The 60,948-nt window shown below is 38.5% G+C and overlaps 1 long non-coding RNA gene across 2 annotated transcripts; it reads left to right on the top strand.

Moving 5' to 3' along the window:
* The first annotated feature begins 297 nt into the window (after window positions 1-297).
* LOC135418592 (uncharacterized) lies at window positions 298-41,909 on the top strand. 2 transcript variants are annotated; one of them, XR_010432561.1, is made up of 3 exons: window positions 298-671; window positions 1,063-1,129; window positions 39,160-41,909. It is a non-coding gene; the product is annotated as an uncharacterized LOC135418592 (long non-coding RNA). The 2 variants fall into 2 exon arrangements; XR_010432553.1 differs by lacking the exon at window positions 39,160-41,909 and adding an exon at window positions 9,485-9,709.
* Window positions 41,910-60,948: the final 19,039 nt, after the last annotated feature.

Here is a 60,948-nt window from a genome sequence, read left to right as displayed (position 1 = left end):
AATGAAGTAATTTGTTGACAGTTGAAACTGCATCAATGCTAAGAACTTAAATCAGTTCCCTGAAATCCCTGCTTAGTGTTTTTCTCAGAGGACTCTCTTTCCTCCCCACCAGCTTGAAGATTGTGCACATAAATTAAATGAATTCAAACTGTACCTTTAGTGGAATTAGTGGGTATTTCTGCCAGGAAAATATTCATCTCCAGGGCATATGTTTTGGACAGGACCTCATAGTATCACACAAATGCAAATAGTAATGACACTAGTCCAAATATATGAGGTTATCAGTCAAAGGGAATAAATTTCCCTGATCGATAAAACACAGGCATTCCCATTCTGCAGGCCAACACTGCAGTTTCCAAAAGAGGGCAATAGCCAGAGGTCTAAGTTTATGGGTAGAAATTTGTGGGTTAAGCAGTCAACAGCACCCCCCACCCTAGGGCCCTGTGCTCCAAACCATGTGCCTCTTCCAACATCCCTTCATCCACCAGTCCCTCTTGCTGCCCTTCTTGAGGAAGCTCTATAGATTCTGCAGTGGCAGCGATGTCACAACTTCCCGTGGCCTCCCCTTGGTGCTCAAGGCTTCACATTGGTCCAGATAGCAGTTGTAAGATCTTGCAGGTGTGACAGGACCTGCCCTTGTCCCCCCTGAGTGTGTCCATACCTTTTCAAAGGTGAGTTGGCAGAGCCCTCTGCGCCAAGCAGCTGGGGATCCAAGGAGTGGGCAATGGGCACCCCATCTCAGACAGGCACATGAAATGCATGGCTTTGCCTGTCATCGTTTGTAACTGAAGAAATAACTTTGTCAGTTGATTGCCAACGTAATTACAGAGAGAGTGCATGGCACCTTCTCCCTCAGTGAAACTCTATAACCTACTTGCAGCATTATTAGTATCTGTGTATGGTTGTTCGCTGTCTGCTGGCACAATTATCTTGCTTTAATTTAGGACACTAATGATATTAAAAGATAGTTTGATGGCAGTGTAATTTCTTTTTATGTTTGTTGTTACTGGATGTATCAGTTGGTTCTGATACCATAAAACACAACATTTCATGTCTTCCCAGGGAGGAGAAAGGAGGAAAAGAGGGCAGTAGCAGGGAGGCAAGTAGAGGAGGAGGGAGAGGAGGAAGGGTAAGTCATTCAGCGCTCGCCTGATATGCTATTTGAAGTGAATGATAATTTCTTAGTACAGCAAAGCTGGCAGCAGTGCTTTTGCTATCAGGGTTTTTACCATGGTTCTCTGCTTATCTCTCAGCATGACCACTGAAATCTGTGAGATCACACTACGAGCCATGGTATCCTGTCAGGTTTGAAATTATTTCCGACAGGCTACAAAAACAATTGGGCCCTCACTTTGCCTGCTTTTACAGTAGTTGAAGTCTAATTTATAAGATAGATCATTCGCCTCACTGGTTCTGTCCTTGATACTTCAAGCAATGGCTGGTGTTGGTGACTTTTGTTTTGTGATTCTTGCATCTTCTATGGATTTTTTCATTTGATTTGTTTAGTTTTTTGTTTTCCAACTCATATCCCTATTTGATAGGCACAACTTCTTTATCCAAATGCATTATTTCCCTGCAAGTAGCTGCTTCACTGTTCATATCAGCTTTGACCTTCACAATACATCACCGCCTGCCTGAGCTTAGATGTATTTAATACTCTCTGGAAAGCTCTTCAGTTAGATTTTAATAGTATTTGTTCTACCTTTGTGCATGAAATAAGAGAAAGCTTGTTTTCCCCTTAGACCACAGGGCAACGCACAATTGCTGATAGAGACTGTTACAACATTAGACAATAGTCATTTAAAGCTACAGAGTTGCTGAGGTCTGTTAGACCTGTCTAGTTTTAAGCCCACTCTTGGTTACGTAAAATTTTCTATTAAATTGAAATTATGCTTCATTTATAGAGAAATACATAAGGAGATTGGTTTTAAATATACTAACTGGGCTACTCTGTTCCCACTAAAATGCCTTTGAAAATCTTACCTACAACTGTGGGATGCAGTGTAAGAATTAGATATTCTTTGTGATCCTTCTCTCTCTAGCATATAGTACTATGATGCTTTCAGTAAAATATGAAGCATTAAAACTTGCACCCCATCCATATTCCTTTTTGAATTGAAAATGAGTTATATTTTTATGACCACTGAAGCATACCTGCACTTAAAAAATGCTCTTACTGCAGTGTGCATCATTGTTTTCCTGGTGACATTATGAACATTTGGCATGTGAGATAGTTGGGGCCTGACACTCAGGTTGGTAAAACAATTTTGTTCCTCTTCATACCTTTACTCCTGTACTTTCTACATTTCTGGGGGACCATTGAAAATCTCCAGGGTTGAATTCTTCATACTTTACATCATTCAAATATTCTGCATTCGTGGCATCATATTGGCTTCTGATCCTGCAGCATAGAGCCCCAGATCTAAATGAAACATCTCAGAAGATTTCATGCAGCTCTCACTGTGTGGAAAGCTCAGCGGAAAGAACACTGTAGTCAAACTCAGAAGATGGAAGTTTCATCCTTCTTCCTATGTTTGTTTTGTGGCTTTCTGTGTCAAAGGACTCGGCTTTACAAAGTGCCTTGTAAATGTTATGTTTGAAGGATTACTGTTATAGCCTGATACTGTTCTAGAGTTTCTGTTTCACCATCCATTAAATGCTAGGTCTATGTTACCTAGCATTTTAGTGAAGTGCATGGACAAGCTTTTTGATGAAAAGCATCACATAACATGTAGCAACTATTAAATGCTGGCCAGATCACCGTGTACTTCATACAGTTCTTAGGCTGGCTCTAAAATCAATGAGAAAACACAAGAGCTTGAATTTCTTCTGTGCTAAAGAACTTTTCTTCTGTGCTAAAGAACACGGACATAGTTTTTAGTGCTTAATGGGAGGAAACCCAAATCATAGAAGATGCCATGAAGATGCTGTTGTTTGTTATCTATGGAAATACAATGCAGATATGTCACAGCAAGACCATTCCTCTCAATGGCAAAATTTTTCAGCACAAGAGATGTGAAATTTTCCTTTCCACACTTCTCTGTCTGTGATCTCTCTGACTGGTTCCAAGGTGACAGACGACTGGGTGGCAGATTGTGTGATGGATAGCTTGATTATTTTAACAATTAAATATGTAATGAAGAGCTGGAAAGGTTCCATGTAAGTCTCATTTTCACCCTGGTTAAATATGGTGTGCATAATTAATTTTCAAATATGAAAGGGCTCAAGCAAGAAAAGAAATGAAAGAAAGTTGAAGAGATAGTGAATATTTTATTAAACGTCACTCATTCAAAACTCATTAATATACATAGTCCAGGAGTAACTATCTCCTATAAAGTTAAATGCAGTAGTGCTTATTTTCTTGGCAGATTATCTGGTTTGTTGTTGAGAGTAATTGTTTAATATCATCTATGGACCAAACCCAAGCTCACGTGCCTCTCAGGCCATCAGAAGGTGAAAAGTCATGGCTTTCTGTGTGGAGGTCTAAGGTAGCACAAATTTGAAAGAAAGGAGACTTTGTCCTCTGGGCCAATACACAAGTTCCTTTAAAGTCACTAACGACAAGAGATGAGTGAATAGTCTTGTGTTCCCATGTTGGGAAGGTACTTGTGTGCATCTGAAGTTTGAGAATCCCAGCATTGGCTTTTCCTTATTTAAGAACACCATTTCCTGTGCTCATTCTTCAGTATCTAGAGACAGTGATTTCCTGATTTGTTTTCTGAGACCATAGTTCACACAGCCACCATTTAGAGGAGAGGAAAATGGCACAGTGCTCTGTCACAGCTTTGGACTTAACAGGGCTGATGAAAACTTGGACACTCATCTTGAAAGAAATTCCATTACTTCAAAATTTATGTGTTCTAAATTGCAATATTTAAAATGTCTCCGGTATTTTTTCTGGATTTTTTTTTAAATTGTGAAAGTGTTTTTAATAATAATCAACTAAATATTCTGTTTGACTTTGTTGGATCAAATCTACATATCTGTTTTGGATCCTGTTCGATATTCCTCTGAGCTGTTGGATGACACAGATCTACATGTTGTGGTCCTTGTTTTTTCCCAAAGGAACTAGGCTACTTTGTCAGACCAAATCCTCCAGATATTCAGATTCAAATATGACCTAATAGGAATTGTATCTCTCCACATCATAAAATCAGGACTTTAAAAACTGTTTTACTTTCAAAAAATTAGCAGGGAAATCATGGCCAGTTCTATAAATTAACTGGTGAGCAATATGATTCATAGCTAGTGAATGCTTTGAAGATGCAAAGTGTTATGTAAATGCCAAGAAATAATAATTATTATAATTAGAATATTACTAACAATGGAAGGAGAGAAGATTAAACAATGGGCTTCATTATGAAATCCTTTCGAATGAACTAAGGCTGAGGACATTCATTAAATGCAGTGCCATTCCTCTGCAAAAGAAACATCCATGCTCCTGCATGCTGCTTTCTGATCCTGGTGCACATCCTTACTCTTTCAGCATGAATCAGATATGAGCAAGAAACCCGGCATAAGGAGGAAAACAAGCGTAGTAACAGAGGCACTATTATATTCTTGCTGCCAAGAAGAGACTGCTTTTATTCTCAATTACCCAATCATGGCTGGCCTCCAAATTTCTAGATATGTAATCCAAGAGAATTTGAGCTTCTCAGCAAAGCTGGAAGCAACATCCTGGTCCATCTGAAAAGTTAAAATATAACTCCTGTTAATTTTCCTTATGTTATTTCTTCTCACCTGACACTGTGGACATCAACTTCAGTTTTCCAAGAATATCTTTCTTCTTTGTTTTTCTGAATATTCGATCTTTTAAGAGGCATCACTGGCTGCTATGATTATTATTTACTAATTTTATTTGCTGTAGTCCCTAGAAGCTCTAAGCAAGCTCAGAACACCACCGTGCTATGTGATGGTCAGCTTTTATTTAGCATTTCACCAAAACCCAGAATAATTGTAAATTATCTTCCAAATTTCAGGAAGACTGATCTTTATCACCTTGCTAAAATAAGGTTTCAATTTCAAATAAGAAGAAGCAGTAATATCTCATTCCTTTGCAATCACTGTCAGCCTACCAATTATGGACTCCCTTACTTTGACAGCTAACCACAGTGCTACAAAGTTCCTGATTGCAATAGGGTTTCCTCTGTATCTCTGGACACAGCTGCCAAAAGAAGGCAAACTGCACTAAAAAGTGTGTCCTGAAAAATATTTCACTGACTCCCACTAGTCCTAGTTTACCCCCAAATGTGCTGCTGTAGAAGACAGAAAATGGAAGAGTGAAGAGGGCAGCTTAAAAAGCTATTCCATTTTGTGTAGACAACTGTGACTGCATGAAATATTGCCCCTGTGGTAGTCAATGGCAGCCTTGATGTTGACTTCAACGGGCTATGATTTCGCCACACATGCTTATTGTGTCATATAGCCCAGACACTCATTGTCTGTGGCTGATGGACAGAGATCCAGGCTGGGTGTGGTGAGCCCAAAGGAGACAAAACTGGAACACAGTGTGTCCCATGGCTGGCTGGCCTTATAGCGCTTTCTTCAGTAAGTGTGCTTTTAGTTTATGACAATCTGTGGCTCCATGCATCAGAAGAGTAACTGCATCCAGGAAAGCACTCTGAGGTTGGGGCTCCTTTGAATCTCTTTGTATGATAATTTCTCTAGCATTTGTGTGACTGGTCAAGCTCCCTTCTTGTTTCTTCCCTGTGCTCACTGGCTTTTTTCTGCTCCTACTAAGTCGATGGTGAAGCTGCTGTTGACTGCACAGACTGCTCAGGCAAACTCTGATCCTCTAGATAAGCATCGTATGTTAGAAATTTTGGTTAATTTCCATCAAATTGTGTTATATAACAAATAGTAGTGTCAATAATTTCTGCTAAGACATCTGAGTTGTCATGTTATATCTCTGCATATTATTGAATCAGATCCAATGATCAAACAACTTGTTGGTCCTTCACATATTTTTGTAGTATTTCTGATGGACTTCTCTGTAAAAGATATCTTATTTTTGGCATAGAGTAAATTTTACCTAAAAATATGGGTTTAGTAGTTGGTACATTGGTCTTCTATAAAGGAAAAAAGTCTTCAAATGCATTCTTTGTTGTCACTTGCCTTTGATTTCCATTTACCATTTCTTCAGTTCAGGAAAGCCTTCTGTTCTTTAGAATATCTTAACACATGCTAAACTCCCAGAGTCAATTGCCCAAAAACACTTCTCTACTTTTCTGTGATTCTGTGGACAGAATCTGGGTGTAGTCACCAAATCCAGTTTGCTATCCTAGAGCTATGTGGAATTTGTTGCAAAGAAAATCTTAATGTTGCCAGGAGATAAAACAATCTGTAAAAAAGAGCTAACTTCTCAAGTGAAACAGTGCCAATTTTGAAGCAGCACCATGTGCTGCCAATATCAGCAAGACATTGTGCAGTCACTGGCTGTTGATAAAATGGAGACCAGTGATTCCCTCAATCAAGGTCACAGATGATAAAGTGCCAAAGGCCCAGCAGCAGGGACAGAAGGCCTAAACATCAGATCAGCTTTTGTGTCTTTCAATAGAAAAATAATTTCAATATTTAACTTCCTTTTCTGCCTGAGCCTTCGAGGTCCACAGAGGGTAAGAAGTCACTCAAGTTGTCGTCTGCATCAGTTTTAAGTCATTCTAAGAGATGCAAATGGCTTCCTAACAGGGACTTCTCCTGAGCTTTGTTTGCATTTTCCAGAATAATAATAAGAGCTTTTTAAAGCTTTCCCCTTCACAAAGGGGCTAACATCTTCTGTTCCCTTCGCCAAGAGACCTTTGAAAGAATATGTGGTACCATACCTTTGGAACATTAAAATGAAAGAGATAATCACTTATTTTGCAGGGATTTTGAAACCAAGATATCACACATTAAAAAGAGCATCTTGAAGAGATTTGCTGATGTGAGGTTATTACAAAATATCATTTTTACAGACCTCAGCTCATGTCAGGAGCAGTTTCTTTACAATTATTGATCTATTTGAACAATACTTCTGGTTTGATTGATGGTTTGTTGTCATTATTTTAGAAATATTCACATTGTGCCTAGTCCTGACTAGATGTTCTTTTAGAATTCAGTTAGTATTTTTTTACTAAATATTCATTTTAGGACTGTGTCAGATAACAAGAAGCAAAGATATGTGCCAAGGAAAGAGATATAACTAGAAATATACTAATGATATATCTCTTCTGGATTGCATTTAAATAACTATGTGTTTATTCATAATGACAAAATCCTAACAATGTACTGCTTACAATTCTTCTTAAATGAAACTGGCAGTGGAGAAATAGGGTCTAGTTAGCAAGAGTGCCCTTGTATGATGGAATAATATAAACATTCCAATAAAGATTTCATTTTCCAGCAGGATTTATACTAATCATAATAGACCTCTTCCAACTACATCCCAAAGACAAGATGGTTTGCCCAGTATATGGGGGAGCAAAGTTAGGCTGGCCAAAACCTCAACAATTCTATTTGATGACAAATTTGGAGGTTTCAAGAATGAAAGCAAAACCTCCAGTAATTATTTGCACACATAAGCAATGACTCTATAGTTGTCTCCCCCTTACCAATTAGGACTCTCATCTAAGATGTGAGAAATATTTGAAGTGTTGAAGAAAAAAAAAGAAAACAGTGCAAAAGTATCACAAAGGAACAGACAGCAGTGTCTCTTCCTATCCTATCTATCGTTCTGAGATTTGTAGTATGTGATGGCTTCTGAATGCATTCTGGTCCCATACTGTCATTATGAGCCTGAAGGTTAATTTTCAATAACTTCATTCAGAATTCAATCTGTATAGATTCTAAGATCTAAGCAAAAATATCTGGCTTCAAGATCTGGATCTGTGATGGTATTTAACTGATGTTTCAATTAAGTTACTATTTTCTGGTTAAAAATTCAATCTGCAGGGCTTGAGGGCACATCTTGGTGGCACCTTAGAGCATACTTTGCGATCTGTAGTCTGCAGATTTACCGTAACCAGCGAGTCATATTTTTAAACAATCCTGATCATGTGCATCCTTGGAGATTCAAAGAAATTCTGAGAGTTGCTGGTGAATTTATGAATTACTAACTTTAAAACTTAAGTGCTACTAAATTTTTGTGCTTTTATAACATCAGGGAAAAACAGACTTTTTGACATAGTCTTATAAAAAATGAGTTTTCTAACTAGAAAAGAAGTTTTCTTCTATCACCTTATCCACTATTTCTATTTCGCACTATGTAGGTTGAAAGTACTTTGGCATAGGGATTGTGTTTCCTCTGATCTCTATAAAATGCTCAACACAATCTAATCCTCATTAGAGCCTAATGCCATAACTGACATCAACTGTGTGCATACAGATTTCTTGCATGAATGAAAATTGACAATTGAATATCCTGATCCTCCAGTAAGTTGTACATATATAGAAAGAGAAATACAGATATATGATTAAACATGTACATCTTTGCATATGCTTGCATGCTGGAGATTTTCTGTATATATTTTAAGAAACAGTTATGCAAAAAGAAATGTAGCTTCATTTGTTTGTCTCTGGTGGAGAAACATGCTGAGAATTTATAGAGGGTAAGGCAGGGTAAGGGTATCTTGCCTAGTTTAGAAGAGGAGATAAAAGTTTCAAAATACACTATTGGCTCTGGGATACTGAAAAGCCTGCTGCAAGATAGAGGAAGAAAGAGGTTAGTAGAACATGTCTATTTTCATCCTGTCAAAAGGTTCCTTCTGGCTACCTACAATGCAGACATAACTGACTCTGGAGGAGGGTATCTTTCCGTCTTGCTGGGGATACCAGATGTAAAATACAGTTTGCTTGCTCAGCACCATTGCCCCAAAGACTGAGAGAACAGAGGAGTGGGGGAAGGTGAAGAAGTCTGGCTGAGCAGAATCGGGGGGGCAAAAAATTAATTGAATCAAATAGTGAACCAGCTGTCTTCACAGCAACTCGGCTTCTGATGACCCTGGTAGAGCTGCAGTGGATGCTGCAGTGCTCTACAAAATACTCCCTCATTTCAGTTTTAAAAGGCTTCATTGCACCTTATCACATCAAAGCAAAGCATCTGCATGTTTCAGTTGTGGGGCATCATGTGTCTGGCTCCCCTCTGGCTCTCACTAATCCCCTGGATTATCGCAGCTCTCTAAAGCAGCTCTTAAAAACCCTGTGAAAATAGTACTCCAAGTGGGTGTGTGAAAAGCAGGGACTGAAGCAGTAAGGCTGCCTGTGCCTATGGAATTTGTATAATCACAGCCTATGATACCCAAAAAAGGTGTTGAAAAGTCTGCTTTTCCACTAGCTGATCCCAGACAATACTGGCTCTCAGCGAGACAAAACAAAATTGAGTCTGGTTCGTTCATTTGCTGGACCACATCTGAACCACTGCTATGAGTTATAGCTCATGCTGAGCACACCTATACATTGCTTCTGAATGACCTTCCATCATTCAGGTTTTTTACTCTCTTTTCTAAAGTCACTATCTGCAAATCAGGGAGTTTTTCAAAGTGATGATGTGCAGGCTGCAGAGAGGGGAGATGATGTGGGAAGCCTTTGCTATGGAGGTGGCACCTGATTCTCATAGGACTGCTATCCCAGCAGTTCAGGTATGAAAAACAGAGGGCTCCAGCCTGTACTATCAGTCCAGCACCTTTCATAATCCTCAAATCAACTTCAGAGAAAAGAAGGCAAGCAATGAACACAAAAGGCAAAGCCTTCCCTAAGTAAAGGAGGTGAAAAGTTTACTCAGACAGTATGTCTCAGTGTCTTAGATCTAGTGACTGGTCATTCCCAAAGGACAGTATAATAATCCCCATGCAAGTTATGGTATTGAGAACTAAATGATAGTAAACCGTAAAGTCTTCAGTAGTCCATGAGATTTTTTTCTTTTCTCTCATTAAAAAATAAAAAAAAGATTATGCATGTCTGACATTGACACAAAGTCTGGAGAACTGACCCATAAAGTAATTAGAAGAGGAATTCACCCTCTGCTCTGCCCCCCTTCCCCAACCTTTCCCATCTCAAAGCCAGATCAGATGAAAGGCAAGCTCCGCTTACTTCCTGATCTGTCTAATTTCAGTAACGAGGACCATCCCGACTTCATCTTCCTGCAGCTGCTAGAAGTGAAACTCAAGAGGCTGCCGCAGGCACTGCAGCACCTTCTCAGAACTGCTTGACCTTAATGGATTAGCGTTTCCCTGAGCAGGTGGCAATTTAAAAAGAGGAGACAAACTTTTACACTTAGGAGACCTCTGGTGAATGGCATCAAATTTCAGAATGTTGAAACAGAGCAAAGAAACTTACGATGCCTTCCCACCTTAACCCTGTGCCACCTTAACCCCCTTGCTATGCACATAAGTTACAGCTTTCCAGTTAGGATCCTAAGTCCATTTATTAAGGAATCAAAGTAAAAATGGCCTTATATTCTTAACATGTTGTACCCTCACAAATCCTTTTGAATTAAAGGAGAGCGATGGGTGCTTTGATTTCAGTCTGCTTAAATCTGAGTGTCTGAATAGGGTGTTAGGAGTATTATTTTGGGTTCTTCATTTTGCAAGTATGTGCCACAGTAAATACATCATAGTAAAAGCAATAATAGTATCTTTTTTTTTTGAGGATGTAATTCTACCAAATGATTCACAGTTTAAACTGACAGCACCAAATGCATTGTACTATGTGTTTTCAGTAGGTAGAAAAGTAGAAAAAATTCTAGTTTATTTTAAAAAAGAAAAAAAAGTATTTGTTGATTCCACGTCAGCCCTAGCAACAGACCAGGTTCTACTTTCTTTTAGTGTTTTCCACTGTCTACTCTGATTTGTTTGTTTAAGGATGCATCATAATAATTACAAGTCAAAACTATCAAACAGATGTCCAAGATTTGATAGCCAGGTGTCAGATACCATATCAAAACCTAAAGACAGAGATACCTCTCCTTAGGCTTCTTTACACTAGCTCAGCCCCTACGGCTTTGATGACTTACAAGACCATATTGGATATGTTTTGAAACAGGTTAGTGCTGTGTATTACTACATTTTCCAATCAGCAGCTAAGAAACATGAGATTGTTTTTTACCACAATAGGAAGGAACATTTCTAGGAGACAGGCAAGATGGTAAAGCAAAAGCAAGGAAAATGAGTGATAAATTGTCTTTTTTTCTTATAAATAAACCTGTTACTTTCTGAATGGTCTGTTCTTCTCAACAAGATGTAGGAATCTCATATAAATATGCACATACATATGTTTATATATTTATTTTTCTATATGCATTTGTGTATAGTGTTACATATACATATGCATATATATCTTTGTGTGCATATACATAATTCACATATAGTTATGTCAGATATTTATTTACCAGGTATTTATTTCCTAGTTCCAGTAGTTTCTGTGTGTTTCTTTATAAGCAGAATATATTTTGTGTATTTTAGAGTTGTCATGTCAAATGACTTCAGTGGAAAACACTGACATACTGTTCAGTTAAAACTTGCAGTCATTTAACATCAAGGACATTGTCCTTATGAGACAATAATGTCCTGAGAAGCATTGCTTCTGGGATTGCATTCATATGATTGCCCAGTGACATCTAACTTTTCTGAACATATCTGGCTCTATATTGTCTGGCTCTGTCCCCAAAGACCTGTATAGCCATACACGATTCATGAATATTAAAAGCACGATTATACTTTTCACCCCAGCATAGTTCATCTGTCTATCCAGATATGTATGTCAGCTATTTTAACTGAAGCTGTCTCCCTGACTAGTACCTCACATATAGTATTTGCATGACTTCATGAATACATCAAAACTGTAAAGCTGTATGTTCTACATGCACATTTCTGATTTTTTTTAGTAAGGGTGAATTCCCCAGGGCCTGCGCAAAGCACGAGTGAAAGTAACTGTCAGAAAGAAAGATTAGCAAAGATGAGATCTGTGGATTTCTCCCCTAGTTTGGTGGGGGCCCCTCAGCCAGCACTTGCTGATACTGTGCCTGTGCTGGTTTAGTGTGCAGTGCCACATAGCTTTGCAGGTATACCCGCATAAAAAAACCTCCCATCCTCTACTGGAAGAAAACTACTGTGGAACTTTGCAATAGAAGCCAGCAGGTTCCAGCATATGGCTTGTTTTCACTCTGTTCTGTGGATCTAAGCTCCATGCCCTCGGAGACCTTTGTGGACAGCCCAGTGTGTGCACCTCCTGGTCAACATACTCAAGTACTTTTTCTGCAATAGATAGTAGAGCCACTACATAGCACTGAGTATCGCAGATACTTTATGTTGGGAGGGAGGGGAATAAAGAATAAAACAACTCCCCACAAACATACTCAAGCAGCAAACATCACATTTTCTTTTTCAAAATAAAGAGAAATTCAAAATATCTCTTTCCCTGAATCCAGCCAAATATGCAACCCAGCAGTGGATTCCTACAAAATGGTGAATTTCAAAGTGATGCAGGATGTAACAAAGTAACAGAGACCAAGGTAGTTTTGTCTTCCACCACTCAGAATCATAACCAAAAATAATCTGTTGAAATTACGCTGGAATAAAATATTTTAGGAAAGTAAGGAAATATACATAAAATATATGCAGTTCCAAAATATTTTACCCATAAATTTCCTCTGCATCTGTGAAACTGGACAAACTTCAGTCATACCAGATGCAGAAGCAACATTAAAGCTTAATTTCTATTCAGTCAGTAGTTTGCTTCTTTCTTCCAAATATAAAATTAGGCGAATTCACATGCCTGGAGAACTTTCAAGAGCTAACATATGTGACTATGATGTGAAACAGTAATTTATTTGTATTAATTTTAAACATGCAGTGATTGGAAAGAGGGAGATATTACAAGAGTGAAGTAAAGGCAGAAGTATTCAAGCTAATACAGAGCACACATCTTTCAATTGCATTAGAAATCTCACATATATGTGAGATTTAGGGAAATCCTGGAAATTTCTGACACTTCCTTAGGTTTTGGGGTCTATAAACTAATTAATGGATGGTATCATCTCTACAATACAATAGATAGATTTTTTATTTGTGGCAGATATAGTAATGATAGTTTCTTTCATTAACTTTTAGTAATAATCTTTATTTAATAATTAATAAAAGTATAATTTGATACAGTAAAAATTAAAAGTATTCTTCATTTCTCTGTAATGTTTCAGAAAGACCTGTCAAAGGACAAATGATAGCAATTGCTTACAAAATACATACATTAGTCAGATTATGTGTAGACCTTTGCTTTACAACACCTAAGGGCCTGATCCTGATGACTATTTACAGCACAGTTACTATTCCAAATAGTAAACTTTTGACTTGTTAAAAGAAACCAGTTAGATATTGCCTGTATCCTTGCATGTTATAGCTTAAAATGTGTGTGAATACTTTTGTTTGAACAGTGAATGTCATGCTAACTGTTGGTGAGATTTCACCCAGAAATCCTTCAGCACTCCCCATCTAAATTATGGTATCGGTCTTACTGCATAAAATAATATCTCCATCATTAGATAAACAGCAGGACTTTTCCCATGAAGAGCTATGCAGACAATTCCTACCAGCAAAGGTTCTGTCAACTAATAAGTCACTGTATTAAGTGGGGCAGGTGTATTCTCCCAGTATAACATTACATTGACATGTCACAGTCTTGATGCATTTAAATTAGCACTGCAGATAAGACATTATTCTGCTGTGAGGCTGCTGCATCTTTCAGAGGTCATCCCTAAGCCAAAAATGAAGCTTCCACCTTCAACCAAAGCCTTCAGTTAAGCCAAAAGCCTGCAACAATAAACAGTTAAGTTGTTCTGACATGATCAGTAAATAAGGCCTATACACCTTTCCTTAAACTATGTTTTAGTATTTAACTCTTCTTCCAAAATCATAATGTAATAGCAGTTATGCTTTACCAGAATTTTATGATTTTGGTAGAGGAAGGATGGAATCTTAACATAAAGAAAGTTAAACATTGTTTTACACTCATTACAGAAGTTAAAAGGGAAAGCATGATTACTTTTACAGTCTTGATTTGAAATTCTCATTGTTCTGCATATAAAGCAATCTTAAGAATATGGTGCATGACTACATATATACTATTAGATGGGTCTTCTACTGCAAGTGAGTACTTGCTGTCTTTAAAAGGGCTAATTATTAGACTGCGTGTATACGAAAATATTTGGTTTTCGTCGTAACCATTAGAGACCATGGCATTTTCTGTTCAGATGCTTCCTACCCACAGATAGTATCTGAGTTTGGGCTGGCTTTTCGGTCAAAAAACAGGAAAGGAATGGCAAAGAGCACTGAATTTTTAATAAAAAAATAATAGCTTTAGTCTTCCTTACTCAACAGTTGCAAAAGACTGAAACTTCAAATAAATATAAGTAAAAGATGAAGAATATATAGTGGGGAAAAAAAACCAAAACCAAACCCAAGAAAGTCTCTTAGCGGTCCCCTTACAGGTGTTCTGTTTTCCTACTTCAGACCTAAATCTGCAAGTGGTCACCAAGATAGCTAAAAAACTGGGAGGCCGTTATAAAGAAGAACGAACTCTGGAATGAAAAAAGAGATTGGTTATTGGCAAGGATCTTTTTCAGGACAAAATAAAGTACATTTTGCATTGTGCAAACTTCAAATGCTGTAAAACCGGCTGCTAAAATAAGTGTCTGTGGGGAAAAGACCTGACTTGGGTTAAAAATCAGAGAGCGGATAAAAGCTTTGTGAAAAAAACCTCTTTCCTCACCTTGGGAAAGATGTTTATTGTGACATGAGCTGGCATTTGGAGATTCTGTGTGTTACACCATAATTGCACACCTTTCCTTACAGGATAAAAGAAAGCTATTTGCATGAAATTGCTAAGAAACTTGGTCTCAGGCCTAATGAAATTAGGAAAATACTTGCTTTGATTACTGTGAATGCAAATAATTACTGTGGATTACTGTCTCTATGCCCTATGGATCAAAATGATCATACTCGATACAGTGAGTTTAAAAAGGAACCATCACTCCTGAAATTTTTAATCCTAGATATTTTTATTTGTGTTGGCAAGAAACTGAGTATTTTTATAAGGGACTAGGTCTTCAAGTGTTGCAAAAAGACACCTAATTGAATTTCAGAATGACTGATTTTACAAAACTTGATTATTTTAAAATTCTCCAAAGTAAACACAAACATTGAAGTACTTGGAATTGCATGTATATGAGATCTTAGACTACTACATCTAAAAACACCCTCTTCTGTAGACCTTAGGACATTTTTGTTGCTTGATGTGTTTAGAGAGTTACGGTACTCACTTGTGGGTTTTTGGGTTTGGGTTTGGTGGGGGTTTTTTAATTTTTTTTTTTATTTCTATTCTTTTTTTATTGTTTTATTATTATTATTTTATTGTTTTTCATTGTTTTAGGAAAAAATTCAAATAACTTCATGACTTCTCAAAATTCTCTCCAAATTGTAGTTGACTGCAATATGCTATTTTACTTCCTATCCTAAAATACCATAAAATGGCATGCCATGCTCTGTCCATCAGGTGCTGGACTTGTCCTTGTCTCTGCTTACTGATAGAAGACATCAATACTCTGTACCAGATCTGTCTTGCAGGATGCTAATCACATCTTCACAGGAAGACATAAGCATCAGGTTTCTTGTTGCCAAACTTCAGCTGGGAAATTTATACTGCCAAAAGATCTGGTTTTATTTATCACATCTAGCATTTTATTTGGGAAAAAAATTGTAAGAGAACTTCTTGCCATGCCAGTGGACTGAAACACCTTCAAGACTCTTTTTCCCCGTCATTTCAACAGTATTTCTCTGTCGCTTTAAATTCAACTTATACAAGGCTTCTGAGCGCACAGTGAAACTTCTTTTAGAGAGATTTTGCTTGCCTTGTGTTTTTCAGACTCTCCACTCCATCTCTGACTCATTCCACGTGGGAGTATTTGCAAAACTCTTTGGCTCACCCAGTCTTTGATTGACGTCAGCATTGTTTCCTTGCTATTTTTATCCACCTTGTCAGGGCTAGTAAGTACAGTGCAGCGTGTTGATTCTGAGTCAATTTTTCATCAATGTTATGCAGCTTGAAGGTTTTAGTGGTGTCTTTAAAGCTTCTTAGTTGATCTTTATGTGGAAGCTTAAATAAATGCTCTTTGCATTAGGACTGGTAAATCTGAAAGATTTCTGTTCCTCATTGTTTGCCACCTCAGCAGCAGTAAGGTGCTTTGCAGAATTTCAGTCAGCACCCACATGTCATTTATACTTATTTATTTATTGGTATTCTCATGATTCATCACAGACGAGGCAGGGTGTCAGGGAATTTGTGAGAAAAGAAGAGGATGAAATAATACGACTGCACCTTGCCACAGTTTTCATATATAACCCTCAGCAAATCCCTCAGTCTTCCGTCCCTGTAGTCCATGTCTGCAGCTGGAGATTCAGCATGTATTTCTCTGACTTGCAGAACTTATTCATGTCTGATGTAGAGGTGGAACAAGAGCAAAGTTCAAACAAATCCTGAGGGAGAACCTGAAAAGTGGGGTTAACCTCTATTCTGTTGCTGTCATCAAAAAGGGACCTGTAAATATATAGGTTACTATTATGTTTAATTAACTCTTGAAGGCTCCAGGCACTATGGCCCAAATCCAGCTTCCACCTCTGCAGGCTTTGAAGTGCTGGAGGAAGCATGTCCTATGGCAGCGTAATCAATTTATTCTCACAAGGTGAGAGGACTTTAATGAAGGAAAGAATGATCAATGGATGTTTGCCAGCATGCTTGGCTTTGCTTCACAAATGTTCTCATTGCTGGCATTAAACCAAGCCAAGAGATCTACTTATCCACCCAAATGTTCCTTACTCGTGGTGGGAGGTAAAAGGTGATGGTAGAATTAGCAACAGAGATCACATTTCCTCAGTTTTCTATCCCACTAAGTTATCCTTTCCATTTCCTAGTGCACAAGTCTCATCTAAATGTCACCTTCTTGGGAAGAGGACACTCTTTGTTGTCTATTCTACCTTCAAACCTATCCCCAATGTGGTCCTTGTACAGCCTTGCAAGTAGTTGCAGGATTTTCCCCAAAAAGTAGAGCCTCTATCAGAGCTCGGGGGATCTGATGCATGAGCTAGTCTAAAACAGCTCAGCAACCACTTGCTGAAATTCCTGCTTGGTCAGCTGGTCAGTGGGCAGAGACAGCCTCAATCAGCTGCTGGTTGCTATTTCAGCTCTATTCTCTGCTCATGTGTGGAGGATTTTCTATTAGACGGTTTTATGTTCTTGGCATGAGAACCAAATGCTGGAGCAAATGTCTTCCAACTGATCATACTACACTGAACAACTTCCGCTCCTTGATTACTGAGGAAATTATTAGAACAAGAAAGTGTGTAGATCTTTTATCGTGCCTGCCTTAACATAAGGGATGTCAGGAACGGTAAGAGAAGGAGAGATTTGAGCAATCATTTAGCTTTCTTGAAAGCTCTTATTGCACTACCTTGCTTCTTGTCTGCTACCTAATTACTTCCATATCAAGTTCTTTAACTCAGAGTGCCACCTCCCACAGACTTTTAAAACTTTGTACAAGTCTGCGTCTGGAAGCTGTAGCTGTGAGACCCTGTTTTCTCACACACGTCGAGTACGTAACTTTCAAAAACGTTACGGATGCATTACATCTATGACTTTCATCCACACTTGATATATTTTACTCTTGATGTCAATGAAACTGCACAGCATGCTCAGGTTTACTGCAAACACGAGTCCTTTCTGAAGCTGGTCCCTAAGGTGCTTATTTGTGTTCCCCAGTAAAATATTTAAAACTGTAATAACTGGAAAGGGTTTAGGTAATTTCAGGTGCTTATTATTTTGACTTGTGTATTTGTATTGTATAAGGTGGCAATCAGGTTAAAAAATATTGTTTGATGTAGAGTGAAGGAAGCCCTCAACAAAACAGTGAAAATGTCTTACTCCTACCTTCAATACAACATTTTGTTTCTGTTCTTTGGAGCAGATTTCTGAAGCAGAGAAATATAGTTTTAGTTACTATAATTTAACTCATATAGAAGAATGAATTAGTTGGGAAAATGTATGAACAGTAGGACTTCCTGATACGTGGAAATTACAATGACTTTTAAACTGCACATAATGGGAAGAAAATCTATTTGACATGGACTCAGAGAGTCTTTTATGTGGGAATTTAGGCATCCTAATGGTAAAAGAAGCACTTAAAATCAGTGCCCAGCACTAATAAAGTTAATATGTCAGAAAACAGAATTTACTGGGCCTAATAAATAGGGCTTAGATCAATATTTTAAAATATATTTCTCTTCAGCTTCCAGTGCCCGTGACTTCAACTTTAGGTAGGCAAAGGCTAAATTTCCTGGAGGCTCTTTGAGGTGTCAGAGCCTAATCTTGTATGTGCAGTTTTCTACCCAGTATTCAATTTGGGGCAACACCAGGAGATCCAATATTTGGAGGTTAAAATAATCTTTATACATGCAAATCAAGTAGTTTGACAGCTAAATTCCAACAACTGTATTTGCAACTGATGACATCTGCATTCCTTTAGGTTAAGACTGATAAGTCAAGCCTTTGGGCTATGCTTTTCAAAATCTTACGGATTTATATGCATAGTTCCCACTAAGAGAGAAGTAAACTGGGCACCCAAATACTACAGTCAACTTCAAATATGACTTCCCAAATTCACTCAACCTCTTCCTTACTCTATCAATGCAGAGAATACATGGACGCCTTTCAGAAACAATTTGTCCGAAAAAGCTATCATTTTAACTAACAGTGTGCTTAGATGAATGAACCAGGCTGGACAGCAAACGAGGCAAAGGTTGTTCTCTGATCTTAAAGTAAGGAAAAAGACTGATCCTGAGGAAGAAGAAATGACAGTATAAGCTGATGGAGTTCTTTCCAACTCCCACATACAAGCTAAGTATGATGATCTGCCTCACGGCCCTACAGGACTTCCAGTAGTTACAGGGAGAATGTATCTTCTGTTTCTTTTCTCCACAGCAAAGTTTTCCAACAGCATAGATAATGCTCAATAAATGAGAGTTTCTTTCCTGACTATTGGCTATTGCAATATTCCATTTTATTTCATATTTTCTATGCCATGTAATTTGGGCCTTGTACACAGTGTTAATACATGCAATAATTATAATTCTCCTTGACTGCATCATATTTAAAGGTGTAAGCTTCTCAATTCATCTCCTTGAGGCAGATTACCCAGGAGACAACCCGCACATTACAGATGGAGCTACTCTGATCCCATTAACTGAACAGTGAGGAGAGCATTTGAATCACAGACTCCAGAGCCTAGTGAAACCCTGATCTCATTAAAAGCAAAGCTGGCAAGACTGTACCATTGGGGTGCCACTTTGGGTGTGCCTTTGAACTTTAGACTGCATCCAAGGGGCAAATGTTGAGTGGAGATGGGACTGAGACATGGGGATGAGGTCCCTTACACCACATCCACCTGTGCCTGTGAACTTCCAATCCTTTCTACCAGACACCTCTCAGCAATTTATGAAGGTGCCAGGGGGCTCAAACCACCAAAGTGAGGCACAGAAGGAAAATAAAAGAGCAGACGACTTAAAACCAAGTGGATTAATTAAATAATCTATATATTTACCAGTGATAATTCTGCACTAAAAAGCCTCTGGGGTTAGACATTTTATAGGGATTTTAATTCCTTAATTTGGAAGGTTTGGAGCCCTAAGGATTGTTACTCTTCCTGGTTTTTTAAGTGATTTTGTGGAATTGTCATGGTACAGGCTTTGTCTTTTGGGCTGTTTTCTGTCGATGCAACCATCTGTCAAGGACAAGATATAGAACACTCCCACTGTCCTATTACATCATGTAGTTCATTGATTTTTGTAGTGCTTAATGGTCTAGAGGTACACAGACTGATCTGAAAAATTAAGAAATCTGGATTATATTTGCTGCTTTACCAAAAAACCCTCACTATTCTGTAATTAAGATAAGAGACTTGTCTTAGAAACTTTGCATTTTGTTGTGTGATCTACTGCTATGGGGAAAAATACTCTGTGCAAGAATTAAGTACTCAATATTAGTAAGGTCATATATTAATTCTGGATATGGATAAATATGTTGCACCTATACATTGAGTAACACCAATTCTGAAGATAGAAAAAAAAATATAGATTCCATTGACCTTTACCCTCCCTTCTTCTTTGTCCCAAGTGATCTTCTTCAAATCTAACTCCTGTCCCAAACTTTACATCTTTATCATTAGGAAACACAAGCTTGAATATATTTTCTTTTCTCCACTCCCTTTCTTTTCCTATTCACACCTCCTCCCTTTCAAATGCTTTTTTCAGAAATGAGAGTCTAATATCCTATTTGACTGGTAGGCTTTTTTGAAGCATGGCTTACTGGAATTGTAATATAATGAGAACAGATACAGAGGCATGAACCTCTTCATTCTCCTGCAAGAAACATGAAAAAGTTCAAGATGAATAAGTGAATCAGCTATTTAAATAAAGTGTAAGCTGCGTTCAAGCTCCAGATGGCCATTTCTGTATGGAAAAAAGTGGCAGCAAGGTTAAAGACCATGGTACTGCAACTGTATCTTGAACCTGAGGAAGTTCAGTTTTTCCTTGTTATGATATCACTTCTAGTGTGTCTCAAACATTGTTTGAGTCTTCACAAAAGAGAGAAATTGAAAATCCTATAAAAACGAAACCAAAACAAAAACTATGTTTTTTTATTCCTCTTCTTCTTTTTGGATAAAAATGCAGAACTCTTTCTACACCAACAGGGAACAGGGACACAGCATTATGTTTTGCTTTTGGGCACTTCGGGGAAGGAACAAAGCAAAGGCAAACTAAATGCCTAAACTAAATGGGAGTTAAACTTACCTTAGGGAAAAAGGGAATCAGAAGCTAGAAACAATATTTGCTCTAAGCAGTGATGTGCTATAGATAAGACTGTTTTGTTCCAGCCTCCAATAAGTCCTCTGTCCTCGAGTGCTCCCGCAGGAGGGGAAGAGGAGAAATCAGACAAAAAGTAACATCTCCTGCCATTTAAGTCATAAAAATTTTGCATAGCCAAGGTGAGGTGAAAGCACTGTTTAGAAAGCTGGCAATATCGTATTGCCGTAAAGGGGAGTATCTTTTTGATTTTTCTGTACTACATTATCATACATTCTTGCAAGAATAAGTCAGATGAGCTCTGGGTGGGTGGGGGAAATGCCTCCTTTCTGGAGTGAGGTGCTGAGCTTGATCAGAGGAGTGTGACCCATGTGACAGACGGGAGCAGCCGCCTCAGAGGCTTTCCCAAAAGATCAGACAGGTTTAGCTGCTGGACAGTGAGTCACTTCCACCTAAACATAGAAACTGCAAGGACAGAGTGGGCAAGACTGGAGTTGGATTTAAAGTTTTTTTTTTTGTCTTATAGGGGGAAATGTGGTGCTAGTTTTTTGGTTGGTTGGTTGTTCTGGTTTTGGGGACAGGGTTTACTATTTTTTTATTTAATCTGTTACCTATTTGACATATGTGTTTTTAAAAGCTTCAAGTTTTTATTCAGGTAAAGTAGAGATTTTTTCCTATCTTCTCCAAGTATCTCCTTTTAAAAATGGGCAGAGCAACCTCAGCTGCAGCTGCAGTTGTGTTTCTTTCACAGTTACACTTTCCTGGAAATAGGTAGGCACTTTTTCCTTAAAAGTGTACTCTTTCATGGAAGGTATTATTGTATTATTTTGACAGTATTATTGTACAATGAGTGTTAGAGCTAGCAGACCATATGGAACACATCAACATACCTGCATACTGTAAAAATACCTGATATTTTAATAAATTCAGTTCATTGCTGGGGAAAATATTCTTATGGAGGAGTATTTTAGAAAGGGATAAGTCATTTCTCACAGCAATGTTTTAGCCCTTACCCAGAGAGTCAACGTGTGTGTGACAGATTTGAGGCAAAAAAAAAGAAATCTCAAATTTCCCTCCACTCTGGTTGCAAAATTGTAGAGAGAGACTGCCCAGATCCACCCTTAGCACATCAGGAGTTCTGGGATGGCTGTATCTGGAAAGTGGGTTGTTTTATTCAATTTTCTCAGGGAAGTACTACAGAGTTGGATGAGAACAACATATAATGCTACTCCTCCCCATCTCTGAGGCAACGTCTCAGTTTAGAGACAATTCTAGTGTCTTTCCTGAGGTCTTCAGAGGCCACACAGCAGAGCTTCTGTGCGTGGTAGGGTTGAGTTTTGTGGAAAGAGGCTACTTCCCTTTATGCAGCAGAATGGATAACGTGGGCCAATAATAACATGCATCCATTGTACAGTGTAAAAGAGGCTTCTCTGCAAAAATGGTTGTTTTCCTTTATGCCTTCTCAGCTGCCAAATGCAGACTTCTTCTGCCCCTTCTCTCTCATCACCAGCTCCCACTCGGTGTGCCTCCTTAGCATGCTCTATGATGGTGACACACACTCCATTGAACCCTGCTGGAGTCTGAAATTCCCCAGCATGAGACAAATAAACAGTCTTTTTTTTCTTTTCTTGCTTTGTTGTCTAACTTCCCAGACTGACATGCTGTAAAATAGAATAAACAAGAATTTTGAAATCTACGTTGATCAACACTGGTGGGGTATGCAGAAAATATTTTGTGAAACAAATGCTTTGAATTAGGACAAATGCAAAGGCTTAGGGCTGATTAATAGCTACTGCAGTCAAAGACTTCTGAAATTTTTTTTCAGTGCTGTGGGCCAGGATAGAATTTCAAACATATTAATTAGTGATAGCGTAGACGCTTGTTGCTGAACCACTAAGCAAAGGAAAGTAAGTGCTAGAACAAGCCAAGAAATACTTTTGGATACTCTGTCACAAAAAATCAAAGCAAGAGTACCACTGTCAGCCTCTGGATCAATTGGTCTGTAGGAGTGGATAACTTTGAAGATGGGGGGAATGAAAGACTGATAGACTAAGAATAGATTTCACTTGCTAGTTATGCCAATATTTGATTGATGGATTGACTCAGTTTGACTGATGAAAACCTCTATCAGCCTTCTGCTGTATCAAGATACAAACACGTCCAAACAGGTAAAAATGTTCATCTGCACAAAATAATCAAGATAGCGATGTGATGAGTGGATCTCTAAAACAGTTGGAAGAATCCCTCACCATACAAATGATATTTTCCTCTTTGAGGTGGTTAATTTTTGCATATAGATTTGAGAAATGTGGGGTTTTTTATCAAACTATCTGCTAGGAATTAGTTGTATAGCTATCCTTTTTACCTCCTTCTTGGACTGGGATTCCACATGGCACCTAGAAAAATCCCCTGCTCTCATGAGCTGGTAACTAAGTAACTGGTTATCTGGCAAAGAAATCTGACTGATTATCTGACAAAGAAAAACATCTCCTGTCACCTCATTTATTGAGAAGTGCTCAGCTACCTCAGTGGCTGCAGGAGTAAGATGGAATGCCAGGTATTTAAGGGAAACCAATGCAAGTCTATATGCAAGCAGAAAGGTAAGATCCTGAAAGCTTAAAAAGTCTCAGATGAATGCTCAAGAATGGGAAGAAAACTCAGGTGAGTACATGTACTTATTTCAGTATTTCCTTTAGCTCCATGTAGCTTTTCTCCTAAGGAGACTGAGACCAAATTGTCCAGATTGAAAGAGTACTGAAACATGCTCCAGTTAAGTGAAGTAGAAGAGCATGCTTGTCCAACATGGTGAGACCCACCACTGTAGACTTGAAAATATTTGCTAAGAGACAATTATTGTTTCCCTAATGTTGACATCACCAAGAAGTTTCTCCATCTAATTTATCTCCAGTATGGAGCTGAAGCATATATTTAGATGTCCTCTGAAATTTCTTGAGTTCCAATTCAGGGTAGGAGATCCATGCCAGGGAAGAAAAAATATGCCTCTGAAACTACTCTGCAAGGCAGTCAGGCTGGGGAAATATCTTCAGTTCTGTCCACATGGTGCTGCTTGTTCTGGGAAGCTCTCTAACTGTTCACAGCTGTAAAAAAACATATCTTTAGCCTCCTCTGGTAGAGGAGAGTTCAGGAACAAAGTTACTGCCAGTTTCAAGCCAAGCATAGTGAGAGAGGCAAAAGTTACTAAAGATGCATCCAGAAATGGTATTGTTAAGGCTCCATCTTCTGGAGTCACACGATTATGCAAAACATTCCTGGTTTCCTGGTTTATTCTTTTAAAATCTTGCCTTATCATGGTTGAAAAGACAAGTTGGAAATGGTTGTAAAGCACAAGGCAAGCAAAGTGAACTACTGTGTTTGTTGGCTGGTTGGTTTTCAATCACATGATTCAGGCAAGGGGGTAGGGAATTCAGGAATGTGCTTTCTTAGCAATGGCGAGATCTTCCTCTACAGGACTTCCACAGCAAGCAGTAGCAGCAACTCTGATGAATGTCTACAGTTGACCCCTTGCTGCTGTAATACCATTTTGCTTCATACCAGTACCATGTGAATGATTACACTATTTGGAGGTGTTCCAAAGCCAGCAGAGCCCCATAGTACAAAACTGATTTGTACCATATGAAACTGTTTTAAATGCTGAGCAACTATTGCCTGAGAATCCACCTCTCCACTTCTGGTCCCTTCTGGAAACCAAAAGTCAAAACTTTTTAAACCACTATGTGCCCTTGCAAAACCTCAGCCATGCAGCATACAAGTCCATCTCCACCAGCATAACACTCTCCCACAAGAAGTCCCAAGTGCCGCAGATGCATTTTGCATCTGTTAACATCAAACCTGTCAGGAAAGTGGAAGACTACATGTGATTACTCCAGTGCTTAAAAGATTATGTTGGGGCTCCATAAGTAAGGACATCAAATTGGTAATGAAATCACAAATGGCACTCGAGGAAGTTCCAATTTTTTCATAACACTGGAGGTCTCTCATATTCTCTGTTTCAACTGGTATGCCCCATACAGCTGGCTGATGGCTGTTGCTTTCCTAAAGCTTCTCTTTATAAACAAATAACATGCTGAATTTTTTGTTGTGAAAACTGATTTTACTGATTTTAATGTTTTCTTCCATGAACCTCCAGGCTGTTGCTGCAATTATTAACTAGACTGATTTTTCCAGTAACAATAAATATTAGAGTCGTAATCAGTTCTCGGACACACACATCCCCCTCTATCCTCCACTGTTTTTGAAGTGTGATTTCAAATACAGTATTTTGCTTTTTAAGCTATAAAAGCATTTTTAAAAGTTCAAATATATACTTAATCCATAAAACTAATTTATGGCTGTGCAAGTAGAAGAAACAAAGGTTACTAATTAATGGCCTGAGTTATTTAAAAATTACTGAGGTAGGCACTTTTCCTCCTGATTTTTGATGACTTTTCACATGCAAATGTGGGCCTACATTGTGCATGAGATTACTATGGGTAGACTCATACAGATATGGAAATTCTTACCCAGGACGATAAAGAGAGATTTAATGTGCACTCTGACTAAACCATAATGTGGTGGCATAAAGTATGTCTCTTAGGTGTATGCATTACTATAAGCACATGAATTGATGAGAAAAGTCTTGAAAAAAAAATTTGGGCCCAATAAAGTAAATGTTTAAACTTCCTATTTACTTGGCATGAGGAAAAATTTTTCACTGCCTTATAATGTTTCATAACTGATCCTATCAGCACTAGATGGATCAAGAACTCTTTTATTTAATCAATAGTGTTACTTCAATCTCCTGAAATTTCCTGCGTGTTTCTTTTTACTTCTTTAAACAGAGTTACTTTCCTCCATGATACCTATTATGTATATTGTCCTTTATGGGACCAAATTTGGAAAAACACCTACATGCATGTTTAATATCAAAGCCCACTGAAGCTCATTCACTGAATAGCAGTCTACTGAATGTTTGGGGTTTTTTTAATTAAACACATATCAAAATTTTGGCTAGATTATCACCTTACCTATCATAACAGTGATAGGACATAGCAATGTGTTTATTGACCATGTTTTCTTGATGGTCACTGAAATTTATTTGAATAGTGTGATTCTACTGAAATGTTACAAAAATATCATCTTGGGGAGCACATTTAGACAAAAAAATTCTAAGGAAGAGAGTGCCACCTTCCACTGGTTATTTTATTTATAGAAGCAAGACATCTAGACTGAAACAGGGCAAATTATGAAATGGGAAAATAAATGCCATCTAAAAGGTTGTTGTACACATACTCAAGAAGAATATCTGTAACTCCAAAGAGTAGATTGAACCCTCCCTAAGCACAGTATTTTATGTGAATAATACTGAAGACTTAGACCTTGATCCAGTAATACAAGTTTGGTTTTATTCATGCAGATACTATTGGTTTATCAGGTACACTTAACTCTAGATCCCAGACCAGGAAAGAGGGGGGAGGGGGTAAAAAACCACTGCTTATTCACAGCTTTAAAGGAAGTCTTTAAGACATTTTGTTCAGGGAGGTGAAATTATCTGTTCCCTGAAAGGTTCAACAGACTAGCTGAGTTTTTAATTGGTTGAAATTATACTTAAGTTTTAGGTTTTTTTCTTTCCTTTTCTTTCCTTTTCTTTCCTTCTTTCCTTTCCTTCTTTCATTCTTTCTTTATCTCACAGGCCTCGTTTTTTTTCCTTCTACACACCAATAAAAAGAGTCTCAAAATATTCCTGATGGACTGAAGCTTCACAATGAGAATAATAGGCATAATAACTATCATACAGTTAGAGTGGAAAAGAGGCATGCTGGGTATATCTGTCTCCCTATAGATGCTGTTCCATTTTTATTCAAGTGGAAATTGCAAGAGTTGTGTAGATAGGTCCTCTGAAGATCTCTGAATCAAACCAGTTTTAATTAATCTTATCAATCATTTCAGAATAATCAAATTAATGAAAAAAATGTGGTTGACTCTTTGATTCCAGCAGCAGCTACATTTTATCATATGAAAAAATGACTTTTTCCTTTGTATTCTAAATGACTGAAATTTGAAAAATAGATTTGTTAACTTCATAAAGGGCAGTAAATGTTATTACAAAAATGGTTGGTTAACTTGTCACTGTTCTGTTCTGAGGTTTGGAGTAACACTCACAATGGGATTATTGATATAAATAGTATCTTTTTAGGAGGAGGAGGGCAACATGTTCCTTTGCAGCAGTTCATTTATTAAACCTCAATAATCTTCACCCTTTCAAAAGATGGGAGCTCCCTGAAAATAAAGGGTATATTAATGAGGGGCATATAACTCATCGAGCTTGGAGATATTATATCACTCTTTATGATATAACTATGGATTTTTGATAGAGTCAGGTGCATGATGAAGAGTCGTGGTCTCTGCATGATACTCTGCAAAAGCAATGGGAGTACCTAGCCCATCTGCTAACTGCAATTTAATAGCTTGACTTCTGGCACATTGCTGGCAGAAAAAGCTACAAGCAGTGCTTTATACACTGAGCAATGTGCATTCTACACTAGTTCCATTTTATTTAGACGGTAAACTCCTTGGGGCAAGGTATCTTTCTGTGCTGTGTTTGTCAAATACTATGCACAATGGGGTTCTAGTTTGACACTAGATGTTTTTACACTGTGCAGAGATGCTCAGTCCAGCAGCACCTGAGCTCCTACTGGGAGCAGAGGCAACCCAGACGTGGCACCATGGTGTTGTTCTTGCATCGCTGAAAAAGCACCAGTCTCTTGCACATCTGACAAACTTGGGGTGGTGCCATGCCAGTGCCACAATACTGCTTTAGGATCCACCTCGGTGGAGCTGTATGGCAAAGAACTGTGCCACATGGATGTGTCAGCTTGGATCTCCACTAGCTCAGACACCGTTTTGCCCTGACTCATAGCCCAGGACAGAATGGCACTTAACCTCCAAAGTGCTACAGTAACACTGCTAAGAAATACAGTCCTGCAGACACTGCTCTGTGACCCACACCTCAAGCAAGTCTGAACAAGCAGCTCCTTCTGCCAGACACATTCAAATGATCCCAGGTCTCCTGTCTGTTTGGGACTTTGTTCCACCATGTGCCTGATGCTGCTTAAACTCTTAGACATGGAAGTAGCACCAGGGATTTCACAAGACCAGATCACCTATCTAGTCTTTTAAAACTAGATTATGGTGCTTTCTCAGTTGTAGGACTGAGCACTCTGTCCTTTACAGGATGTTGCTCAAATTGGTTTCAGTGGGATTAAAGTGCTTTTAGAAATTTTTTCTACATGAATTTGACCAATTTTTTTTTCCAATGCTGTGAGATCTACAGTGGATATAGGAATTTATTGATATCCTGCAGATCCAGGGAGTGTTGGTTCCCCTCTCTGACCTTGTATTTCAGGATTGACCTGCATGTTTCCAGTGGCACATTCTGGATTTCATTTCTCTGTCTCTGCAGTAAGGTTGTTTCCCTCTGAGCATTTCATGATGCCATGAAGTATCACTCTACTCTGAGCCCTTGGGCAGTAAGATTGGAGAGTACTGTGTACAGAAAGGACTTCTTCCCCTGCTTCATCCCTTACCAATATACTGCATGCACTGCAGCAGTGCTAGATCCCACAGAGCTTTCAATATATTTTTACCTTCTCTTACTTAGTGTATATGTCCGTTTTCTTCTACAGAGTGAAATGTTGCTCATTGTCAACATGGGGGGAAAATTTCAAAGTAAAGGGATACCTGGAGGTTAAACACCACAGACTTTTACCATAACAGGGAATATCACAGGCCTGAACAGCACTGAAGTCATCCAATATATTAGTGCATAGTGCTGTAATGTCATGATGGATCACCTGTTTCTCTGCTCAGCATTTTTTTCTGGACCTTGTAACTCATTCTTGCTTTGAGAATATCAGGCAGTGCAGCAGTGACAGGTGACAGTGAAATGCCTTTCTCCATTCTAAGTGCTGGTGCCGATACTATGATGTGCTAATACATCAGCAACATTGATAGCATTAATCTTGACCCCTTTCTCTAGACTTAATGTTTTGCCATCTCTGGTTCTCACCATTCACATTGTCTTTCCCACAGAGCTGGGAGGCTGCACCTGCACTTCTCCCAAACGAGAAAAGGAGAAAGAAGAGGCTGGAGACAGGCATATGCTCCTCCTCTCTGTATGGCTCTGCAGTTGGGCCAATTATGACCTGCCAACAGGTTGTAGCAAAAGAGCAGGAGAGTGAAGGGGCCCATGGTAGGGAGTAAAATCCTGTATCATAGGAGAGTTCTAAAGAACCCTAATATAGGTTAGAAATGGAGTGTCCCACAAATGTAAAACAAAAGTAAAACAAATATTTTTACCATTTCAAATCATCCTAATTGAATGTGAAGGCTGTGTATAGAACTGTAATTCTGTCCAGAGGCTGCTTGTCAAGTCATGTTTTTATTGTAATTACCTGATTTGTTCAGCTTTAATCGTATTTACTTTTGAAGGTCAGCTGTCCTGCTCTGAAATGGTTAGTGAAGGCTGTGAGAATACATATCATCCATAGGGAGAAAAGCAAAAACCATATAAGCTCTTTTAATTTCGACTCCACAGCAGAAGAGGTAGTATTTTCCTTCACTTCTCAGCAGTCCGTATTTCTTCATCAATACTATTTATTATTTGTTCCATAATAACTCTTAGAAGTGCTGCTCGTGACTGGTCTCTAGTGAACGCTGTGATATATATGTCTGTAATCAGCATCAACCCATACCTTGGAGACCTTGTAATGTAAAGAGGTGAAACAAAGCACAAGAAAAACAGTATAATTCTCTCCATACCACTGATGTAACAGCAAAGGCACAGAATTTTGTGCTTTAGCCTCCCAACTTTGCTTAACATCATAATCACAGAGTTGTCAGTTCTCTCTACATCACAGGAGAACAAATAATATTCTGTCTTCCTGTCCCTGTGAGACACATACAGAAAAATACTTAGTATCCCTTCCCCAAAATAATTTCTACAGACTGGAAGAAGACCAGTAAGCCTTAACAGTGAACTTAAAAGCAATCAAATATACAGTATGGGTTTCCAAAGTTGCTCCAAGATTTATTTTGTTTGTTTACAGTCTGAAAATATAAGGAAACTACTGGTCTAGAAAATATTTGAAGAAGAAAATAAACATGTTTCCCTGAGAAGATGAGAGGCATTCATATTTTGCCTCCACCTCAAAAACTGTTTCAGGTTTAGAGCTAAACTTTGAGGCTCAAACCATTGGCATTGGGATACCCTGCAAGGAAGACCTTTATATTCTACTACCATGCATTCTGAATGAAAAAGGGCAGCTTCAATCTTTCTTTTTAAAAGAACAAACTAAAAAACTAAAAAACAAACAAACAAAAAAAGGCCAGCTCATGATTGTCATGATTTTCTTTGTTCAACAGTCCTTCCGTCCTTCTGTCACTTTATCAGTTTAGTCCTCAGTTTAGTTTCTAAACTTTGGCAATGGAAGACCACAACTGCAAGGAGGACTCAGTGGCACCTGATTCATGGGTTTTTCCATGAAACAGACATTTTTCCATGAAACAGCCTGCTGATTAACTGTGCTACAGCATAAATCCAGCAGAGGAAAATCCCCAAATAACAAAATAACCTAATATATAAAACCAGCAGTAGATTTTTAAAGACAGCTAATTATTTTCAAAGTCCTTGTGTTCCTTACAATCTGAAAGGAGCATTAATATATTCATAAGCACTAACCTTAAGTCAGTGCTGCGTGCTCAAGCATAAATTCCTTTATCAGTGGATCTACTGCAATTCTGGGAAGAGGTAAAGTTGCTGAGTGCTAACATTGTTGGCAGCTTCTTGTTGAATATAAGCATTTTCCTAGAGCTCACCTAAAGAAAAAGACTTTTGTAACTCCTTTCTCACCTCATCTCCTGGATTACCATCTCCCCTATTCCTAATCATATTGAATCACTACTTTTAAGTAAAATTCTTATTTACTTAAAAGTTGTAATCTTCTAAAAAAATTAAATTACTGTATTAAATTTATCTTTGAGGTCTGATCACAATCATTTTATGAAGTAAATAATCTATACTGTTATCATTTTACAGTGGACTGTTTTTTTCCTCCAAATTACGTTGAATTAGAATAAAATTTCTAGGTGGTTATTCAGCTCATGTAGTCAGACACTGTGTTACTCAGTGGTTTGGCAGCAAACAATGAAATGGAAACACTCACCCATTTGTTCTTCCCAAATGGGCAGCATGGGACTAATCACTCTTCTACCTATCTTAGAAACAGACGTATTGAATTTTTGTGTGTTTACCTAGGACCACACTACTCAGGTGACTGGTCATTTCTGGAAACTTAAAAAATCCTACTCTAGTATCTCCACTTCTGGGCTTGCATCAGCCTCTTGGATCCTCCATTCAAGGGGATATATTTCCAGTTTTTCTTCTAGTGAGATTCTTAGAGGACTAGAATAAGGATTTGTACATCGTCAAGTTGCATTAGCAAGGCTGGGCAGAGGAAATGACACCACACCCGCTTATGCAAAGCATATTATATATCCAAAGGCACACCTTAACAGCATTAAAGCATAATCTAAACAAAACAGAGGAAGTGTGGAACAGGAAGAATTAGCTCCATCCTGGTTTATCCTGGTTCCCCCAGGTCCTGACAGTAACTCCCTGAGGCAGCTTGAGGTCTATCAGCACAGTGGTTCCTGCAGCACATGTTTTGTTGACTCAAAATGTGACTAAAAGAGCCCCAAAGGAGGCAGAAACCAGGTAAACCATATAAATCAACATGGGGTGGTTCATCTCAGCACATGACAAATGTACCCTGTTGAAACACTGGAGTCTTTCACCTGCCATTAAGTGTTATATATGTCAAAGGACAATTTACACAAAAAGGAGACCAAGCCTGGGCTATTCTGTTGACTGGAATATCATAAATAACTGCATATAGAGCTCCTTTGCTTAGTGACGTTTAACATCAGCCCAAGGTATACAGGACGATGGTACCAGTAGGTGATTCCATAATAAAGAAAGCTAATCTCTAGGAATAAGGGCTTTTCCCTTCATCACTATGAGATGGTAATGCTGGAACTATACTTAAAAAAAAAATAAAAAAAAAATCTTCTAATTAGAACTGAGGTAATTATATTTTCAGTAAAATCCCTTTCCTAAATTTGACCTCTGTCCAGTAATAGTGCAAATAGTAACAGTGCTGCCAACACTCCACTTTCTGACACACATAATTTCATCCTAAAATCTGACCCCATTCTATACTTTTATATGTGAATTAAAGAGCAGCTTTCTTAATGTCAACTGCTCCACAGTTCACCCATCTTCACCTTCAATTACTTTTTTAGAAAGGATACGGTGTAATGATATGCTCACATGTGGGACTATGGGGTTAAATTAGGCAAGCTCTTAAAAAATAATAAATCTATTGTACACAATTCCACACTTTTTAATCTTCCTTTCAAACTGTAACCTTATATTTTGTTTTCAAACTTAGAGACCTTACTCTTTGTTATATTGCATGGCTAACAATTTCAAATTGTACCATGTCTCCTCCCTCATTTAGAAAGCTTTTGTTCACTGCTTCATCACTATCTGCATGTAGAGACAGGCAACCATAGTCTGTACGCAACAATAATAATAGCACACTAGATAACGTCACCAAATCAGCTACATGCTACAAACACATCCGAAATTTTCCATGCTTCAGTACTATTTGGAAGGTAGGTAATCTTACAATTCTTAGGAAATTTTTTTTTGTTACAATGGGATCTAGTTATGCCAAGAAAAAAATGCCTTGCATGGAGAACTTGACACCTCAGATATAAAAAAAAAAGGGACAAGGAGTGATAAAAAAGGTGGGACCAGAGATAAAAACGACAACGTGAAATTAGGCCAAAAAAGAAGTGAGAGAGAGAGAATTAAGCACATATTCACACTATTAATCTCTCAGGAAGGCAGAATTTCACCAAACCTTGACTTTTCTAGGTCCAGCTTTTCTGCCGGAAACTTTCCTGACTTGAGTTTGAAGACAGTACTTAGCATTTGTGTGGCACATGGGATGGGGAGAGATGGTGTGTCTTTTAAAAGTAAGGGGTAACCAGTGCCTAATGATGCAGTTTCCCTTTTCAGCTTATGTTTTTAAGAGGCTCTTAACAATCATGACTGGGTTTTTTTAAAAGGTGGGAGCTACCTTCTTTGCATAATGTAAGAATGGAACCAAATCAGAAAAAAAATTCATAGGAAGTTTACAAGAGATGAAATTTTGGGGGCCTTAAGTCACAAATTTATTGAGTGCAAAGTCAGACAGGCCACTAGAAATCTAAGCCTCATTTCTTAGTCATCCTAGGCCCTTGCAATCCATATGCATTACTCTATATCAAGATCAATTATTTGTTTTCTATTAAAATACCTCTTCAAAAAAGACATAAGGTCTTGATTTGAAGATTCCCCCAAATGACACTTTGTTGTGGCAATTTATCCCTCCCCACCAGTACTGCTAAAGATGTGCGCCTTAACTGCTATCTGAATGGAACTACTTTCAGCCCTTGACCATGGTTATTCTTTCTTTCCTCCTAATGATATAGTCCTTTAGTACCAAGCATTTCTCCACTACTTCTGATCAAATCATATCCCATCATTTTGATCAGCTAAAGGGATTGTTTTTACTAAATCCCTCACTTTTTGTCCTAGTTAGAACAGCTGGGACCAGTTCATCACTGTATGGGTGTAACCCAAAACTGTGTATTCTATAGCCTTCCACGCCATTTCCCAGAAACTGTTATCAGTAGACCATTTACACCCTCTGCCCAGAGCAGGCCTGACTCCTCAGGCTATAAACTGGGTGTTAAGAGGCCTGCCAGATAGGAGGGTGCCCCCTGTCCTCACACCCTTTGTGGAACTCCCCGCCCTGAGGGAGGTACTGGGCATTCCTGTCTGAAACGGAAGATATATATAATCTTGGAGTCTTGGAACCTTTTTAACCACTCGTGGGATCCAGAGAAAGGACTGTGACCACCACTCTCGACCAGACTGCAATCACCACTTTTCAACCAGACTGCAACCATCACTCTCGACTGGACTGCAATCACCACTCTTGACCGGACTGCACCAGCACTCTCACCAACAGGTTTTTTCCCTCTCCTTTTGCTTTGGACTCAGGGGGCCCAATAAACACCACTCTGTTCATGCCCCAGGGTGCTGGGTTATACATTTGGGTTTTGTGGGTTAAAACCAATTGTTTGTTTGTATAATCGCATTTATTGTATTATTTTATTAAATTGTTATTCTGATTTATAATCTCTCTTTTGAGTTGGGTTCATTTCCCCTGCCGGTTTACCCTTAAACCAGCACACTTTTGTTCTCTGTTAATTTTTAATTATTTTTTCTATACTTTTTCCATTGTTAAGCATCCTTTTTAAATTTTTTTTCATTAAAAAATGAAGGTCACAGGAACTCTAGAAGTATCTACACCTATTTGCCAAGGCCACATGAAAATGTTAGATGACTTTCCTGTTCCCAGTTTCTTTTTCTTACAGAGTTGTTCCTCAGCCTTTCCTTTGTTCTGGAAGTTTACTGAGAGCTGTTTGTGTCATGTGCTCTATTTCAGTTGCATTTTTTCCAGGTGATGGACTTCCCCTGCTCTCACCCTTGAGCTCTTTTTTTCTTCTTAGGTGGGACTAATTAGCTGTATTCAAAACAGTTCATTTGAACAAGCTTAGCTACAACTGATTCAGATCAGTTTATATGCCTGTCTCCATGATGTCTTGGTCACCTAGAACCTTCCACAGCTGCAGTTCATTATTTACCAGTTAGTGATTCCCAGAACTGAAAATGCTGAACAACACTGGCCCAGTATTGATCCTTATGGTAACCTCCCAACATTAGGACACAACTGTCCAACAGCAACTCAGCATTCACCATTGACCACTGATGACTGTGATTTTGAGAGCTATCATGTGACCAATTTTTAAGTCATCTAACATGTTCCTGATTGGTGTTCCATAACATTGACTCTATAATCAGAATATTGTGCACCACTAATTCAAAAGTCTTTGAAAAGTCCATTATATTTACAGAATATCCCATCACTCAAATCTCAAAACTGAGTAGTGAAATAATACTTCCTCCCTCTAAGTTTAAAAGATGCTTATTTTCTGCTATTCCATTAGCAATGAATGAACCTCCTCATCAAGTAGAAGGATACTATTCCACTTATTTCCAAATGCAGGGACAGAAACATTTATTGAACACTTTTGTCTTTCTTGCATCCTGAATACTACTGCCACTTCCCATCTACTGTGTTTTGTTGCCATCTTATTGGAAGAAACCTTCCAAACATTTTAGATCATCCAATATCTATTTGTCCTGTATCCTAACATGTTTGCCTATTATGACAAATGTAAGTTAGTACCATTTTTCATCCTTCTCTTGCATCAAACTATGATTTCTGTCCATGGTTTTTTTCCAGAGAATTCCAAATTCTCATTCATATGTTTATTTCTGGATGTGGTTAGGATTTTACCAATTTTTTCCTCTTTAAATTACCATGTCGTGTGCATGTATACATCATTATCATTGATCATTGTCAATGTGAGAGTTAGTGGCTTGATAAACCAAATATCTTCGTGTTCCCTCTTAGTAATCTTGTTACCTGATTGACTGAATATTGGAAAAATTGGTATGACAAGAGACTCTTAAATATAGAGCATGTAGTTAAAATGACAGTCCCACAGAAGACAGTCATTGAGGATGTATGAAAGGAAAAAGAGCACGAACAGGGCAAGGAACACAGAGGAGGCAACAGAACTGAGGGCCATTGTGGTTCTTGCTAACTGCTGTGAAGAGGGAACTTTGAAGGTCTATAGGTTCTCTCACAGATGCTGCTCTTTCCTTTGTAAATGGCTATCTCCACACAATTTCCATAGGAAAGTGATGTTTTCTTCATTACTTGGTTTCAAGCTGAGCTTTTCAACCTTTTCTGAGGTCTGACTTTGTTGTGTCTTTTTCTGAAAATCTCATTCATATAAATTATCTTGAATAAGACTATAAACATAAATGAGCTCTTCCACTTATTGAAGCTTTCATTCCTGCTAGAACCCTTTGTGTGGTTAAGCCCTTGTCAGAGATACAGTCCCCTGCCCCAAGCTTGTAATTCCTCTGTGAATGTGGCAATCAGTACTTTTCCTTAAATTATTAATAAACCTAATGTCTCATTTGATATCACGTTCTAGGTCTCTTCACAGTCATCTCTGTTAGTATACTAAAGAGATAAAGCAAGAACAAACCTGCTACCTTATCTCTTTGTGAAGTACAAATCACTTTAATAATATTTTTTCACAGTAACATGTCAATTAAGCATGTAATGTGTCAACTAAACACGGAGGACATGCCATCTTCAAGTCAAAATGTTTTTCCTCCTAATCAAATGCTTTAAAATCAGCTGAGAAAACACACGATTGGCACTAGTCTCACATCTCTTGATCTCATGCCCCTTCTAGGTCTGACCAGTGTGGGTTTGACAGCTGTTTGTAATTCCCACTTATCTTTGGCCTTCACCAGCCTTTCTTTTGTATATGACAACCAATGGAACGCTTGTGCAGTCCTCCTAGCTAACTTCCTGAGACACTAGAATGTGGAATGTTCCTACCTAATAATCTCATTTCATCATATATAATATAACTATGCTTTGGACAGAGGCTACCCTATATTCAGTGTAATCAAATCGGGTCACTGATCCTTGGACAACCACTGGTAGTTCCATCAGAAAGGAATTAATTTTTATGTTATAAAATAGTCTAGTAGGTCTATATATTTGAATTATAGTTCGAAAGGAAAGTATTTGGAAATATTTCTAATAAGCATCTTTTGATTACAATGAGACCAAGAGTTTTTCTCTGACCAACTTTTTTGATTCCATTTTGAAATGCTGAAGAATGGATAATCCATCAGTACTGTCTACACAGTTCAAGAACTATTGTCAGGACACATAAATAATGTCTGAAATCTGAAGGCCTGACACAATGCACATTTATGTCAATAACGGTGCATTTTTCTACAGAAGTCATGGACTTTGCATCAGATTTCATCACAAAGGAAATGATAAAATGCTTGAGAACTCCACTCCTGTTCTGTTAAATTAAATGAAATTGTTATAGATCAAAGGAAAGCCCAAATAGTTAGTATGGAGAAACAACAGGATTGTGCATTCTTAAAGAAAATGGAAAATAGTAATCATATTCAGAAGAAAAATGCAATAAAGAAAACAATTTGACGTAATATTCTGTTGGCAAAAAAGATATCTCATTTTCAATTTAATATTAAAAAATTGCTCACATTAATTCTCTTCAGTTTTCCAATATACATGTATGAGCTGCAGATTGAGCTGTGCAATTCATCATAAGCGTTATTTGCCAATATAATGTCCAGACTACTGACTCTGACAAGAGGGAACAACTTACTTGATACTTTACATCCTTCATATTCTCAGTTCCTTACTCTCTATGTATGTTACAGTGTGCTAGTGTAATTTGGTTAATTTAAACATAAATAAAAATTAAAAACTATGTGAAACTGTTGATACTGCCTGTCAATGTCTTTTAGAAATAGCAGTGGAAAGAGTGTCTGAAGTCCAATGTGAGGGAATAGCGTAGACTAGGAGGAATGCAAATATGTCTCACACTTTGGCTGAACGTCAGTCCATGACATATGTACACTATTTGTTTTTCGTCAGTTAATTTCACTTCTTTGCTCAAGTAGTTTATTTCTTAGTATCATGCAGATAGATAGGTTAGAAAAATGGAAATATTGCTTTGAAACAAATTATGCAAACATGTCAGGAATGGTTCAGGTAGACCTCTGCCCAAATGGAAGAACATGGACAAAATTATCTCTCATCAAACTACAGCTGTCCAGGATGTCTTTTGTCTTCAATTTTTCAGGTAGGCTTCATATTTCATAACTGAGCTCAAGTTCTGACTCTGCTGTCTGTGTATTTGTAGATTTTTGGGAAAAAACTTGAATAGAACACACATATTAAGAGTCCAATCTTCAGAGTGCCAAAATCCCGTTTCACTAGGACTCCTGCATTTTGCCACAATACTAACTCATATTATCTTTCAAAATAGTAATTGGAGAGTCAACATAGAACACTGAAAGAAAAAACTTGTTTTCTTTTGGAGTTTCACTCTGTATTTACTCTTTCACAGCCTGGCTGCATCATAGGTGCCTTTGCTGTGTCTCCTTCAGGTTAACAAGATCCCATACATTGATGGAAATTTGGCTGTGATACTGTAGATAAATGAAAGCAATTTTTTTTAAGTATTTAAAGTAGGGAAGATATTCAGTGTTACAATTTTGACATAGAATAATGTGCATTGAGATTTCAGCCTTCACAGAATACAAAATAAGTGCAGGATTGGTTTGGGGGCTTTTTTTCCATCCTAGTGCAGTCTTTGTTTGGCAGAACCGTGGCAGAAACAGGTAATATTGTACCAACCCAAATATTGGCCTGTTGCAGTAAATACCACAAATACAGCACTTAATTTGCTTACAAAAAATCTGTTCAGTCAAGAAGGAAGATGTGTTCTATACATAGGTGAAAAAAGCAGTTTCATAGGGTAGCAGGCTGCTATAGACACAGAGAAATAACACAGGCTCCACTTCCTATTTTCACCTGTGCCTCTGTGGATGCCAGGATGGCTGCAGCTGCCCACTGAGAAGCAGCAGCCAAATATATGATCTGATCCATCCACCTGCTTCTCTCAACCAGGTCCAGGTTTTCCTTTCTTGCAGGAACAGTGACTGTTCCTACCCCTCACTTCTGGATCAATAAAACTAATTTTCTGCCGATTCTGTTGAGGAGCCCTGAGCTGACTCTGCCACCAGCTTAGCTCTTACCACTTCAAACTCTTATGAATAAATAGAAGGGCATACAACCCAGCTTACGGCCTGAATAGCGATTTTCCTCATTTATTCTTTTTCTAGAAATAAATACCAAAGGGATTTCTTTTCTGTCCCTGTTTGTACCATATGCCAGGTTCTCATACACAAAGCAATTCATTGGAAATAGAACTCATCTCTTTTTTAAGTACTTTTATTTTTTACATTAATTGGAAGTCAATCAGAATATGTGGGAGTGTCCCACATTTCCCAAATAGCCCCAAAAAAGGTACAGTAAGCAGGAGCTATGCTAGTACTCTTTTCCAAAAGGTTGCCATTACAAAAGAACAGTTCTCTCTGCTAACTCTGCTTTTTTGTTTTCTTTTTAACCAGGTTGTTTCTGAGGTCATCTTAGGCAGCCAACACTATGTGAAAGAAGAATGAGAAGCTCAAAATCATCATAATAATACCAAAATAGGACAATTTTCACATTATGTAACTAAGTGGGAAAGGCAGGAAATGAAGATAGCATTGGATGAAACTAATGTAGTTGCAGCCCACTGTAGTCAGAGTAATTTTTCTTTCCTCATCTTGTGTATGATCTAAAAAGGAGAGGATGTTTTATTTTTTTTTAATGGATCCAGCTGCAAGCAATTGTGAAGGAACTGAGTAGTATCAGCAATGATGGTCTAAGAAAGAAGTAGATGTTGTTTGTTTGTTTGTTTCTGGGAGGAAATGAAATAAATAAGCATTTCAGAATTTAAGACAATCAGACTCCACAAACACAGCATTTGATAGGTCACTACAACCCAAAGGACCAGTTCTCCATGAGACAACTGAAGGGTGGTATACAGAAAGATTAACTTAAGCCTCAGAATAACCAATCACCTCCAGCATCCCCCAAGTCAGTGGGGAAAGACACCTTTCAGAGATTGATTCAGAACAGGGGTTTTATCTGTCTGCTGGGATTCACATCCTTGGGTATCCTGTGTCTCTCCACTTTGGGCATTTCCTCCACTAGGTTATCCCTGGTGACTATCACTCCTTCACCTTCAACTGCTGCAGAAATTAATCCTCGTGATTCTCACCTAAACCTTCCAGTTTATTAACTAACTTTGATAAAAGAACTAATAATAAAATTAGGAACTAAAACGACAGCCACCAAGACCTGAATTTAGGAACAAAAGCAGATCCTGGTCAAACCTGCAAGCCTGTAAAGGGCTGAAATATAATGCTTGTTTAACAGAGATCCTTGGCTGTTCAGGTAACTGGTCTCTGGTATCTCATTTTCTCATACTGAAGTCTCCTTGTGATCCACAAACCAGTCAGTTATCTCCTACCTTGCCTGCAGTGTGTGAGCAGGTGCACCCAGCCCTTCACATCTTGACACAGAAGGACAGAGGGAAGCAATAGGGGGAAGGGGAGGAGTTAATAAATTTTTTCCAGTAGCTGTAGAACATCACTCCTTTTACCCCTCCAACTGAAATGATTTCAAACTCCACGGAGTGATTTACTGCATTAACCCATCCTTGAGGACTAGAGTAATCATGTTGTTCTTTAGTGACATGGAATCGTCTCCTTCACTCCATCATCTTGTAATACAGGACTACCTAAAGCCATAAACGCTAGAAAGCATCTAAAGCTGTGAAAAAAGTCAATGGTGCAGCACTAAGTGTCTAACTCTCAGTTACATAATTAAATATTTCTTTTCCTCCCTCAACACACCAGTCACCTCTGAACATTTCTTGTTTATCCCTTGACCTGCTTATTGCAAGGCAATGATGTGACTTTCACAAGAAGTAATCCCACCAATGGCAACAGGATCATTCAAATACTAGTATACTCTGCAGAGATGGGCTTCTTGACTTGGCCAAATTCCCACATGATAGAGCTGTCACATACTGTAGAGTCACGACTTATTTTCTAAAGTGCAAAAGGAGACAGAGATTGGGAGAGAAAGGAATTATGATGGCAGACTAATTTCCTATGAAAGAAGACAAATTATAAAGGGTAATGTTTCTCAGACCTTTGCAAATGCTCTGCTTTGTAGTAGTCCGAGTGTAAACTGATATGAGGAAATACAAACTATTACAGAAAGTGGTGCTGTTTGGCCTGCCTGTTCAACGAGCTCACTTTTGTTTTTCTTCTTTGTTTAAGGGGAGAAATTTCATTGTTTGCCTTGGAGATTATCCTTTTTACTCTAAAATTTGAAAATTATGAATGTTATCAAAAACGCTTGTCTGAGTTTTGTAAATATTAGACTGTTTGTCCTCAGAGTATTTGTGACTTCTCCAAGCTATTCTGTACATATGAACACTTCTTAGAAGGAAGTATAGAAATATTCTGTTGATTCTCAGCACTGCTGATAGTTTAAATGTACACTCATTGGTAGAGGTATCATATCGCTTTGCCCATTTTAATAATAATTCAGCTAAACAAATAAGCCATGTATCAATTGTGTATGACCACACCGAAACTAAATGTGGAGAAAAACCAAAGTTATTCAATTGCAATATGTTATGGGTAACACTAGCTTTTATAAACATGTTCTACCCATCAGAAAAATCAACTTTTCTCCAAAGGATACTTTATTGATAACAGTGCATTGTCAATAGGTAGTTCTGCTGTGTTGCTGAGATAAACAGCATGAATTTTGTTGTACCAAATTTTGTACCCAAAGAAGACAAATAGAATAAAAGACCAGAGAATTTGCAGATGATTTATTCTTTGTATTGCAGGTCTGTGTGTGAATTGTCAATTACTGGAATGTTGTTTTGTTTTTCTTTCATTGACTACCTGTTGAAAATATTCTGATGTTTTAAAAATCATTCTTAGTTTGATATTTGCTCAAGATTACTTCACTGCAAGTGAACTAAGGTAGAAAGAATTTTGTTAGATTGTGGCTCATTTTTCATGTTTATGTACACTAACACATTGATCCTGAGCTTACTTATGATTTATAGTATAGAGTTTTATTATTAGAAATGCATATTTCACTTTTTTTTTTTTTTTTTTGAATTACCTGAACCTTAAAATCTTTCATTTGGACAAACATTCCTGCCAATAAATCATTCACTAGAATGATCAGATAAAGCGTACATGAAATATGCATTAACATAATTGAAATGAGTTTATTTAAGAGCTGGAATGAATATTTATAGACAGCTTTCTGAAGCATTCATCCAGCACTACTGAAAATGGCATAATTATTGAATAAAAAGAAATGACACCTGGTAAGTGTAGGGCTGAGGGCACACTCGAAGAAAACTATACAATGTATTACTGGGATGGCAAAACTTTTCATGGAAAAAAAACCCCACCAAACAATTAATTCATTTCATATCCCATACTGACAATGTTCCTACTTGTCTGGGCAGACACAAACTTGTGTTGTTAAAAGGGGAGTTAAAATCAGAAGGAAAAATGCATGGTGGAGTCATCATATATGCCAGTAATTCAAAATGGGGAGATTGAAGATTGTTTGATAGAATTGTGAATTACCAGGGTGTGTTTCAAAGCAGATTTGTTCAGTCACTGATTCTTTATACTCTACAGCAACACTGATTTCACATTCAACTTGTTCACTCTTGTTTCTGGGGGTTGGGGGGAGAAGTCTGTTTTATGTATTTATACTATTTATATATTACCACCCTGGATTTGTCGTATTCTTCACTTAAGAAAACTCAAGCTGGCTATTCTGTGAGGCTTCAAAGCCTTTAACCGACATTACCTAGTTAAATTACACAACACTTCTCTGAGGCAGAAAATTAAGTTTTTAAATTCCCAGTTGTTGAATAAGGAAACTTAGGGACAAAGGTTAAGTGATTTACTGAGGCCACAGGAAACAGTACAAGCAGTGGAATAAGAACTTGTTCCAACCCATTCCTGTCGCTGGTAACATACTGGGGCATAGGACAATTATAAAATTTCACACAGTTTATCCAGAGTCTAGCTTTTTACTTCTTCCCATTTCTACCCAGAGGAAAACATTTTCAGTGAAGCATTATTCCATGTAAAGTACTGGTATTTCTATTTCCATCATCTTTTTCCTTCAAATAAACTGATTTTTTACTCTTTTGCCTAAAAGATTACACTGTCTTATAGACAAGCTAGTCTTCCTCTCAGGAGTAAAAAGTGCCTGTGGGTACTGAAAACATGACCAATACCAAAGCTTCCAAGAGCCACACTAACACGAACCACAAAAGATGGCTCCACATCTCTGTTGGAGACTTTGGAATTATGTAGATCAAACTGTAAGTCAAACTAAATGGCTTTTTTCAAATATAATTTTTTTTATTGATTTGTTGAGTTTTTTGGGTTTTGTTCCTGTATTGAAAATTCCCCTTGAAGCTTTCTTGAATGAAAAAAGGTGAAGGATGTTTTAGCAGCCTTTTCCATAAAGCAACCTGAGATTTTAAGTGAGTGGGACAAACTACACGAACTTTTTAGGGCACTTCTATTATGTTCAGTAACAACTACTTTAATTTTTCTGCATTCAGGTAGCCTAGTTTGTTTGTCTAGGGCACATCAAGAAAAAGCAGTTGTCAAGAAGTTAATTGTCCTATAGTCTTTATATAAACTTGCTCTAACAGGCCAAGTTTACTTGAAAAATTTCCCTCCCCTTTCTGCAAGCATCTTTAAAATACATAGCTTGTGTAAGCAGTGTGCTTTGTCAGACAGTTAAGGCTGCCTAGAAACAGTCTTTCCTGAGCAGGAGCTGCAGACAGACTGTAAGTCCTTAATTGGATGCAATCTGCACCAAGACACTTGCATTCAGTGAGGCCGTGCTACATACTGAAGCACAGCAAACATAGGGCTATAGTGAGAGGAGCTTGCAACAGACATCCTGGGAATCCCTAGAACCTCATTTGGGCATGCACACATTTCAGTAGTAGTCAGGATTGCCCTCATGCAGGCAGAGACTTGTTGGAGCCTGACTGGTCTAAGAATCTCTCATAGGCTACATAGTCCCTCAGTTGCTTCTCCCGTAGCTTCCAAGAGGTACTGAGAGCCACTCACAGCATGTCTTAAATTTGTACTGGATATATCTGAATCTATCAACAGCAAAATGGAAAAAAATGCCCTGTCTTCACATAAAATTCCTTTTTATTTCAGTTAAGTTGAAAAGTTAATTTCTTGAATACGTTTTCACAGCAATAAGACAAATGGGACATAATGCTTTCAGTCCTTGATGGAGCTTCCCTGACATGATTCACAACAACATATTTTAAATAATGTAGATTCCTTTTAAAAATTAATTCATTTAGATCATACCACCAAACAAAAGCTTCAGCTTCAGCTGAAGCTAACATGAAGCACTTGCTAACGAATGTGCTGGCTAAATCCAAAGATTTAGGTTAGTTTTAAAACTAGTTGGAACAACTTGCAGCATGTGTCAGAAAAATGCAGCAGGCTTCCATCTGTACTTTGCTTCGATCTGATACTATTAAATGGACCTTCATGACCTCCCTGACCTTTCCAGAACTCTCACTGGTTTTTGAGATTGACAGTAATGCCAAGGAGAAGCTTATGAAACAGGGCAAATCTGCTAAGGCACGTAAAACCCTTTTTCAATAGTGCCTGAAGCATCTAGGCACAGATCTTGGAAGGGATCTTAGCAGTAATAAATTTTCTAAAGACCGGAGCCTCAACGCCTAAGTTGTCCAGTCTTTGACATAACCTACCCTGCCAGGGGTCTTAAGAGTCTAAATGATAAACAGCCTTAAAGTGCTTTGAGATACACAGACTTTGCCATACAAGTTTAAACAAGTACATCCTCGACAAATCCCAAAAGCATGCCAAAATCCTGACTCAGGACTCTACTGAGTAGAGTTTATAACTCACAGAAAATGGACAGTGATTGCAGTAGTAAGGCTGTGTTTTGTTTTGTTGGATTGTGGGTTTTTTTGTTTTGTTTTGCTCCTTATAATACATTGGATGATGTCCTTCCATTGAGCTGCTATGTGCCTTTATAGGCAAAAAGCCAGTCTAACTCAGTACTGGGGAATCATTAATCCCAGGTCACCATGGAGATAGTGTGGTCAGTCTGGAGTAGTGACTGTCCTGTAGTTGAAGTTTTCTAATAAAAGCCTTATATGGTTTTGACCTGCCTTGAATGCATCTCAAGGGCAGGGTTACTATGCTTTAATTAAACATTTCACTTATGAATGCCTCTGCTGTTACCTAAGTTGTTGATAAGTTGTTGAGGAGTGAACCCGGGGGAGTGTAGTGAGAAAAGAACAACACAAGGATGTGGAAATAATGGTGAGAGATAGAAAGAGTATTAAAACAGAACAGAGAAATTGAATGGCACGAGACAAAGAGGGATCAAACATGCCTTGCAAGGGGCAAGTCACACAAGGCATGAGAGGGAGGTTATTTTTGGAAAATATATTGAACCCACCTCCATTACTATTCACAAGCTGATTCAGCAGTACCTGTCATTCAGATCATGTCTCAACAGCAAAGGAATTGTTGTGAGAAGCAAATCATAAAACTAACAGGTGCAGAGAACATGCTGCTGCTATGTTTGAAAAAAAAAATAAATTACGGGTCTCACATTTAACGTCAACTACAAAAAGTTGAAGAAACTGTTATAAGAATAAAAGTGAGCAAGCAAGCACCTATCCCTACACTGTTTTGGTGGTGTTTTTTGGTATTTTTCTCAGCACACTTTCCATGCAGGATCTCTGTGTGTGTGTGTGTGTGTTTGCATGTATGCCTTTTGTTTTCTTTTAATCTACTTCACCAAATTTCTCACTAGTTTCTCTAATGAAAGACAGGATCTACTTTCTTTCTCTTATTATTTTAAATTATATTCTGTGAGCTGCCTAGGGACTTCCTGGCCACAACTGTCTCATTTACTTTATTATTACTATTATAGTTATTATTATTAATTAATTAATTAATTAATTAAACTGCGAATGCTGGGACTGGAAATGCAGAATGCCTCAGCCCACATGACTGGGGCAGCAGAGCGTGTCTGCGTGTGAGGGAGCACAGCTGATTTCACCAACTAGCACATCAGCCTTTTCTACAGCAAAGTGGTACAGATTTCATGTGAGCTGTGCCTCTCCAGCAGCAATAACAACAGTTGCCAGGTGCCAAAATATTGCTGCCCCAAAACTCCTTGCCCTTTCGCCACAGCAAGCACCCACACACCCGCACACCCCTTGGGCAGCAGGCAGAGGTCTCTCAGCTGAGCCCGCCAGCCAAATCCAGAGGTAACACGGTGAGAGGAATCCTCACACGAGCTGCAGTTAGCCAACTGCCATATGCCCTGACAAAGCTACTGACAGCAGTGGCGAGCCCAGGGAGGGCTTTTATCATTAGCCCCTCACCCAGCAGTGGAGGAAACTCATTTAGCCCCATGCTGGACTTTCATTAGGAGCGACTTGCATCAGATGGTCGCAGCGTTCTGACACTGGTGTCGCCTGGTCCGTTGCTTGAGACGTGGCCATATCTCACCCCAGCAGGGATCCCCAGATTGGAGCGGCTCTTTGTCGACAGATGCCAAGACAGCAGCAGTAGTAGTGACAAAGGCAGCTTGGTTTGGTGTTATCTTTTATGCTGGCATGTTGCAGCCCCGAACTTTTCAGAGGCGGCTTTTTACAAACCACTTATTCCTGTTGCAGACAGAAAGGTAGGGAGTTTATATAGATGGGGAGAAATAAACTAAACTAAAATATGATTGAAATTACCACTTGAAGCTGAAGCAAGCAGCAAAGAAGCTGTCACTGACAATCATTATTTCTAATCTTGGGACTATAATAAAAAATCAATGAAGCAAGAGATGTCAATATTCTAGTAACAAAGATGTGATACCAGTACTCTTTTCTCCCAACATCCTACCTACTTATGTTAAAAATATAAAAAAGTGAAAGCACAGGTGTCACAACAGAAGCACTTTTCTCTTTCCAGAAATATCCTACCATTTCGGGACAACTGCTTGTATTGCTTGCAAGAGAGGATTTTCAAGGAGAAGTGAACCAAAACAGTATTTTTTGACACTGAGTTGTGAATTCTTTGACATCCATAGTGACTCTTGTCAAATGTGAAAAATACCCAAAAAACCAAAATACACGTTGACTGTTTCACTGCCTTTCTGCCTCCTTTCTAAACATGGATATTCGGTGTTTAAATCCCTCATGCTTCTTGCAGTTGACTATGTCACCATGCAAACATTTTATAAATTGATATAGGCTAATGAAGAAACTCCTAAATAAATCTCTTAATTTTATCAGCATGTTTTAATGAACTTCTATGTTTAATAAAAAACAAACAAACCCAAAGTAGAAAATGAGCTTTTTAAAATCTGTAATATCCCCCCTTGCTTTTCCCATCACCACGATAGAAGGCTGTCCCACACTGTTTAATGGGTTTGACTTTGGGGAAGGCAAAATATCAGTAGCTCCTTTTTATAGTCAGGGAATAAAACAGAGAGATGGGATCCTGGCTTCTTGAGTGGAAAATACGGCCCTGACTTGCATGCACAGGGCAGAGATAGCCTGTGTGAAAATTAGGTACTGCGGGGCATGGAACAGGGCAGTTGGGAAGCTGAGATGGGAGCTCCGGGGACAGGGCACAAGCCTCACGTTAACTTGACCTGGTGTTTAACTCTTTCCTGCTTCAGATGGTGACCAGAAGCTTAGCAGCTTCTCCTGGACTGCAGCTTTCCATCACCAAAAGGGAATGCTTCACTTTTCCATTGAACCAGTTTCATGCCAGCATAGCCCACTGCAACCATCGTGTGAACCAGGGGATGTGAAAGCCTCTAATGCCCATGCATTGACGGCAGCTGCGACCGGTGCCTGCAGCCGGGCAGACTCTCTCAGGCCCCACTGAACCAAGAGTAAAATGTTTTTAATTCACATTTTTTTAACAGCTCTTCTGTAAGCCAACAAACCCATGGGGGCGGATAGCCAGGCAGGCCGGATCGTAGGCCAGCAGCGAGGCACAGGCCTATCCTGTCGTGCCGCTCTTCGGAACAGATCACCCAGGGGAAGCGACCAGCAGTTTTGCTCATCCATTTTATTATTTTAATATTTTATTTTATTTTATTCTTTATTTTATTTATTTTAATTTTATTCTCCCCAGCAGGCCGGGCCGGGCCGGGCCCGCGCAGGTGGGCGGTGTTGAGGCGCCACCTACCGGTAGGCGGTGGCAGCGGCCACCCCCGAGGGGGGGAGGCGGGGGCGTGTGTAGGTAGGTCTGTGGGTACACAGACGTGCCCACACACGCAGCAACACACGTTTACGCACAGATAAAAAAAAATAAAATAAAATACATAAATCCCTTATTTCAGCAGAAAGACCTCCCCTCCGTGCCCTTCTGCCTGGCCGCGGAGCCCAACCGGGAGCGGCAAAGGTCGGAGGCGCCGCCGCGTCAGGGGCTGGGCGGCGGCGAGAGGAGGGGGACACACGGACAACGTAGTCCCTGGTTTTAATTGCTTCCATTTGGCCTCAGCCAGGGTTGGGAGCGACGCAGACGTAAGCGAATGTGTCCTGACCACAGGAAGGAACGATGTTAAACATTTTAATTATACACGGAGTGAAACAAAGTAAAAGCAGAACAATGAAGACCGAATATAAAGAAAGGGAAGTTAATTAATGGAACATTAACATAAGAATTTAATGCAACCAGGCTGAAACTGTTTTGCAGCTTGAAAAGGAGGAAAACAGTTCTATTGTCCTGAAAAGAAGTGAGCGCAGCCCAGCTCCCAGCCTGTCATATGTGTCCTATGCTGCTGTGGCACTGAGCTGGTTATTTCAACTGGAAAGATGCTTTTAACATTCAACATCTTTAGGAAGCTGTGAGCCAACCTCTCAGCCTTGAAATCTGTAGAAATGCCGGGTATGCAGCCATTCACTGAAATCATTTAACCTCTGTTGGCAAAGTGTAGCTGTGGGTATCCTCGAAGGTACTCTTTAAATAAAAACACACTTTCCACAGACCTAGCTGTAAAATAAGACGTATTTTGAGAAGGGCCATCCAGTTGCCAGAACACAGTTTTTAGCCCATACTACACTTGCTCAGATGTGCACATTTCATGTGGTGTAAGGGTCAGGTTGCCTCAGCAGCCTCTGTAGTCAGCAGAGAGGTGAAAAAGAGGCTATGCTAATACTATATTGACAGCATGATATATTGATATAGTTCAAGTATACTAGCAATGCTAACGTGCTAGTATTGTGCTATGTGGTAATGTGATCGTGATATACAATAATATGATGCTAATGCCAAAATTTTCCTTCTGCTCTTCTGCGGGGAAGAGACCCTCCTCCACTGGCCCTCTGACTACAGAGGGAGCCCAGGGAGACCACTTGATTCATTAACTGTTCAGCATTGGGCCACAGTGCTGCCAGGAAGAAGTAACTTTTCTTCAAGAACTTCCTCTAAAGTCTGTTCAAGTTTTAGGTACATTACAGCATACGTACATGAGCAGGAAAGATACAGGTCATGTTAGGGACCCTGTGCTTATTTGTCCCAAATGCTGTCTCAGTATGTGTGACAGTTGGTGCTATGATGAAGTTTTCATTATATTCCCTGAACTTTAGCCAAGTTTGCAGATCTGTTGATGGCACTTAAGAAAATACAAAAAAATCAAAGCATTTTCAGAGGAAAGCATTCACATGTCATGAGATACATATTTCAAACAGAAACTTGCAGTTCCTAGCAGACCATGACTGGTTTTTTTAAGTTTCCATAAATCAAAGCAAAATTAAGCAACTATGAACATCAAAAACATTAGAATCCCACAGACAGGTATGTCAATGCCTGGCAGCTTTGGCCAAAATTTGCAAAAAAGGGATCAAAGAGTCTTACTCAACATTTAGGACTTCATGTAAATTGTAGCCATCCTAGTGGGGGTTTTGCCATTGCCTTTACTAAGAGACAAAGTCATCTGTGTGGGGAGGCAGGAAACAAGAAGAGTCACCATTAATTTTACATGGTTTCCTAATATATACTGCAGTCTCTCAAACAAGTAATTGTTTTGCGTGTTGTTTTTTAAAGCAGCTAACTAGCTAGTCTCATTAAGTAGGTATACAGACAAGTCAATAAAGCAAGTAATGTTATTGTGTTTTTTAATCATCTTAATATGTATTTATGTAATTATGTTCATAGCAAATGCACTGCATATTTGAGAAAGTACTGCTAGTGAACAGTGAGATGATAAATAGCAGGAAAGTGTATCTGTTTAAAGTTATAATTTTCCAAATTTCATGAATGTTTACACCCAAATGTTTTCCACTGAATGGTAGGATCTTTTCCAAATGCCACTTCAGGAGCAAGTTTGTGCAATGGATGGACCAAAACTTAAAGTCTCTAGTTTTCAAGTTTTGAAGTCTACAATGGTTTGGATGAATCTGAGCCATGTCTGATTTTTGTCTGATATGCGATTCAGGCTAAGCTCAAACTAACCTTCCCCCAAATCTAAAAGGCTTTCAATTTAAAAGCTGACTGTCACCAAACTTCATAAAATTTTAAATCCAGAAACATATGTAGCTCTGATTCTTTCACCATTATCACCCTAATGCACTGTGTCTGGATATGAAAAGAATATTTAGGCATTGGAGACTGATTTCATTAACTTTTTTGTGTCTCCCATCTTGTAGTTTATTGCATCATAAATATCTGCATTGTGTAACACTCTATGTAAAACTTAATTAAAACAAGCCATTGCTCAGGGAAACCAGAGTGAATACAGATGGCCAGATTTTTTCTGTTTCTACTGGAAATCTTATTCCAATGAAAAGTAATACACCATCACAGAAGGCCTGCATTTGCTCTACTGCTCTACATCTTCTAACCATATTTAAAGTCCATTTCAGAAATAAGACTAATTAACACAGCCCTTGTCTTTTCTTTCCATCATCAGAATGAATGAAGGAGGGTATGCAAAACTATTTGGAATTATGGACTTGTCAGGACCATTTCTTATGACTCAGTGCTAGAGGATATGCTAGTGAAAACAGCTTTCAGATGAACAGAGCTTGGAAACCCATTCTTCAGAGGTTTACAAGCTCCAGCTTCTAGTGTTCTAGTATTCACAAACTTTCCTCTCAAGCCACCCAGTGGAAGATTGCTTCAACCACCCCTCTCTTCCAAGAGCACTTGAGTAGGTTGCAAAAGGCCAGACCAATTGTCCTGATGTCAACAGGAGAAAAATCCCTGCACTTTTCAGAGGAGTCTAAATGGGAGCATAACTGAAATCTAAAGTGCATTGCAGCAATGGACTCTTCTGGTGCTGGGTCAAAGCTTTTGGGTCCAGATGGTTTTTTGCATGTAAATATAAAAGTGCTTGCAAAAAAAGAGAACAAACTTTCTTCCTGGAGATGGTCTTGTACATAGGCAGTAATTCCAATTAGTCCTGGAGACCCTGCAGTATAAAGCCTTCCCTCTGGACTGGATTGGACTCTCACTTTATTCTCCACTGAGGGTCATAACAGTTTTCAGGTACAAATACAGCTGGTAGGGCAGAGGGGCTTGGTATCACTTCACTGCAGGCAGCCCAGCTCTAATGAGAGGCTCTTCCAGACCCCATAGAAGCAAATTATTTTGCATTTTCTGTGGCACATGCTCTACCATAATGTTATCACAACCTCAAGAAATGAAAGGGCAGCATCAGTGGAGGCTCTGCAGTGGCTCTGTGGAGAGTAATAAAGTGTCAGCAATAAGAAACAGGAGATATGCATGAAAATATTCATGTCCAGCTTATTCTGTTTACACCCAGCAGGATTGATGCATGAACACAGAAAATGAGAGACATGCACAGGCAAGAGACTAGCAAGTATCTCATTAACAGCTGATATATGTGGCATCTGTTGGAAGACAGGTAAGTGGAAATAGTTACCAACATTAGCGATGCAAGTCATCATGGCTAGGCTTCGTGAACGAAGATTTGGGAAGGCTCTATCCACATTTGCTACAGGCACGCTGGTGGCTTATGAGGCCAATACGTGACAGACGTATCCGATTGCAAAAGGCACAGCAGAAAGACTCCTTAGGTGGTAAATTCTGCAATACACGGTTCTTTCTGCGTTGCCTTTTTTCCTCAAGGGTGATCCTGCGTGTGTTCTCAAAGGAGACAGCAGCGTTATAGATGGTGTGTCTCCAGGCCTCCTGATTTGAGGCCAGAGTAGACTAGTTATGTTGATCAATATGGCCAAGACTGAGATGTTGTTTCAGGGAGTCCTTGTATCTTTTCTTCGGGGCTCCTCTGTTGTGGCAGCCAGTGGCAAGTTCACCATAAAGCAAGATCTTAGGGAGGTGGTGGTCCTTCATCCTGGAGACGTGCCCTGCCCATCGCAGCTGTGTTCTCATCAACATGGCCTCAATACTTGTGATAACTGCTTGTTCTAGAACAGATGTGTTGGTCACATAGTCTGACCAGTGGATGTTTAGGATTGTGCGGAGGCAGCGTTGATGGAAGCGTTCTAAGAGATGCAGGTGGTGGCGGTAGATGACCCATGATTCGGAGCCATATAGGAGAGTCGACAGTTAAACTATGGCAAACTAAATACACAAGCATTAGTGGTTAAGCTTGCTTCAAGCACAGGGAGTGTAGAAAGACTAGGGATTGTTATATGCTGGAAAGTATGTCTGTGGTCTTTGTGGTTTTCTCTCAGATGGGCCATTGACTCTTGACCATTAGAAAATGCCTTTCTTTTCTTCAGCCTAACTCTGCTTCTGAAACTGATAATAGGCTCCAAAGCTACAGCACTGAGGAGAAATAACAAATTTGCAAATCCATTTTACCACCCATCTCACACCTTTGAATGATGGGGAATAAATACAAGGGATGCAGTGAAGGCTAACATATTTTTAATACTTTTTATTAAAGCACCACCTTCATTCACATGAATGAAATTTAGCAACGAGGCATGTGTGTATGTGTCGCTGTGTCTGTGTATTTTCATAAGGTATCTTTCAAGGAGGAGGCTTTCAGAGATAATGAAACAATTCGGTTTGGTATGAAGGCCAAAAATGTCAACTGATCACTACAAATATAGACTCCAACCATTTTTTTTAATGCATTAGAAGCAATTTTGTCTGTAAGTATGCTTTCTTTACAATTGCCTAGTAGAATCATTTAATTTGCATATTTTACAGAAAAATCAGGATATAGCAAAGATCTACTTTGAATGGTACTAATTTAACAGTTTCTGGAGTTTGTTTATAGAGACCTATAAAGATTTTGAATGCAATACAGTTTTGTCAGAGTAAATAAAGGTAGCTCTTAAATGATATTTGGCATCTAACGTCATTCAAACTTGCTTGCCATTCATGATTCATGCTGGATGGATGAACCCTAGGATTCTTCCCATCCCCTTTCTGTCTTCTCTTCATCCTCCATCTTTCCTCTTCCCTCCTAAAAAAGCATTTATCAGCTTAGAGATGAAGGTGTGGACCCTCTATGGTCTACAGCTTGAACCAATCATGCAGTCTCAGAACTGCATTAGTTTACTGTGGGGTTGAAAGTTTTTAAGTTGCCACATATTAATATCATCTGGTATGATACATGGTTGCACAGAGCTCTGCATTTAAATGGGAACCACGTCTGCTCCTACAAGAATCAGCAACAAGCTTAAGGAAGGGGAACACTTTAATTTCAGAGTACAAGGAAAGCCGTGGAGGGATAGTCATTGCTGATATGGATGCCAGGGTCCCACAGGCTGTGGGCTAATAAGGACCTGTGTGATACTTGAGTGAATTTCTGCTTTCCCAGAAAGCAAAAAAGTTCCCATATGCAAGGGGGCTCCATATGACATCTCCATGGGAATGACCAATAATTTTCAAAATGCAAAAAACTCCTCTCTGCCAAATACTCAGCATCTTAGCAAGTTTTCATGCAGAACTGAAAGTGTACTTCTGGGGAAAAAAAAAAAAGAAGCCTACAAAATTTGGGGCACACTTGGAGTTTCTTCTTTAGTGTAAAAGTGGTAGCAACAGAAGAAATAACCTGGGGAAAAAATAGATTTATAGTTAGCATGTAAGTTCAGGACTTAGTAACAAAAGCATTTCTGCATGTTTTTATATGGTTCTAATGAAAAACAATTGCTAATAAGAAGTGACTGGTTAAATTGTGTCCATGACCAATACTATTCTGCATGTTCTGCTGAAGCCAGGCACCCACTGAGGACAACTGGAGCTCAGCCAGAATGTCATGACCGTGGTCAAGGTCATAGGTCCTCATGTGCCAAACAATACAGTCTGGTTCCTAATCTTTACAAACTCTCTTTTTCCATTGGGAAGCAAACTGGAATACACTCAGTTAGACACGTTAGTATTTTTAATCCTTATCTCCTTTTGATATAAAAATAAAGCTACCAGCTATTTTTTTTTTTCATTATTAAGCCCTTGGTTTTTACAAGGATTTCAGAACTTGGCCTAGATTAGAAACAAAAATAGTAAGAGCTCCTTTTCACAAGAAATAAGATTTAAAGGTATTAGGGGGCATATGCCCTCCTTTTTAGAAATCAGCATGGGTAGTTCTTTTTTTCTGACCTTAAAAAGAATCAACTACAGTTGCTCAAAATATATTTTTATGTTTTATTTTTGTAAATGCTATTTTGATAATATTCCACTAACACATACACACACACACAAGAATCCTTTCGCAGCCTTTTTCTGGCTAAAATTGGACTTGCTATGAATAGTTGGTATGCAGCCCAGTGCAGGGGATTGGACTGAATGTTGAGACAGGTGTATTTTTGGCTCAACCACGCCCCAGTATGTAATTGTGGTCTCTGCATCAGATTTTCCTCCTACCCTAGTTTGTCTGTTCTAGTTAAACAAAAGCTTTGAGTTTTAAGACATGACGTCTCACTATGTATTTATAAGTAAGCATACCCAAAACAATGGTTTGTACTTGAATCCTTATGCTCCATTAGCATTGAAAGAACACCAGCTTTTCAATAGTTGCTTCTTCAGAGGAGTTGGGCAGCTTTGACATCATTCTTTAATATTAAATTGGGCTTTGTTAAGAGCTGTAGCATTCAGGAAAAACTTATGTGTGAGCATGTGAATGCAGGAACAAATGGAAATGGCTGCATCCAGGACTCTGGAAATCATTATGTTCATGCCATCACAGGCTACCACATTGTACAGTTCTTTCCAGAATCAGAGCCTCAGCTTCAAGGGCCATTAGACCCTCCAGATTTTGCAGAAAACAAAACCTGGCTGATTTTTTTGAAGGTTCCTGATGATTGTGATTCTACACCCTGAACCAGTGCCACTGCTGAATGTTCAGTGGCCTTATCCGTCTCCAACACTGATGCCAGACAGTTCCCTTCCATTCCATTCCTTGGTGTTGGCAACCACGTTCTAATGCAAAACTAAATCTCTGTCCTCAGTGACAGTGTTTTTTAGAAATGATTGAAACACCAGACAATATCAGATCAGACCTGTAGCTCAGCTACTCTAGCACCTGCTCTCTGGCACTCTGGCATGGAAATAGTTCTTATCTTAGTCTCTAAATTAGAAGAAACAAATGTTCACTCCCAGCTTTGTGAGGTTTAACCTGTCTTTCAGAAGAAAAGTGAAATAGTTTTGCATATTCTTATTACTGCTTAGAGGAATTTCCTCTTCAAATTCCATGTCTTCTGGGCCTCATTGCCTAGGTATACTTCAATCTGAAGTGCATTTTTTATCTTGTAGTACAACCAGGGGCTTCCTTCTCCTTGCGCTATGAGACACTTTAACTCCTCCCAACCTTTTTTTATGAATATACACTGTGTTCCCTAGTCTAATTTAAGGGGAAAGTTTATTTCCTTATTAGATGTTTGAATTACATGAAACTCATTCATAAGGATCCTCTTTTTTTAAATATTCTTTAATCTTGCAACATACTTTTGAAGTATAAGACCATATACAGGAGCTGAGATCACGCATTGCTAGCCATTTATGTAATGATATTCAATTTTTTCCTGTATTACTGTCCAGTCCATCTCTAATTCACCCTGGTTGGGTTTGCCAAGCAAAATGGCACTATTGATCATTGATTTTTTAGCAATTGGCATCTGTTTTATGTCTCATATAGTCATTATTAAAGGCAAAAAATGAAGCCTAGTGAGTTTAAGAAAGCCCAGTTTAGCATTCATAGTATTTTTTTGGGCAAACATGAAGACTCATCTTGTCCACAGACTTGGTTTAGATGCACAAGACTAAATCGTTTGCAAAAAAAAATTCCATTCAGACAAGCTGGAAAAATGACCTATAACAATAGTTTTTATGACTAAATTCCCTGAATCTAAGCCATATAATATTTTTGTTATCCCTTCCCCATTGGTATCGCTTAGGGGGAAAAAAAATATCTATATAGATAGATATAGATATAAATATAGATATAGATAGATGCAGATAGATATATAAATAGATAGATATAGATATAGATGATATAGATATAGACAGATATAGATATAGGTATAGATATAAATATAGGTAGATATAGATATAGAAATCTCCTTTTTTTTAACTTAGCCAATCATGGCAAATAAGTTTTTTCCCCATCTCTTCTTCCACTCTCATCTTACAAAGTAGCTGATTCACAAGGAAATAAAGTAATCCCAGCTAAAATTGCTAATGCTGCCTGCTCATTCATTCCTAGATTTTTATGACTTAAAGGGCCATTTTCTTACCTGGACATGAAGAAAGCCATGCAAATTGCCTCCAGATGACAAAATGCAGTGAAAATGTGAAAGACTACCAGAAAGATTAGTTTATCAGTAGGCTGGAAAAGATAGCTACTTTGCTTTTATATTGAAAACAAATATGTGCTGTCTAAATGGACAATTTAATCTGCTCTTGAACTTCCCAAAAATCTTCACGCACCGTGCATCCACATGTGAAAGATTCTGGTTGCTTCATATTTGAATTCCTGAGCTTAAACTTTGGTCTTCCGGGACAACTAGGCTCAAGCCGAAGAGCCTGGCATTTTGTCTCTTCCCACAACCAGATAAAAAGCAACTGGGACTCCAGTCTTGCCCTGGAGACTCCTAGCAGTTCTACATGCATAAAAAAATGAGTTCCAGAAGCCAAGCTGATCGAAATAAAATATTTTGCTGTGTGGTGTGGGTGCATGCCTGCCTAGACAACGTGAGCTTGAGAGTTGTAGACCTAGCCAGGAAAAGCAAAGAGTCAAACAAGAAAAGCTGTTCAGGCCTCACTTTTTTTCCCCATAATCATAATGTAGTTGGTTTCTCTAGAGAAATTGAACTGTTTGCCTCTTTCTCCTCAATGGTTAAAACTACAGTTCTTGGGAAAGGCTAATAAAATGAACAATAGAACCCTGGAGCCTGCAGAGCTTGGGTCCAGTTTGTACAAAGAGAAAACAAAAAACAACCCCAAAAAAGGCCATCTTCTTAAATTTGCCACAACAGCCTCATGCCTAGAACCACAGGAGGAGGCCCACACATAGCTTGGCCATTAATTACAATTTTTGCATCCTTTTGGTTGTATTTTTTGATGACAGCAGCAACTAGAGAAAATCAGAACAGAGAGCTGGGGGTCATTCTGAGTCACTTCTTGCTTTCCCTGTCTCCTCTCAGGGGGTGGCAGCCCCTGGACTTATTTCTGCAATTTCCTGAGCATTTTCCATGAAGTGCTGACTTGCAGTCGGCAGTCTGTATCACTTAGAGCAATATTCAGCATCACAAAGGATCAGATCCCGTAGCGGAATCCAGCCAATCTGGACTTACAACTTGTCAGCAGTAATCCACTGTGAGCAAGGTGACAGAATACCAAAGATCCGCATGGCTGGATGGTTGGCACATGTGTCCCACATTTTTGGGGCACATGTATGACCGTGTGTTACATTAATACGCTCTGACTTAGTCTTACAGTAAAGAACTATCAGCCTCTTTCAATCTATTCATTGTGGTCGAGTGCTCACCGATTATCTGTAGGAGTGGAAATACAGCTGTTTGTTGGACATGAGACATTCATTTAGATCTCTGTATTGTCAAAGACATTATTAGCTAATTTATAGCAGGAGAATCTTTACCTCCAGTATGTGTGATGAACCTCACTTGAATCTATTTTGCACCTATTCTATGCCTCAGCTTACTCTGGGTAATGGAGAGTGATGTGTGCGAGCCAGAAAGAACTGCTCGACTTTCATAAGCATAATGAGCTTCCAAGAGTGGCAATTAGAACAAGAAGTATGCATTAATTAATTTCTAATTCCTTACTGGTAAATTCAATGTATTTCATCTTGGTTAAGAAAGACACAATGTCCATGAAATCTCACAAAACCATTTTTTCCCAATCATGTTTCAGAAAATAAATTTGCTTTAATACTTAGTGTTAGAAACAGTTCAAAATGAGATGTGACAGTCCTGGAAATCCTAAAGCACCAAATAGGAATTTCTCTGAAGGGATTTAATCTCAGTTTCATATTCAGCATTATTTTTCATTGGTTTATTTGGAGCATATAAAAATATTAGTTTATTGCTTCATTTAATGTGGAGAGTGGTGAGTAGGTGGATTTTGAACCAACTTGTCATTGCTGAAAATGTCAGGGCCACTTTTCCAATAGTCATTGAAAGTTTTAGTTAAACAATGACAGATATATATAGCAAACAAGTAGTTGAAGAAAAGCACATCTTATGTCAGTAAAACACTATATAAAATCATCTCCCTGTGAGGACAAAAATTATCACTTTTAAGAAATCACTCAGATTTTCCAGGTTTAAATAGAAGACATGTGATAGGCTATATCTCTCCTTTTCCATCTAGATGCCACAGGATACAGGAACCTACTCAAGCCTCACAGGTAGGGAAATATTTAGATGAGCTGGAGAGAGGCTGGGAGGAGACAATGAGACTTGCAAGAAACCCAGAGCATATGGGATGCTAGGAAAGACTGGAAGTCTGATGGTGGTAGTCAAAAGCAACTGCTGAAGTAAACTAAGCAGAGGGAACATGGTAACAGCCTGGCTACTTGCAAAGGACTGAAAAGTATCTTTTCACATCCACTGAGGATAAAGGAAAAAGTTATTTCAAGTATGAGAGACTTAGGTTTAGACTTCAGGAAAAAAAATTCTTGTGATACAGGTAGTTAAACACCAAGATAAGTTGCCAAGAGAAGCTGTTGAATTCCACATGTTGGTATCAAGACTTTTAAGAATGTATTGAGAAGATGCCTTCATGTAGATATAGTTGTTCCCATCAGAAAGGTGTAAGGACAGACCAGGTGTTCCTAAACACAGGATCCTGAGATACAATCTATTTTCTATGCTTCTGTTATAGCTATTATTTCTATGGCCTGGGAGTAAATTAACCAGAAGATTTTGGAAGAAAAAAAAATCTTACTTTTTTCACATTTTGTCCCCCTTCACTTTTAATTTTTATTTCTCTTTGGTTCTTTCCTGCTGGATTCATTGAAAAGGGAACGTTTTTTGTCTCACTGCTAGATTAACCCTCTGTAATCTTTCGTCCATATCTGTGCAAAGCCACACTCATTTTTCCTTGTGTGTTTCCAGAGTATGTCCTTGCAAAGTTGTACTAAACACTTGCTTGATTGTGCATTGGAATTACCAAGTTTGCAATTACAGAGGCAATTCTCTTTCTGCAGAAGATATCAAGATTTGTTTCCACCATCTGATCCCCAAGTTAGCAAAAGCAAAGTTTTTATTATATGCAGCCTTGGTCACCATCAGCTTGACAGTTAAAGGGGATTCTCACTCACTGAACTGCTGTGGTTTTTTTAAAAAAATCAGGCAAAAGCTTGAAGTTACCTGCTCTTCTTCCAAAAGACCACAAAAGTTTTGTTACACATTTCAGTAGCAGTAGGACTACCTCATTGTACTGGGAAAAGATTATTTACCCTACTTTTTTTTTCCCTTGTATGACAGTTCTCATAGAATACTAAATAATGCCAGCAGGATTTAAAATTGAATTCAGAATTATTTTAATTACCCTAAATGTTTTACTTTTTTTTTCCAAACTAAATGCATAAATAGGATCTGCTCAAACATGCCTAGCAGGATGCATTTAAATGCCTCGTGCAGATAGGCTGTTCCCTGCTTCCTTGTTTGGTTTGCTTTTCCCTTTCTTGTTTAAAAAAATCCAGTAGTGAATGAATGAAACATAATTATGCAAATACGCTAAATCCAGTTGACAGTCAGGATGCAGGCAATGCTGAAACAAAACTGGTAAGCTGAGGGCAACATCTACATTTCATTATTTCTTAGGGGCCAGATGTGAAAAGGCATTTGAGCACCCAGAGAGACAGCCAATCGGTAATATTTACAAAAACACCTAAGCGAATTAGGTGCATTATTCCTGTACAATTTTACTGGTGGCAATATGGGTAAATTAGTGGGGGAAATTAGTAAGCAGTAGCCCTCCAAATTAATCTACTTTATGATTCAGCAATGTTATGCATTTCTCTGAATGAAAATCCCAAGTGCAAAACAAGTGTCATGTATACATCTACACTCCTATTTTTTTAAATTATGGTATGCTATATGTAAGAAAAGAACATTTTGTGCACTATATAGAAGCTCTGCTAATGACAGTTTTATCAGTTCATATTGAAATGCTGTAGGAAATTATGGATCATGAGCTATAATTTCAGTAGTAAACCCAAAAGTTATTTCCAGGTCTCTCAGCAAAGGTGTGTCATAAATCAGGGCAAAGAGAACATGACAAAGAATTTATGCAGTTAGCATTTTTCTTCTGGAAGGGACTGACAAAAAACCTACAGAGAAAAAGCAATGGCACTATTGTTTCTATGTGCAATTTGTGAAAGACATGTTTCTAACATAGCTACTTATGGATGCTGATATTTGTAAAAGGATAAGGATGCAAACCTTCATATATTGGGATAGATTGGTCATTATGAACAAATGAAGTGAGTGGAGGATTCACTAAAAATAAACTCTAAACTTCGTCATTTTTAGCAGTTTGCTATAAAACTCACACTACAAATTTGTGTTCTGTCCAGTCTATTGAACAGTCACATTTCTAACCTGGACAATGGATTAAGGAGTACACATAAAACTGGCAGATGGCATCTTTCTAGGAGGGATTACAAGCATTTGGGAGGACAAGATTAGTACTCACACTGATCCTAAAAATGTTACTGAAATGCTTCAAAACCAACAGTATGAAATTCTAAGGAATATTAGGCCTGGAATAGAAGAAAACCAAGATGTAAATGTAAAATGGTTTAGCAGAAAA

The sequence above is a fragment of the Pseudopipra pipra genome, chromosome 1, assembly GCF_036250125.1.
Source record: "Pseudopipra pipra isolate bDixPip1 chromosome 1, bDixPip1.hap1, whole genome shotgun sequence".
NCBI classification, from domain to species: Eukaryota; Metazoa; Chordata; class Aves; order Passeriformes; family Pipridae; genus Pseudopipra; species Pseudopipra pipra.
The sequence above is the reverse complement of the archived record's forward strand: the minus strand, read 5'-3'. Positions and strand labels throughout refer to the sequence as shown.